This window comes from Manis pentadactyla, chromosome 1, assembly GCF_030020395.1.
Source record: "Manis pentadactyla isolate mManPen7 chromosome 1, mManPen7.hap1, whole genome shotgun sequence".
NCBI lineage: Eukaryota > Metazoa > Chordata > Mammalia > Pholidota > Manidae > Manis > Manis pentadactyla.
Window position 1 is genome coordinate 145,201,315 of NC_080019.1, and position 72,089 is coordinate 145,273,403.

Here is a 72,089-nt window from a genome sequence, read left to right on the forward strand (position 1 = left end):
AGTCTAGTGGGTAACAAACTCCTTAAGCTTTTGTTTATCTAGGAATATCTTAATTTCTCTTTCACTTTGAAAGATAGTTTTGCTGGTTATAGGATTCATGCTTTGGCAGGTTTTTTTTCTTTGCTTTGCTTTTCCTTTTAGTACTGAAAACATTGGCCCACTGCCTTCTGGCCTTTAAAGTTTTTCATGAGGAATCTGTTGTCTATGAAGAACACTTTTACATGAAAAGTTGCTTCTCTTTTGCTTTCAAAATTCTCTGTTTTTGGATTTCTAAAGTTTGATAATAATGTGGCTCACTGTGTGTCTCTTTGAGCTCATCTTACTTGAAGTTTGTTGAACTTCTTGACTCTTTATATTCATGTCTTTTATCAAATTTGAGAGTTTTCAGCCATCATTTCTTCTCTCTTCTCTCAATATGCTCTCTCTCTTTCCTTCTGGGACTTCTACAGTGAATATATTGGTCTTCTTGCTGATGTCCCACAGGTACCTGTTCACTTTTCTTCAATCTCTTTTTCTTTCTGTTCCTCAGACTCAATAATCTCCATTGTCCTATCTTTAGGTTTGTAGATTATTTCTCCTACCTGCTCAACTCTGCCTTTGAATTCTTCGGGTGAATTTTTATCTTGGTTATTATAACTTTTGGATCCAGAATTCCTTTCTGGCTTTTTTCTTAGTTTTTTTCTATGTCTTTATTAATATTACCATTTTGTTCATACATAATTTTCTTGACTTTCTCTTCATCTTCTTTCAGTTCTTTCTGCATCTTTTAGACAGTTGTTTTTAATGTTTTTGTCTAATAGATCTGCCATCAGATCTTTTTCAAGTACATTTTCTGTTGATTTCTTTTCCCCTTTGAATGGGCCATACTTTCTTGCTTCTTTGTGTGCCTTGCAATTTTGTTGTTGTTAAAAACTAGACATTTATGTCTGATAATGTGGTAATTCTGGAAATGAGACTTTACCCCTATCCCAGGTTTTGCTGATTTTTTAAAATATTGTTTTTTTAGTTTATTTTTGTTGTGGTTGTTGTCTGTAGGATTCCTATAGTCCAATAATCACCTGGATGTATAAACTTAAGGTCTTCCCAGGTCTTTTTTGAGCCTATTTCTTTCCCTGGCCATATATGGTCACTTTCTATTTCCCCAGTATAAATGCAATTGCTTTTGAATCTTTGACTCCCAAAAGAGGGAAAAGAGAAAAAAGTGAGGATGATATAAAATGCACTGACCCTTTAAATAACCTGAAGGTTACTTCAGCCAGAGGAGGTGCCTCTTGTAACAGTGCAGTAAGGCACAACAATAGCTTCTGGCCCGTTTAATCTATACTTCTCTGATCAAAAGCAACAATGATTTATTAGGGCACTTATCTTTCATATTTGGATGCCAGTTCATTTTAGCCTACCTTTACTCCTGTAAATTATGCACTAGTTGTTCCAGGAATCAGGACATAGAGGCCTGTCAGAAATCTGGAGGTGGGGCATTTGTTACTGCTAGTATACTAAGAGCTGATACTGATCAAAGTTAACTGCAATTTACTCTCCAAACCTACCCATGAAGTCGCAGACTTTAATAGACTCCAGAGTCCCAAAATAGTTACATAGAGAGATTATTCCAGTATAATTGCTGTCTAGTGGAGTGATAGACAGATTCCTGGAATTTCCTACTTTGTCATCTAAGACTTTTCAGTGACCAAATTTTTGCTTGTGTAATTTTGCTCTTATTCAAATATATTAAAAAATTAGAAATTGGCCCAATTTTATTCAACATAGTACTGAAGGTCCTAGCCACGGCAATCAGAAAACACAAAGAAATAAAAAGGCATCCAGATTGGCAAGAAAGAAGTTAAACTGTCCCTGTTTTCAGATGACATGATATTTCACATAAAAAAAACCCTAAAGAATCTACTCCAAAACTACTAGATCTAATATCTGAATTCAGCAAAGTTGTAGGATACAAAATTAATACACAGAAATCTTTTGCATTCCTATACACTAACAATGAACTAGCAGAGAGAGAATCAGGAAAACAATTCCATTCACAAGTGCATCAAAAGGAAGAAAATACCTAGGAATAAACCTAACCAAGGAAGTGAAAGACCTATACTCTGAAAACTACAAGACACTTATGAAAGAAATTAAAGAAGATAGATACCAATAAATGGAAACATCCTATGCTCATGGCTAGGAAGAATTAATATTGTCAAAATGGCTATCCTGCCTAAAGCAATCTACAGATTCAATGCAATTCCTATCAAAATACCAACAGCATTCTTCAATGAACTAGAGAAAATCATTCTAAAATTCATATGGAACCACAAAAGAACCTGAATAGTCAAAGCAATCCTGAGAATGAAAAATAAAGCTGGGGGAATTATGCTCCCCAACTTCAAGCTCTACTACAAAGCCACAGTAATAAAGACAATTTGGTACTGGCACAAGAACAGACCCATAGACCAATGGAACAGACTAGAGAGCCCTGATATAAACCCAACCATATATGGTCAATTAATATATGATAAAGGAGCCATGGACATACAATGAGGAAATGACAGCCTCTTCAACAGCTGGTGTTGGCAAAACTGGACAGCTAAATACAAGAGAATGAGAATGGATTACTGTTTAATCCCATACACAAAAGAAACTCAAAATGCATCAAACATATGAATGTAAGTAATAAAACCATAAAACTCTTAGAAGACAACATAGGCAAAAATCTCCTGAATATAAGCATGAGCAACTTCTTCCTGAATGCATCTCCTCGAGTAAGGGAAAAGAAAGCAAAAATGAACTCATGGGACTACATCAAACTAAAAAGTATCTGCATGGCAAAGGACACCATCAACAGGATTAAAAAGACATCCTGCAGTATGGACAAATATATTTGTAAATGACATATCCGACAAGGGCTTAACATCCAAAATATATAAAGAATATCACATGCCTCAACACCCAAAAGCAAATAACCCAATTAACAAATGGGCAGAGGATATGAAGAGACAATTCTCCAAAGAAGAAATTCAGATGGCCAACAGACACATGAAAAGATGATCCACATTACTAATCATCAAGGAAATGCAAATTAAAACCACAATGAGATATCACCTCACACCAGTAAGGATGGCCAGCATCGAAAAGACTAAGAACAACAAATGCTGGCAAGGATGCAGAGAAAGGGGAACCCTCCTACACTGCTGGTGGGAATGTAAACTAGTTCAACCATTGTGGAAAGCAATGTGAAGGTTCCTCAAAAACCTAAAAATAGAAGTACCATTTGACCCGGGAATTCCACTCCTTGGATTTTACCCAAAGAATACAACTTCTCAGATTCGAAAACACATATGCACCCCTATGTTTATTGCAGCACTTTTTACAATAGCCAAATATGGAACCCACCTAAGTGTCCATCAGTAGATGAATGGATAAAGAAGAGATGGTACATATACACAATGGAATACTATTCAACCATAAGAAAGAAAGAAATCCTACCATTTGCAACAACATGGATGGAGCTGTAGGATATTATGCTCAGTGAAATAAGCCAGGAGGAGAAAGACAAGTGTCAAATGATTTCCTTCATTTGTGGAGTATAACAATGAACCAAAACTTAAGGAACAAAATGGAAGCAGACTCAGAGACTCCAAGAAGAAACTAGTGGTTACCAAAGGGGAGGTGTGTGGGAGGGTGGGTGGGTAGGGAGGGAGAAGTGCATTGAGGGGTATTATGTTTAGTACACATGGTGTGGGGGATCACAGGGAGAGCAGTGTAGCACAGAGAAGGCAAATAGTAGATATGTGGCATATTGCTGCACCAATGGACAGTGTCTGTATTAGGGTATGGGTGGGCACTTGATAATATGGGTAAATGTAGTAACCACATTGTTTTTTAATGTGAAACCTTCATAAGAGGGTATATCAATAATACCTTAATAAAAATTTTTAAAAATCAGATTGGTTTTCATAATCAATTTGTGCTTTTTAAGTGATATTATCTGTGAATATTTTGAAATAATTATTTCAATGTCTTAAATTTTCCATTATTGCTTATTCCTGAAATGAGATATATATTTTTTTTGTTTCTGGGATAATCTAACTTTATATGCTGTTAAGTTTTGCTTTTTACTTTGAGTTTATTGTGAAGCATTTTTTATTTATGAAAGTCCCCTGAGTTCACATTTGCACTTACCAAGGATTAGTAATTTTATAAGATCACAATATGTTGTCATATAAATTTATCTGGAGTTTCTGCACCCTTTACATGACATTAATTTAGAATCCATTCCCAAGCATGAGTCATATTTAGGGCTCTGATTCTCAGAGTCTCTTTACTTCCTTATGGTTTTGAATAGTCAGCAGGATTATAGGATAAAACAAGGAGTTCTAAATTTCATTTTGGGGATGTGCCAGCTTTTTGTAGCTGTTGTCTTTATATGATAACACAGATCCAGATTCTATGTAAAAAGATAAAAGTCTTATTTTTTGTCCCTATGAAGATGTTAACATCCCAATTTATAGTTCAAGGCTTTGTCTAGTTCTGATTCAGCTGTGATCTCTTTCCTACTCATAAATCTTGACTATATTACTGTGATTTCTGTTTTTTTCTTTCTGATATATTAAAGCTTTCCTTCTTGGTTTGAGATAGTTTTTTCTAAAATGTTTATGTATTAATTGCTATGTCTTTTGAGAGGCAAAATGAGACGTTATAGTTAGTCTCTCTTACAAACTTGAATGTGTCATATTGAATATAAATCAGCATTAACAATGCTTTAATTATAATATCTTTTATATTACTTTAAAATTTTTCTGAAAAGCCAAAAGTAAAGAATTTGATTCTTATCTCATTGATAAGTCAATGTAAAATTTGAACAAGAATTCAAAATAGTAGTCTTCTAATTATATTAATTCAAAATTCAATAAGCTTATCATATTTTCTCTTTCAATCTTTCTTTTTACTCAGAGGGCATAAAAAGGATAATGTGGATTAACAGATGGTAGTCTGTAATTACCAAGTATTCTCTAATGATATTTTTCTTTATTCACTTTCTTTATTTTATTGTTTATGAAGTACTTACTATGTACCAAGCACTATTTCAATTACTGAGAATGTGATTATAAATAATACAGAACTATTTTTCATCTTCAATGAATTTGTATTCCAATTTGGTGTTCAGAAAAAAATACACATATATAGCACTATATAATAATACAATGCAATGATAGTTTCTGGTAGATACTGCCTACATAAATGATAAATAAGGCTCATTGGAGAAAGACTGAAGGGATAGAAAAGAATTTTAAGTAGAATGATGACAAAAAATTTGTTAAGATGTGCATGTGGACAGAATGTGAATAAAAGTAGAAAAAAGTCATTTGATTAAAACAAGTGAGAAAACTATGCCAAGTAGAAAGAACCAGAAATGTATATGTTCTGATGTGGGAAAAAAACTTGACATGTTGGTGGAAGATTAAGACCTCTAATATGAATGAATGGAATAAAGAAAGAAGAGTATTTTAGAATAGAAAGTTGAAGATATAGCCAAGGGCCATGTTCTCATCAGAATAATGCCCCCACCCAAATGTATACATCATAATTTCTAGAACCTGTGAATATGTTATATTACATGGCAAAAGATAAGTAAGTTTACAGGTAGCTAGCATTAAGTTTTCTCATCAACTGATTTTGAGATGAGAAAATTATCCTGGATTATCTTGGTGGACCAGTCTAATCACAAAGGTCCTAATTAGTAAAAGAGTAAGACAAAGTCAGTGTCAGAGTGGTACAAAATAAAAGACTCAACAGGCCGCTGCTGGATTTGAAGGTGGAAAGAGATTACAAGCCAAGCAACATGAGCAGCCAAGAAAAACTGGAAAAGGGAAGGATACAGATTATTTCCTAGAGCCTCCTAAAGGAATACAGCCCTCCAGACACCTTGATTTTAGCCTAGTAAGCCCCATTTGGGACTAAATCTCTAGTACTGTAAGGTAATAAATTAGTATTGTTTTCAGCCACAAAATTAGTAATTAGAAAACTGATACAGGCCATATCATCCAGAGACTCACTGCACTTTGGATTTTATTCTATCTTCATAGGAACCCACTAATGCATATTAAGCAGGCAAATGATGTAACATGCTTAACTTGATTTATAATATTCTAACTGATCTATGGAGAATATGCATGTAAGCAAGGGGACTAGTTAGGAAGATATTGCAATATTTTTAGATGAAAAGAGATGAAGGATTGGGCAAGGATTATACCTATGGACATGGTAAAGTATAGTTCCATTCAAGTTATATCTTTTATCAAAGTACCGTTCATATACAATCTCATATTGGTTCCTTGTTATATCTTAAATGTAGAGTCATCTGAGTAATTGATATGAGTTCTGCTCCACTGGTGATTACATAAACACACTTGACTGGTAACTGAGTATTGAGAAAAGGATTTGAGAAATAGTGAATACCTGCTAGTTAAAGTCAGGGGACTTAAAGTGAATGCCTTGGTAGACTGTAGGTGGAGAAGAAAAATGGAAAGACTATACCATGGAATCTAACATTCAGAGTTTGAGACAAGGAGGAAGATCCAGAAAAATGAAGTAATAAAGAATTACCTATGAAGTAAAAGGAAATCTAGTAGAGTATGTGTCCTGGGAGCAGAGTGAAGAATCATTTAAGGAAAGTAGGTGTAATTAATTGTGTCAAATACTACTGAAAAGCAAATAAAATAGTAAGATGAAAATCTAGAATCGATCATTGTCAGGTATATTTTTTAACTGACATATTTAGATTTAATAGAGTAATGGGGACAAAATCTTCTTGAACTGGATTTAAGAGAATGGGTGGCAAGGAAGTAAAACTGGTAAGCTGTTAATCTTTGAATGTTTATTTATACATCATATAGGTTCCAGAAAAAATAATTTCAGAAAAAGTTTGGAAGAAGTAAATTAGAACACATAACTTAGAGATGGAGTATTTTGGTGGGAAAAGAAATAATAGCTGTAATGCCCCCTTTCTTTTCCCTGCCCTTATCCCTCCCTTCCCACCCATATAGTGTGGTGGGGGCACGGGGAGGGCTGTGCAACACAGAGAAGACAAGTAGTGATTTTATAGCATCTTACTATGCTGATGGACAGTGACTGTGAAGGTGTATGTGGGGAGGACTTGGTGAAGGGGGGAGCCTAGTAAACAATGTCCTTCATATAATTGTAGATTAATGATACCAAAAGAAAAAAACATACTAGAATATGCACATTTTGGAATCCAGTCTAGTACCTAATTAATGACAAATTAAAAAGTTTCGGAGTCATGTAAAATTTTTGGGCCTAGAGAGAATTTGACTATAATCTTAAATGCCATTTCTAACTCTAATTACTGCCCATACTTCCATTCCCTATAATTAACAACTCATTTTCCCTGCCATTTAACAAAAAGAAAAAAAACATTATGACTCAGTTTCACAATTAATTAAATTTAGCAATCTGAATTAAATTTAATTGCATTCATAAAGTCCAGCCAACATAAAAAAAATTGTGTTTTCTGTTTACCTGAACAATTTGAAGCAACCATTTATTTAACAAATCCTTCAGATACAAGTAGGTAAAGGTACTATATATGTTAATTAGAACTGGGTTCATTTGAATCATACTTAGTTTGATTTTAAATGCAAAATGTGTAGTCTTGCATATAAAAGTAGATTTTAAAATATTTGTGTTTGCATCTTTATTTGACTCAAATATTTATATGTCTGGAATATAGAAAACATAAATTTTAGGTCTTCAAAATATGCTAAAATCGATGAAAGTAGTAGCATGCATTATAGTTTGCCTATTTATGCAAAGTCTACTTGCATTTCGAGAGTATATGCATTACACATACTTGATTTTTCTTTGTTTTATCTCTTTTAATTGTTTGAAGCATTTAAAATGCCGCAGTGAGTTAGGAAGATGAAATATGTTAGTGAAAAGTATAATAAAACTATTCAACATATTTTCTCTTCTGTCTGACAGAATTATAGCTTGCTTACAAGAAGGAATATATAACTTATGAAAAATTAAAATGTTGATCATAATGTATCTTCCCATTGCTAGGATGGTCTCAGAAAATGCACCTGTAGGAATCATAATATTCTAAAAAAATTTCTACCCTTGTTCATCTTCTCAGTACTCTCCCCTTAAAAAGGTGCTTTGAAACTTCTTTCATAGTAATTTCTTGATAATGCCCCATGAGTGGGAATAAAAATTGAGGGCTCTATTTTCCAGTGTTTGTTATCAACATGACTGCTAGCTCATACCACATTAATATTGTTTTACTATCAGATAATAATGTTAGTGTTTCAACATAATAATAAGAATTGACTCAAAATATAGTATAGTAAAAGTACCCACTTTGGAGTGAAATTGACTTGAAAATCTGGACCCTTTACTGCATCACCACCTAATGATAAGAATATCAGTTTAAAATTATTGAACAATTGCAGTATCTTATGCATTGAATTTAATTCATTTCAAGAATAAGGGCATTAACAACAATCCTATAAATATACATAAAGTATAACCTCAGTGTTGCAGAGTTAGTAACAAAGTTAATATTATTTTAAAAATACCATTAAATATTTGTACCTCCATCTTTTATCTGAGAGTTGGAAGATTAAGAAATTGTGATAATGTTGGTAAAAGTCCTGACGCATACTAAATAAATGATAGTCACTACTAATTCATTGAAATGATTTTCAACATTTGCTGAGAAACAAATCATGAAGAAGTCCTGGGTTAAACATGGAATATTAAAAATTAAACTCCCAATGTTACAGCAGCAAAATGATGGATTAGGAAGTTCCAAGCTTTCATCCCCTACAGAAACATTTAAAAGACAAACATAAAATTAAAAACAAATAAAAATTACCAAAGTAGAGATTGGCTACAGTAACTTTACAAGGGCTCTGGAAAGCAGTCAAAGATCTACAGTATCCAAGTAAACATCCACTTAAGAAGAAGCCACATTCAAAATAGTAGGAAATTTCATGTCATTTTAACTCACTCATTGCCCCCACCTCTTTCCCACCATGGTTCAGTCTTGTTCTAGAGAAGGCAACAGCCCAGTTCTCTTTTGAATGGGAGGGAACCAGAAAATACTTTATTTGTAATAATCTAATCTGTCTAAGGGCTAGCTGAAGGACTTGGTCTCTGTTTCATTTAAATTGGAGCTTGGACAGGGGGGGTTAGAGAAAATGGTGTAACCTGGATGCCAAGCAGGGAGAAGCAATGGGTGCTGCCTAAGAAAGCTTCAGGGAGACAAAGACCCACAGACTGTGCGGCAAGAGATTACAAGGTGATGAGGAGAAGCTGTGTAGAAACTTTTAGTGGGTGGGGAAGTAAGGCATTCAAAAGTGGCTTTGTATATAAGGGATCAAAAAGGAAACCCAGAAGTCAAGATGGCAAGTGAGCTCAGAGAGGATCCCAAAAGACCTTAAACCTTAACCTTAGGCTGATCCCAAACATCAGAGACTACCCAAACAATAAGTAGAGGACTTTCTCAACAAAAAGCCAGTCTGCAAAGACTAGGAGAGGTGGGTTGTTGTTCAAATGCCCAATTTTCAACTATAACAAAAGCATGACATCCCGACACCAAGGAAAATGTGATCCATTCAAAGGAGTGAAAATAAATCTCCAGAATCCATCCATGAACATCTACAGACATTGGATAAATCAGACAAAACTTTAAAGCAACTGTCTTAAATATACTCAACTATCTAAAAGAAAATACAAAGAACTAAAGGAAATCAGGAAAAGGATAAATGAACAAAATACAAATTATAACAAAGAGAAATTATAGAAAGGGAGAAAACAGCTGAGAAATACAATAGTTGAATTGAAAGTGTCACTATAGGTGCTCTACAACAGATTAAGAAGCAGTGAACTTGACGATATGACAATTGAAATTACTGAGTTTGTAAAGTAGAAAGAAAAAGATTGTAGAAAAGTGAACAGAAACCAAGTGCCATATGGGATGTCATCAATTGGACTAATACACACATTATAGGAGTCCCAGAAAGAGTAGAGAGATTCTTTGAAGAGCTAATGTTGGAAAACTTCCCAAACTTGACGAAAGACATAGACCTACAAACACAAGAAACCTCAGGAGTTCTAACAGCTGCACTGAGGCACATAATAATCAAAGTGTTGAAAGACATAGACAAGCAGAGAATCTTGAAAGCAGCAAGAGAAAAAAGTAACTCATCATATGCAGTGGATCGTCAATAAGAATATCAGCTGATATTGTGTCAGAAACTTTAGAGGCCAGAAGGCAGTAAGATGATACATTTCATGTGTTACAGAAAAGAACAAAACAAACAAAAAATGGTCAACAGAGAATTGTGAATCAATATAAATTGTAAAATAAACTTGGAAATTTGGAGAGAAAAACGACTTTGAGGATTTTTATTTGAGTTGGTGAAATCTGTAGATCAATTTGAGGACAATGAGAACTTAGCAGTATTGAATATCAAAATGATATTTCTCTGACCTTTTTAATTATTCTTTAATTTCAGCAATATTTAATAGTTTTCAATGTACATATTATATCTTTTGTTAAATATATTACTAAGTGTATTAGTGTCTTAGAGATGCTGTAACATGCCCCCACAAACTTGTTTAAAAGAAAGAGAAATAATTATTTCACAACTCTGGAGACCAGAAGTCTAAAATCCAGATGTCTGCAGGACTGCACTCCTCTCGAGGCTGTAGGGGAGGTTCCATTTCTTGTCTCTTCCAGCTTCTGTTGGCTGTCAGCTTTCATTGTCATGTAGCAACATCACTCCAATCTCTGCTTTAATTTTCACATTGCCTTTTTCTCTGTGCTTCTCTCTTATAAGGATACTTCTCTCTGTATTAAGAGACATCTGGATAATATAGGATAATCTCTTTATCTTGAGATCTTAAACTGCAAACACCATTTTTTTTTTTACAAATAAGGTAACATTCAGAGATTTTAGGGATTAGGACATGGACATATCTTTTAGAGACCACAATTTAACCCATATGCTAAGTATATTTTATTTTTTTTATTAATGTGAATCCATTAATTTTATCATAATACCTGATAGTTTTATATAGAAACACAATAGATACAATTTATTTTTTTGTATATTGACCTTTTATCATTAGACTTATAAATTTACTGATTAGGGTTACTTATGTATCCTGAGATTCTTCAGGATAAAATATATAAATGGTTATGGCTGTATGTCTGTTGTGAATAAAGGTAATTTAATTTCTAGCTTTGAATCTTCATCCATTTTTTGCCTTATTATACTGACTACATACTCCTGTAAAATTTTGAATAGAGAGGATAAACATGAATATTTTTTTTTCTCCAATTGTAATGCAAAAGTGTTCAATTTGTTACCACTACGTATGTTGTCATAGCTTATGTGCAGGCCCTTTATTATATTGAGAAAATTCCATCTCTTATAAGAAAGGTCATCAAAATGAGATAGCAATGAGTAACTCTAAATCAAGAAATGTTCTTTAAAATTCTGGTGTTTTGTTTCCTTGTATGCTTATGGTAGATATGCAAATATATAGAATGTTTTGGCAACAAAGTTTTATATACTTTTAGCCAAAAATATCAATAGAGAAAAATGATATAGAAAATATATTTCTGTAGAATGATTAAAAGCCAAGTTAAAATATTTTAAGAACAGGTAAGAAATGAGATAATGAAGGGAAACACATAATGAGCACCCTTTTGAGGTTTCTAAAAGAAAGATGATAATGTCATCTCAGTGTTTCAGACTACTCATTAAGACTTCAATTCATGATACTGCCAATGTCTTGAATACTCTGCCCCCTCAAATTTTATACCTGGTAAAATTCTACCTTCAGTTGAAATGTTACCTCCTAAATCAAAATGAATACTTCCCATTTCACATGTGGGCTGCAAGCATTTTATTCTACATCACAGTTTTGCTAGAGCTAGTTTACCACTTCAGGATTCTGTAGAGCAAAGTGGTTAAGTGTATGCTTTCTGTAGCTGAACTGCTTGAATTGAAATCTTACCCCTACCATAACTAAAATGTAGTGTGATCTTAGCCAAGTTAATAAAACAGTCTGGACTTCATTTTCTCATCCTTAAAAATGAGATTTAAAAAACAAAGTTATGCATGTCCTGGTGAATTTGAGAATTAAATGAGATTTAAAAAACAAAGTTATGAATGTCCTAGTGAATTTGAGAATTAAATGAGTTAATGCTTATAAACCTTTCAACAAAGATCACTCACAGAGTGTTCTTACTATTTTTATTGTTCATTTGTATTCCTGCCTCCCACATTGGATTCTAAAGTCCTTGAGGACAATTGTCTTTTAATTTTTCAGAAGCTTAGAATAATATTTCAAAATTTAAACAGTTCAGCTGTGTATGTGTTATATAGATATCCAAATTAAAATATCAGAATGTAAATTTATTAATATATTCAATACATTTTATTAATTTTTGACAATTTATGGCCATTATTATTGATGGTTTTAAGTGTCTCCTTAGAAATTTGTCATTTGCAAGTAAATGCATTCTATGTGAATGATAGGATGGACTTAATTCAAATTTAAGGGATGATTTGGATCTATTCACAGTTATTACAATAATAAGCTCTGACTTTATATAAACATTTAAATACAGAAAAATTTTAACTAGAAAGCCTTTCAATTTTACAAAGGCTGCTACTATATGCCTTTCCAAAATACGAATTAATATTCACAATGCTAACATGATCTATAGGTATCTCTAGTGGGTCCCCTGTCTCACTCAGAGATCTGGAGTTTCTATTGCATAAAGCTACCTTGGAAAGTGATTCAATGCTTCAGCAGGTTTTGAATGTTTAAATGATTCCCAAAATTTGGCAAGACCTACTTGTTCATCTGCAGACTTATTCCTATGTGCAAATGTGCATTGTTCACCTGTGGGACATAATGTTGACACAACTATTCAACTTAATTAGAACTCTCAAAATCTTTGAAATTTGAAAGAAACACTGGGAAAGTGTCTATTAGAGTCAAATGATACTGCGATTATCTGGTGTTATTCTCAAAATATAGCTCAAAATTTTTCTGATGTTGCTGCTACGTATATTATACTAAGTAAGTTAACCTGCAACTGCTGAGACCACCATCACATTAGGGTCTCTGAGAAGATTTGTACTGATCCCTACTTCCCATCCTCAGAAATTCTAATCTGATTGTTCTGTGGAAGACACGAAGCCTGAGCAGTGATTGATTCTAGTATTTACTTCAGGTTAAGACTATTGGTGTGGATGAATACACTAGCTCAGCCTCTGAGCGAAATTCTTACCTGCATCAAAAACCTTATGGCAGGCAGAATTTGTAAAATGTTCCCCCAAAATACACACCCTGATTCCTAGAAACTAAGAATATAAGATATCACTTTGGTGATTATGTTACATTATGTGGCACAGTTGACCTTAAGAAAAGCAGAATATCATGAAGGCTTGATCAATTCATGTGAGGTCTTAAAAAGCAGATAACTATCTCCACCCTGGATAAAAGATTCAAAGCACAAAATGATTTAAAGTGCCGTTTGCTTTCTTTGCAGATGGGGGAGGATCCATGGAAAGGAACTCAGGATGATAGTTTATTGAACCTGAGAGCACCCTTGACTGAGAGGCAGTAAGAAAATGGGGCCCTCAGTCAGAAAGGCTCAAGGAACTGAATTCTACCAACTACCCAAATGAGCTTGGAAGCAAATTCTTCCCCTGATACTCCTGATAAGAATCTGTTTGGTTGAGAACCTGAATTTGGGCTTACAAGGTCCTAAACAGAGAACAGTCAAGACTACCTGGACTTCTGACTTAAGAAATGTGAGTTAATAAATGGGTGCTTTTTTAAACCACTAAGTTAGTGATAATTTGTTACTCAGCAGTAGAATACTAATGTAGATCTCAAAGAAATTATTTAAACCAGATCCACAGGCTTTGTATTTTATATAAATCAAAGCTCAAAACTTAAATTTCCTAGGCCAAATCTTTCCAACTATACTACATCTCAATTATGACCTCTGTTCATCCACTACCTCTCAAATTCTTCACCTCTTAAAAGAAGTTATATTCCACTTTTAGTGGGTTCATCACCCCTAATAAAGAATGTCCTATTTCTTCTCTCATGACTACAATTTCTCCCCTAAAGACACCATTTCCTCTTTAACCCCCCAGTGAAGCTCCCTTTTATTACTTGTAGCAGTATGAAAACTAAGACAAACATCACCACCACCACAATAAAATATATTATTAAAACTTTCTGCCTACCAATTTTCCTAGAAACTGCCTCTCTTTCACAGAAGACATTTGTCAATTCTTTCAATGGCTTCATATATTATATGGGTACTTTTTTTCTGATGACTTTGTCCCAATGTTTTTTAAATACCCACTTATGGAGAACTTATTTTTTAATGCCTCCTCAGCAACAGGGACTTTTGAGTCCCCTAATGCCATTCTAATCTCTAAAATTACCAAATATATGTCTTTGTAAGGAAAAATTACTTCCTTACTCAAAAGGAAAATCAGAAATATATTTTTTCTTTTTTATTATGACACCCAGTTAATGGATCCTTCTTCTTCCTGTTAATCCTTTCTTTATTTCTTATCTAGCAACAATTTCATAGCACAGTCATTCAAAACAACCAAAATTATCTTGCCTTGTGTAACAAAAACAGTAACTGTGGAAGAATCTATAAAGTTTTTTTTTTTTGCTTTGTTAGTTGTAATCGTATTAAGAGTCATGTTGCAAACATGATAAATTCTGGAACAAGATCTTTAAATATGACTGCAATAGAGTTTGACACTAAAATATTTCCATTATTTATAAGTACCTGATCTTATTCCATTGAGTCCTCTCCATGCAGAAGTTTTAAGATGGGAATGCCTTCTACCAATCTTCCTATGTCTACAATTTATCTTCTGGTACAATTAAACTCTGCCCAACAGGAGGTGGGTGTTCTGTCAAATTTGTAAGTGATTGTTTTAAGCAAACAGTAGATTACAATTCTTACTGCCATTTCAAGAATTTAAAATCAACTATTTTCTCTTGTATATTCAATGCCTCCATTTTCCTCACATTAGAAATCCCCTATATAAAAGAAAATTATTGAACACACAGTATTAACCACACATTATCCTTCTGTTGCCTAATTATGTCTCCTTCCCTTTATAGGTAAATTTCTTCTTTTATTAACTTCTTAGACACCCTATCAACACCCTATCCTCTGATTTCAATCTGGTATATACTCCCAGTCTTACTAAGGTTATCAATGACGAATACCTGTATGCCTTTACATCTAGTGGACATTTTATAAGTTTTATTTTGCTTGACTTCAGGATATTTGCATTGAAAATTTCTATTCTAGTGGACTCCCTGACACAACTTTGTTGGTTTTACTCCTACTGCTCTGGTCACTTTCTGATTTCTTCAGTTAATCAAACATTGACTTGGGGTTTCTATGAGACTTTTTCTTGACCTTTTTTCTCAATCTATACAGTTTCTCCCTGATGGGTTCATCTGCTTGGGTAAACACCTGTATCTAAATGACTCCCAAATTAATCTTTCTAGATTTGATATCTTCTCTGAACCCTAAACCTGTATCAACACCAAACTCAACATTGGGAAACTAAATCTATGCACCTTTACCCCATAAAATGGCTCTCCTCTAGGGTTCCATATCCCAGTGAATGACAACCTTCCCAAACAGCTCCAAAGGGCCAAACACCTAGGAATCAAAATTCAGCCTTTTCTACCCATTTAAACCTCATATGTGATCTACCACTTAGACTATTAATTTTCTTCTTAATAATCTCTCATGTTACCCACCTCCCTAATTGCACACTTTTTCTTCCCTAATTTCAACTTTTTCTTCCCTAATTTCATCTGCCATTGTGTCCCTTCTACATGAATCTTTTCCTGGTCTAATGAAACATTTTTTATTCTAGAAATTAAGTTTGTTCCTATGTCAATTTGTTGCTGAATCTTTTTAAGTATATATATATATTCCCTTTGGATATACATTGTTTTTCACATACTGTCCAATTTTATTGTGAGAATTTTAAAATCTCAGAGTAACTTTGGCACAGATTATAATTAATTAAAGCTATTCATGTTTTAAACTAATATTAATATATTAAAACAACTGTAGGATCTAATATTCTGTAAGCATTTAAATACAGCTAACAATGATATAAATATAATAAAATTACATTTTGTTTTATTCATGTTTTCTTACCTCAAGTTAAATAGATTAAATTCCTTTAGGTAATAATTTTCAATTTACAAAGTACATTTCCTCATAATTTGAATTTTAATATAATCAGTTTTCTTCCCAACAGTTTAATTTTGGATATGGCAGAAAACTTTTGTAGTGATTAAACATCTCTGAAGTCTAACAACATAAGTTAAATTTATAAATATAGTGAATTTAAAATTTTCTTAAACAGTCCAATGCTATTATAGATAAATCAGATGAATCATCTTATATTTTCAAGTTCAAATATTTTAAAAAATACAGATTTCCACATTTTTCCATTAAAATCTGAGACCTAATATATCATATTCCCTAAATTTAGAGTTTATATATGATATGGTATATGATGATATATAATATGATATATACAATATATTTTATATGTTATATGTTATATGATAAATTTAAACACATTCCTCTTAAATTTAATACAAAATTGTTAACATGATGGGCATGACTTATTTATTTATTTTTTTTTTGATATGAGGCACGAATTCTATTTAAGGGTTGTAATTAGGAAGGAAGAAGAAAAGCTATAGAAGTAGCAGGCGGAAGAAAACATGGGAAGATTGATTATTTCTTTGACATATCTTCTTGTAGAGTAACTTCAGCAGATATAGGTTTTAAGCTACTACTTAAATTGCGCACACACATTAACATAATAGGAATATAGTTACATAACCAAAGCATATCTGTAATTAACAGCCATCTCCAGTGAAACCAAGAAAACCATTAAGGCACCTTAGGCCTTTGTGAAAACTTATCTATGATATGGTGGATATTGTCCAACTGAACTTGAACAGTCTGAGAGAAATCAGACAAATTAAAACAACCCATTCCTGGGGACTGTTCACATGCCATACGTTCTTTTAACAGTAAATAGTCTGTAGTTGTAAGACTTTGGAGCGCTACAATTTGCACTTCTCCAAATTCTTGGTTGAGTTCCAACAGTATAGATCCAGTCAAATTTGTTGTTTTACTGTATGCACAGGCCAGCTCAGATATCTCCTTCCTCATTCCCATGGCAAGTCCAGGAACTGGTGGGATGAGTGCATCTACAGCTGTAGCAGTGCGTGGATCTTTGTTGGGGTTTTTTGATGATCATCTTCTGGCATGAGTCTTCCAGAGAGTGTAGATGTTGGAAGTTCTTTTTCATATCGTATCTTAGTTCATTTTCGGGGTAGCCCAATTAGGCTTTGATCCTCTGTATTAACACAAACAGACCCTTTGCCTACACTTTTATATGCCCTTTATACCCTTGTGTAGAACTCGTTGGAGGTTACCACACAGGAACTGCCCTTTTTTTTTTGCTTTGTTTTTGGTATCACTAATCTACACTTACATGACGAATATTATGTTTACTAGGCTCTCCCCTATACCAGGTCTCCCCTATAAACCCCTTTACAGTCACTGTCCATCAGCATAGCAAAATGTTGTAGAATCACTACTTGCCTTCTCTGTGTTGTACAGCCCTCCCTTTTCTCCTACCCCCCCATGTATGTTAATCTTAATACCCGCCTACTTCTTCCCCCCTTATCCCTCCCTACCCACCCATCCTCCCCAGTCCCTTTCCCTTTGGTACCTGTTAGTCCATTCTTGAGTTCTGTGATTCTGTTGCTGTTTTGTTCCTTCAGTTTTTCCTTTGTTCTTATATTCCACAGATGAGTGAAATCATTTGGTATTTATCTTTCTCTGCTTGGCTTATTTCACTGAGCATAATACCCTCCAGCTCCATCCATGTTGCTGCAAATGGTTGGATTTGCCCTTTTCTTATGGCTGAGTAGTATTCCATTGTGTATATGTACCACATCTTCTTTATCCATTCATCTATCGATGGACATTTAGGTTGCTTCCAATTCTTGGCTATTGTAAATAGTGCTGCAATAAACATAGGGGTGCATCTGTCTTTCTCAAGCTTGATTGCTGCGTTCTTAGGGTAAATTCCTAGGAGTGCAATTCCTGGGTCAAATGGTAAGTCTGTTTTGAGCATTTTGATATACCTCCATACTGCTTTCCACAATGGTTGAACTAGTTTACATTCCCACCAGCAGTGTAGGAGGGTTCCCCTTTCTCCACAGCCTCGCCAACATTTGTTGTTGTTTGTCTTTTGGATGGCAGCCATCCTTACTGGTGTGAGGTGATACCTCATTGTAGTTTTAATTTGCATTTCTCTGATAAATAGCAATGTGGAGCATCTTTTCATGTGTCTGTTGGCCATCTGTATTTCTTTTTTGGAGAACTGTCTGTTCAGTTCCTCTGCCCATTTTTTAATTGGGTTATTTGTTTTTTGTTTGTTGAGGCGTGTGAGCTCCTTATATATTCTGGATGTCAAGCCTTTATCGGATGTGTCATTTTCAAATATATTCTCCCATACTGTAGGGATCCTTCTTGTTCTATTGATGGTGTCTTTTGCTGTACAGAAGCTTTTCAGCCTAATATAGTCCCACTTACTCATTTTTGCTGTTGTTTTCCTTGCCTGGGGAGATATGTTCAAGAAGAGGTCACTCATGTTTATGTCTAAGAGGTTTTCGCCTATGTTTTCTTCCAAGAGTTTAATGGTTTCATGGCTTACATTCAGGTCTTTGATCCATTTTGAGTTTACTTTTGTATATGGGGTTAGACAATGGTCCAGTTTCATTCTCCTACATGTAGCTGTCCAGTTTTGCCAGCACCACCTGTTGAAGAGACTGTCATTTCGCCATTGTATGTCCATGGCTCCTTTATCAAATATTAATTGACCATATATGTCTGGGTTAATGTCTGGATTCTCTAGTCTGTTCCATTGGTCTGTGGCTCTGCTCTTGTGCCAGTACTAAATTGTCTTGATTACTATGGCTTTATAGTAGAGTTTGAAGTTGGGGAGTGAGATCCCCCCTACTTTATTCTTCTTTCTCAGGATTGCTTTGGCTATTCGGGGTCTTTTGTGTTTCCATATGAATTTTTGAATTATTTTTTCCAGTTCATTGAAGAATGTTGCTGGTAGTTTCATAGCGATTGCATCAAATCTGTATATTGCTTTGGGCAGGATGGCCATTTTAACGATATTAATTCTTTCTAGCCACGAGCATGGGATGAGTTTCCATCTGTTAGTGTCCCCTTTAATTTCTCTTAAGAGTGACTTGTAGTTTTCAGAGTATAGGTCTTTCACTTCTTTGGTTAGGTTTATTCCTAGGTATTTTATTTTTTTTGAGGCAATTGTGAATGGAGTTGTTTTCCTGATTTCTCTTTCTGTCGGTTCATTGTTAGTGTATAGGAATGCCAAAGATTTCTGTGTATTGATTTTGTATCCTGCAACTTTGCTGTATTCCAATATCAGTTCTAGTAGTTTTGGGCTAGAGTCTTTAGGGTTTTTTATGTACAGTATCATGTCATCTGCATATAGTGACAGTTTCACTTCTTCTTTACCAGTATGGATTCCTTGTATATTTTTGTTTTGTCTGATTGCCATGCTAGGACCTCCAGTACTATGTTAAATAACAGTGGGGAGAGTGGGCATCCCTGTCTAGTTCCCGATCTCAGAGGAAATGCTTTCAGCTTCTCACTGTTCAATATAATGTTGGCTGTGGGTTTATCATAGATGGCCTTTATTATGTTGAGGTACTTGCCCTCTATTCCCATTTTGCTGAGAGTTTTTAACATGAATCGATGTTGAACTTTGTCAAATGCTTTTTCAGCATCTATGGAGATGATCATGTGGTTTTTGTCTTTCTTTTTGTTGATGTGGTGGATGATGTTGATGGACTTTCGAATGTTGTACCATCCTTGCATCCCTGGGATGAATCCCACTTGGTCATGGTGTATGATCCTTTTGATGTATTTTTGAATTCGGTTTGCTAATATTTTGTTGAGTATTTTTGCATCTACGTTCATCAGGGATATTGGTCTGTAGTTTTCTTTTTTGGTGGGGTCTTTGCCTGGTTTTGGTATTAGGGTGATGTTAGCTTCATAGAATGAGTTTGGGAGTATCCCCTCCTCCTCTATTTTTTGGAAAACTTTAAGGAGAATGGGTATTATGTCTTCCCTGTATGTCTGATAAAATTCCGAGGTAAATCCATCTGGCCCGGGCGTTTTGTTCTTTGGTCGTTTTTTGATTACCGCTTCAATTTCGTTGCTGGTAATTGGTCTGTTTAGATTTTCTATTTCTTCCTGGGTCAATCTTGGAAGGTTATATTTTTCTAGGAAGTTGTCCATTTCTCCTAGGTTTCCCAGCTTGTTAGCATATAGGTTTTCATAGTATTCTCCAATAATTCTTTGCATTTCCGTGGGGTCCGTCGTGATTTTTCCTTTCTCGTTTCTGATACTGTTGATTTGTGTTGACTCTCTTTTCTTCTTAATAAGTCTGGCTAGAGGCTTATCTATTTTGTTTATTTTCTCGAAGAACCAGCTCTTGGTTTCATTGATTTTTGCTATTGTTTTATTCTTCTCAATTTTATTTATTTCTTCTCTGATCTTTATTATGTCCCTCCTTCTGCTGACCTTAGGCCTCATCTGTTCTTCTTTTTCCAATTTTGATAATTGTGACATTAGACCATTCATTTGGGATTGCTCTTCCTTTTTTAAATATGCTTGGATTGCTATATACTTTCCTCTTAAGACTGCTTTTGCTGTGTCCCACAGAAGTTTGGGCTTAGTGTTGTTGTTGGCATTTGTTTCTATATATTGCTGGATCTCCATTTTGATTTGGTCATTGATCCATTGATTATTTAGGAGCGTGTTGTTAAGCCTCCATGTGTTTGTGAGCCTCTTTGCTTTCTTTGTACAGTTTATTTCTAGTTTTATGCCTTTGTGGTCTGAAAAGTTGGTTGGTAGGATTTCAATCTTTTGGAATTTTCTGAGGCTCTTTTTGTGGCCTAGTATGTGGTCTATTCTGGAGAATGTTCCATGTGCACTTGAGAAGAATGTATATCCCGCTGCTTTTGGATGTAGAGTTCTATAGATGTCTATTAGGTCCATCTGCTCTACTGTGTTGTTCAGTGCTTCCGTGTCTTTACTTATTTTCTGCCCAGTGGATCTATCCTTTGGGGTGAGTGGTGTGTTGAAGTCTCCTAGAATGAATGCATTACAGTCTATATCCCCCTTTAGTTCTGTTAGTATTTGTTTCACATATGCTGGTGCTCCTGTGTTGGGTGCATATATATTTAGAATGGTTATATACTCTTGTTTGACTGAGCCCTTTATCATTATGTAGTGTCCTTCTTTATCTCTTGTTACTTTCTTTGTTTTGAAGTCTATTTTGTCTGATATTAGTACTGCAACCCCTGCTTTCTTCTCACTGTTGTTTGCTTGAAATATGTTTTTCCATCCCTTGACTTTTAGTCTGTACATGTCTTTGGGTTTGAGGTGAGTTTCTTGTAAGCAGCATATAGATGGGTCTTGCTTTTTTATCCATTCTGTTACTCTGTGTCTTTTGATTGGTGCATTCAACCCATTAACATTTAGGGTGACTATTGAAAGATATGTACTTATTGCCATTGCAGGCTTTAAATTCGTGGTTACCAAAGGTTCAAGGTTAGCCTCTTTAGTATCTTACTGCCTAACTTAGCTCGCTTATTGGGCTGTTATATACACTATCTGGAGATTCTTTTCTTCTCTCCCTTCTTGTTCCTCCTCCTCGATTCTTCATATGTTGGGTGTTTTGTGCTGTTCTCTTTCTAGGAGTGCTCCCATCTAGAGCAGTCCCTGTAAGATGTTCTGTAGAGGTGGTTTGTGGAAAGCAAATTCCCTCAGCTTTTGTTTGTCTGGGAATTGTTTAATCCCACCGTCATATTTGAATGATAGTCGTACTAGATACAGTATCCTTGGTTCAAGGCCCTTCTGTTTCATTGTATTAAATATATCATCCCATTCTCTTCTGGCCTGTAGGGTTTCTGTTGAGAAATCTGACGTTAGCCTGATGGGTTTCCCTTTATAGTTGACCTTTTTCTCTCTAGCTGCCTTTAACACTCTTTCCTTGTCCTTGATCTTTGCCATTTTAATTATTATGTGTCTTGGTGTTGCCCTTCTTGGATCCTTTCTGTTGGGGGTTCTGTGTATTTCCGTGGTCTGTTCGATTACTTCCTCCCACAGTGTGGGGAAGTTTTCAGCAATTATTTCTTCTAAGATACTTTCCATCTCTTTGCCTCTCTCTTCTTCTTCTGGGACCCCTATAATACGGATATTGTTCCTTTTGGATTGGTCACACAGTTCTCTTAATATTGTTTCATTCCTGGAGATCCTTTTGTCTCTCTCTATGTCAGCTTCTATGCGTTCCTGTTCTCTGATTTCAATTCCTTCAATGGCCTCTTGCATTCTATCCATTCTGCTTATAAACCCTTCCAGAGTTTGTTTCATTTCTGCAATCTCCTTTCTGGCATCTGTGATCTCCTTCCGAACTTCATCCCATTTCTCTTGCGTATTTCTCTGCATCTCTGTCAGCATGTTTATGATTCTTATTTTGAATTCTTTTTCAGGGAGACTGGTTAGGTCTGTCTCCTTCTCTGGTGTTGTCTCTGTGATCTTTGTCTGCCTGTAGCTTTGTCTTTTCATGGTGATAGGAATAGTCTGCAGAACTGGGACGAGTGACGGCTGGAAGGACTTCCTTTCTTGTTGGTTTGTGGCCCTCCTCTCCTGGGAGAACAGCGGCCTCTAGTGGCTTGTGCTGCGCAGCTGCGCGCAGACAGGGTTTCTGCTTCCTGCCTGGCTGCTATGGAGTTAATCTCCGCTGTTGCTGTGGGCGTGGCCTGGCTCGGGCAGCTGCTCCAACGTGGTGGAGTCGCGTTGGAGCAGGAGCAGCTGGGAGGCTATTTATCTCCGTAAGGGGCCTCCCTGCTCCCTGCAGCCCAGGGGTTAGGGTGCCCAGAGATCCCGGATTCCCTACCTCTGGTTTAAGTGACCCGCCCTGCCCCTTTAAGACTTCCAAAAAGCACCCGCCAAAACAAAACAACGCCCACCAAAAAAAAAAGAAAAAAAAATTTTTTTAATTAAAAAAAAAAAAAAAAAAAAGTTTTTAATTAAAAAAAAAAAAAAAAAAGGTGGTCGTTCGTTTTTCTTTATTCTGCAGTGCCAGCCTCAGGCCTCTGCTCACTGGTCTTTCTGCCCTGTTTCCCTAGTATTGGGGTCCCTATCCCTTTAAGACTTCCAAAAAGCGCTCGCCAAAACAAAACAGCACAAAAGCAAAAAAAAAAATGGTCGCACGCTTTTCTTATGCCCTCTGTCGCCCAGCCTCCAGTGCCTGCTCACTGTTCTTGCTGCCCTGTTTTCCTAGTATCGAGCGCCCTGCACTCTGGCCCGGATGGCTGGGGCTGGGTGTTCGGCAGTCCTGGGCTCCGTCTCCCTCCCGCTCTGCCTGCTCTTCTCCCTCCGGGAGCTGGGGGGGAGGGGCGCTCGGCTCCCGCGGGCCCGGGGCTTGTATCTTACCCCCTTCGTGAGTCGCTGGGTTCTCTCAGGTGCGGATGTGGTCTGGATATTGTCCTGTGTTCTCTGGTCTTTATTCTAGGAAGGGTTGTCTTTGTTATATTTTCATAGATATATATTGTTTTGGGAGGAGATTTCCGCTGCTCTACTCACGCCGCCATCTTCTGCCCCTCTGCCTGGGCATGACTTATTTTATACTATTACTTAATAATAAAGGTTCTGACATTAAAAGTATAAGGAAAGAACTTAATCATTTCAAGGAAGTAGAGATTGTTACCCTAATCAAAGAAGGGTTTGTTTATCAGGTAAATGCCAGATAGCTGAGATGCATGTGTTGGGCTGAAAAATGTTTTCAGTTATTTTTTCAAGATGACCATGAGTATTTCAAGCAGATATCTTCAAAAAGGATTAGCTTCAAAAGCTATTTTCTGAGATCAATTTGCATCATTAGCTGTTTTCTCTGACTGATTTATCTAAAACCTCACTCCCAAATCATAACTGATTCCTTCACTGAACTCTTAACTACCATTTTAATCATTTAAAAATCATTAATGTGAATATTTTCTTAAGTTATATATTCATCACCCAATTTCAACAACATTCAATGTTCTTCATCTATTTCCCATTACTACTTCTCCAACTTCCTTATTGTATTATGTTGTTTCTTTGTTTTAATCATTTTAAAGCAAAATAGTTCCTGATTAAATTGGATTATTATTCTCTTCTTGGTCAGGACTCTGCAAGACATTTAAATGATATCAAAATGTACTCTGAATTTTCCTTGTATATTGTTTTGCTCCTGGGATTAAATCAGCAAAGTCATAATAACAATACAAAACTCCAGCCCAATAAGTTAATTAGCATTCTATTCTCCAGTTACCATGTCCTCTTAAGAGTTCAACCTTGTTTTGTTTTACTGCTTATTTAAATTACAGCTTGCCAAATTCTGTGGTTAGATAAGGTTTGAAGTTCTTGAAAGCAGTGGCAATTCAAATAGAAGTGGAAGTTATTTCTATTCTTGTGCATTGATGATGGAAAAGAAGGCAGGAAACTAACCCAAGGCTGATTCACAGGAAGGGTCCATTCAGTAGCAGTTCTCTCCTAGCCACTTCTACTCCTTTCTAGATTTTGTGAAACCCGAGGCTATAGCACAGAATCCCTCCAGGCAAGTACTGATAAGATTTTTATCCACCTGTATGAGACATTTATATAAATGAAATAAGAATGTATACTCTTTTATCTGGTCTCTTTCACTAACAAAACTATTTGAAATCCTTCCACACAGCATCATGTAATAGTTCATTACTTTTTATTTACAAATAGCAATATATTCTATGGATTTACCACATTTTGTTCCTTTGTTTACCTGATGAAGGACATTTGATTTTTTCCCCTTAGATTTTATAAATTAAGCTACTGTGAATATTCATATTCAAGAGTTTGTATGGACCTGCCTTCATTTCCATTGGTAATATCTAGGAGTGGGCTCTCTGGATCATGTAAGTGTATAATTTTTAACATACTACCAAACAAACAATTTTTTAAAATGGTTGCTCTCTTTTACATTCCTACCACTGTATGCAAGAATTCCAGTTCCTGCACATCATGCCTGACAATACATTATTTCTCTAATGGCTGATGATGTATATGCTTCTTTTCATTTATTTATTTGCCATCTGTCAATCAGCTCAAGTGAAATTATGGGTCAGATCTTTTGGCCATATTTTTATTGGATTATTTGTTTTCTTATTAACTTTGGAGTATACATTATACATTCTGAATAGAAGTCTTTCTTCAGATGTGCTTTGCAAATATTTTTTCTCAGTGTGTGGTTTATCATTTTATGTAGCCTTAACAGTGTCTTTCAATTAACAGGTAAATTTGAGGTTCAAATAAATAACTTTTTCTTTTATGAATGATGCCTTTGGTGTTATAATTTTAAAAAATATGTGTAAACTAGGGTCACAAAGATGCTTATATTTATTTCTAGTAATTGTATAGTTATAGTTTTATATTAAGGTCTATGATATTTTGAGATAATTCTCATATATGTTGTGAAGTATGGATCCAAGTTTACTTTTTTGCATATGGATATCCAAATGTCTTAGTGTGATTTGTTGAAGACTGACATTTCTTCTCTAAATTGCCTTTGCACCTTTCACAGGAATCAATTTTCCATATGTATGGGACTATTTCTGGACACCCAGTTCTGTTTCACAGTTCTACTTTCTTTCTTTTATACCACATTCTATTGACTATTGTAGCTTTAAGATAAATCTTGAAATCAAGTAGTACTCCATATTTGTCCTTCTGTTTCAAAGTCATTTTAATTATTCTAGGTTATTTGAATTTCTTATGAATTTTAGAATAACTGTAAATTTCTTTAAAACATGCCCAGTTGGATTTTGAGTAGGATTACATGGAATCTAATTGCTAATTTGGGGAGATTAGATATTGTAATAATATTCAGTGTTCAACCCACGAACATGTATTTCTTTCAATTTATTTAGGTCTTCTTCAATCTCTCATCGGTATTTAATAGTGTACATCATAGTGACTTTTACATCTTCTGTATTTTTATTTTCTATTTTTGATGCTGTTATAAATGTTACTTTTAAAATTTTCACCTTCCAATTTTGTTGTCACTAACAAAAACATAACGATTGATTTTGCATCTTATTTTGTATTCAGCAACCTTGTTAAAAAGCTAGTGGAGTAAGTACATTTAGATTTTAATGGATTGTCTACAGAGATGATTATGTCATTGATGAGTAAAGGTGGTTTTACCTCTTTATTTTCAATCTCAGTGAATTGTATTCCTTTTCCTTTCCTCAATGCTTTATCTAGAACTTCCAATATAATGTTAAATAGAACTGAGAAGAGTAAACATGCTAGTCATGCTCCTGATTTAAAGGGGAAAAAAAATTCAGTTTTCATATTAAATATATTAGCTGTAGGTTTTCATAGATTAAGAAACTTCCTTTTATTTTAGTTTGCTGAGAAGTTTTTGAGAACTGGAAGCTGAATTCTGACTGAGATGATAATGTGATTTTTTGTTAATATGGAGTTATAGACTTAGTTGTGTCCCCCTCAAAAGTTAGATATTAGGGTCCTAATGCCCAATACTTTAAAATGTGACTATATTTAGAGATAAGACCTTTTAAAGAGGTGGTTAAATAAAAATGAGGCCATTAGAGTGGGTCCTCACACAATCTTATTGGTGTCCTAAGAAGATGAGAACAGAACACTGAGAAAAAACAGGAATACATACACAAAGAGGAAAGACTGTTTAAAGACCCAGCAAGAAGGTGGCCATCTATAAACTAAGGAGAAAGGCCTCAGCAGAAGCCAAATCTGGAGTAAAAAAGGGTTCTGGAGATTTGAAGCAAGGTTTTTTTTTTTAAATAACTTCTTTTTAGTCTATTGGTGTGATAGATTACATTAATTGATTTTCAATATTGAACCATCCTTGCATAACTGGGATAAATCCCATTTGGTTTGGGATATGATCCTTTTATGTATTCTTGGGATTGATTTGCTAACATTTTGTTGGGAATTTTTACATCTCTGGTCATGAAAGATATTGTTTGTTAGTTTTCTTGTAATGTCTCTTTCTGGGTTTGGTATTAGTGTTATTCTGGCCTCACTGAATGAGTTAGGAAATGTTCCTTCTTCTCCTATCCTTTGCAAGAGATTGTAGTGAATAGGTTTAATTTCTTCCTTAAATGTTTGGTAGAATTCAAAGCTGAACTCATCTGCTCCTTGTGCTTCCTGTTTGAAAGGTTATTAATTATTGATTCAGTTTCTGTGATAGACACCTATTCAGGTTATCTATTTCTTTTTGAAATTTCATAGATTGTAATTTACAAGGAATTAGTCTTTTTCATCTATGTCATTACATTTGAGATTATAGAATTGTTCATAGTATTCTTTTATGATTCTTTTAATATTAATGGGATCTGTAGTGATGTACCTCTTCACTGCAGACACTAGTAATATTTTCTTCTCTCATTTTTGACTTAGTTAACCTAGCTAGATGTATCAATTTTATAGATTTTTTTTAAGAGCTATCTTTTGCTTTAATTTTTCTATATTGATTTCTTGTTTTGCATTTAATTGATTTCTCCACTAATTCTTATTTCTTTTGTTCTGCTTCCTTTGCATCTAATTTGCTCTTCTTTTTCATGTTTCCTAAGGTGGAAATTCAAATTATTGATAACTTTTCTTCTTTTTTACTATATGCATTCAGTGCTATAAATTGCCTTCTAAGCACTACTTTTGATGTATTCCACAATTTATGATAAGTTATGCTTTCATTTTAATTTAGTTCAAAATATTTTCAAATCTCATGAGAGGTCCTCTTTGACCCATGTGTTGTTTAGAAGTGCGTTGTTTAATCTTCACATATTTGGGGATTTTCTAGTTATCTTGATTATCCAGTTACTAATTTCTAGTTTGATTCCATTGCAATTTGAGAACAGATATTATATAGTTTCTTTTCTCAAATTAATTAAAGTTTGTTTTATGGCCCCTGTTGGTGAATGTTCCCTGTCAGCATCAAAAAAATTGTATAATCTATTGTTAGATTAAGTAGTCTACAGTTGTCAGTTATATCCAGCTGACTGATAATATTATTGACTTCAACTATTTATTGATTTTTTTCTACATTCTTGATCTGCCCATTTCTGAAAGAGGAGTGTTGAAGTCTCTAATTATGATGGTGGATTTTTGTGTTTTTATCAGTTTCTACCCCATGTAGTTTGATGTTCTGTTGTTAGGCACATACAAGTTAAGAGTCATTATCTTTTTGGAGAATAGACACTTTGATTGATTTTCTTAATATAAAATTTAAGAAAATTTGTGATAAACCCACTTAGTCATGAAGTATTAACTATTTTTTACATTGTTGGACTTGTTATTTTTGTAATTCATTACATTGATGTTCATGAAAAATACTCTTCTATGATCTTGTAATGTATATGGTTTTGGTATCATAATAATGCTGAATTAGTTGGGAATTATTCATTATTTCCATATTCTGTTCAAGTTTTTGTGAAATTTAACTGTTTTTCTTTAAACATTTAGTAGATTTCTAGAGCTCAATTATCTAAAACAGAATTTTCTGTGTGAGAATGGTGAATGGTTTTATCTACACATTCAAAAGCTTTACAGATATAGGACTATTCAGGTTAAGTGTTCACGAACAAAATTTGGTAGTTTTTTCCTTCAAGAGATTTTCTATTTCATCTAAGTTGTTGAATTTATTGACATAAATTTGTTCATAACATGCTATTAGTATCTATACAATTCACGGTTATATAACCTATTTTATTTCTAATAGTTTCGAGTTATGCCCTGCGTTTTTCTCTAATATTCTGCCTAAATGTGTAAGAATTTTATTTTTATTTTCAACAAACTGGGTCTTGAATAGTTTTTTTTTACATTGTTATTCTGTTCTATCTCATTGATTTTTAACTCTGGTTTTTATTATTTTCTTTACTTTCTTTAAATTGCATTTGTTCTTGTTTTTCTCACTCTTAAATTAAAAACAGAATTCATGGATTAGAGACTTATGTTCTTTTTAACATAGTTATTTGTGTTATATATATTTGCTTTATAATGTTCTGAAGATACTTCCTAAATCTTTTACTTAATGGATTTTTTTTCATTTCTTCTTTGACCCATGTGAAATTTTAAATTATATTAGTTTCCAAATACATGGGTAAATTATAGATATTTGTCTATTATTGATGTCTAATTAAATACCATTGTAGCCATAAAATATTCTTTATATTAGTTGATTATTTTAAATTTAATGCAATTTCTTTTGTGGCATAAAATAGGGATGAATTTTTGTAAATGTCTCATGTACATTTGAAGAGAATGTGTATTGTGCTTTTTAGTGTAGTATTCTATTAATGTCATTTAGCTCAGTTTGATTGATAGTGTTATTCAAAGTTCTTTATCTTCTATGTCCTCATAGATTTAGTCTATTTGTTTTGTTTAGTTAATTGAGAGAGTGCTATAGAAATTTTCAACTATAATTGTGGATTGTTTATTTCTCTTTGCTATTTTATCAGCTATGTTTCATGTTTTCTGAAGCTCTGTTATTAGATGGATATTTAGGACTGTTATTTTCACTAGAGAACTGACCCCTTCATCATTATGAAATAACCTTTATTCCTGGCAATACTCTTTGATCAGAAACTTACTCTTTTCTGTTATTAGTATAGTCATTCTAGCTTTCTTTTGATTAGTGTTAGTATGATATTTATTTTTCCTTCCTTTTACTTTCAACTTATTTGTGTCTTCTTTGAGTAGCATGTAATTGTATATTGCTTTGTAAAAGAATCAAATCTGGCATTCTATGCTATTTAATTGGGTGTGTAGGCTGCTACTTTGGATGTAACTATTCGTATAGTTAGATTTTCTTCTGTCAGTTTTCTGTTTGTTTTCTATTGGTCCTCTTTGTTCTCCTTTTCCCCTTATTCCTATTTTCTGCCTAATTTAGTATTATATAAAATTAATATTGCACTTAAAATATTGGCTTTTTGGCTATTTAATGATTGTTCTGTGGTTCATAGTATACAACATTAACTTAGTCTACATTCAAGCTATATTATCCCACTCCAGGTATTGTGCAAGAACAATAATCTACTTGCAGTAGTATTTTATTTCTAGACTCCTGACCTTTGAGGTATAGTTTTCATCCATTTAATGCTTATATATTTTAAACAACACACAGTACAATACTGCAAATTTTAAACTGTTTTTTTAAAAGAATAATAATGTTTACGTAAGAAGATTCTAAGACCTTATAATGACAATATATCAAGAACACCAGTGGTTAAATAATTCTGTTTGTATGCATACTTTGACTTGTATATTCAATGACTGAGTGATTCTTCTTGGAACTGAGGGTATTTATCGTGTGTGTATGTGTTTGTGTAGGACAAAATTATGAGGTAATGATTAAATGTTTTCTTAAATTAGTTTTAAAGAACTAGCATAAGAGAAGTTTCAGTGATATAAAAGAAGTTTATCTAAACTGGTGAAGCATCAGTGAAACATTAGTATATTTATTTCCTGTAACATTTACTTGCTTAATCACAAACTTCAGAGTTAATATACCTCACATATTTGAAAGAGATATTAATCATCTTTTAATTGATATGCTAATGACATTTTCAACAAAATTACTGACAAGAGTGGAAGCGAAGCTAATTTTGTTCAACTTCTCATTCGATGTATTAATATTCACTATTTTATCCCTTTCATGCAGCCAGCCAGCTTTTTATTAAACACTTGAAATGTCCAGAAGCTTATTATTTCACAAGAAAGGTCGTGGCAATGTTGGGAAACTCCTTAAAATAAGCAGAAATATGTCTGTCTATAACTTCTGCCCATTGATCTTAGATCTACAATGTGGAATTATAGTGCAGTTTAATTCCTTTCTCCAAAACAAATGTTTTAATAGTAAAAAAAAAAAAATCACCACTGAAATCAGTGGCTAAAAAAAAGTGAGGGATAATTAGGGAAAATTTAAAATAAAATGCATGTTAGATATTTTTCAAAAGTTTAAGTATATCTGCTCTATTTTACTTTTTAGAAAAATGTCTATTTTTTAGAGATGCATGGCAAGCTACTTAGTGGTGAATTGTCACAATATGTTCTATTTGCTCTAAAATAATGATAACCATAATTTCAATTAAAAAATTGCTTATCAAAAATCATTTAATTCTAATGTTGAACAGGAGTCTTATTTTCTTTTTTTAAGACATATAATTTTTTGTATAAAAAAACTCACTAAAGTACGGGAGTCATATATCAATAGCTCAGCTTCAGGGAAGATACACTCCCAAATACTCAACATAGCAATTTCTTGTTAGAGAATATCATATTGGTCAAATTTGAATTGTAGGGACAGATGGCATCTTCTATGAAATTCCAGCCCATTTTCCACATGTACCACTTATGTGCATTACAAGTATTCTAATTGTTCAGCCTTTATTTTTGCCTAAAGGAACTTTTTCTGTGCTATACTTTTATTCTTGAGCTCATTTGCAAAATAACTATGAGGAGTCCCCTTTTGGCTAAAAAGTCAATATAGAAAATGCTATATAATAAAATAATGCATTTCTTAAATAATGGCTCTTCATAATCCTTCTCCAATCACTGTCACCCATTATCTAGTCTTCTTTTCCTCATTTGGTGAATAAGATAAACTTTTGCTACATTATGTTTTGTCTACAAAATGTTTTAGTTTACTTTGCAATTGTTGCTTACTACCTACGTAAAGTATATTTCTCAATTGTCATGCTTTTCAATCTGTGATATTGTTTGAATATCTTAGTTGGGATAGTACTCATTATAATTTTCCAGTTAATGTGTTTTGTTTTGTTTCTGTTGTTTGAATTTGGTAGCTTTTAACTTATCAACAGGGATCTTCAGAACAAATTAAAATTACTAAGTGAGGTACAGGTGCAAATAGACAGTGAGAATTAAGGAGAGTCTATTATTCTCTTTTTTATGTTTAAGTTTTCTCAAAGTATTTTGCAAAATAATTGTCACTGCTTTTCTAATTTCCCTAAAATGAGTCTGATAAATCTTGCTTGTTTATTAGCACATATATTAATTTTATTTAATTTTTGTTGTTATTGCTATTGTGAAGGGAATAATTTTCCATAATTGCTTCAAACATTTATTACTAGCATAAAGGAACCTAATCATTTAATTCATACTCATTTTTTAAAAGTCATTTTCTTCTTATCGTTAAATTTTATGGATAATTCTCTTGTAAATTATAAATCTGAGAAATATATTAAAAGCATTCTCTCTGGTTTTTCAGCAATTATAACAAAGTTTAGACATTCTTAAAATCCAATGATAAATCAATAAGCAAAACTAGCACAAGCAGTTACAGAAATGAACACAAGGCACTTCTTAGGAGACCTTAAACAGCTAATAAAATTCTTATTTGTTTAATGCTGAAAGAAATTAAATTTCATACAGTATCGATGGTTAGGTGGCCTATTAAAATAGATACTAACTTCATGTTTGTTTGGACTGGTATAAACTTTCTGAAAAGCAATTTGGTAATAGAGATTAGGCAACTAAGAGTTGTATTTTATGAACCAGTAATCTTACCATTTATAGGAATCACTTCTATGAGAAGATTATGAATAAATACTTTATCTCTACCATTACTTATAATGGTACTGCTTATATTAGTTTTGAAAAGAAGCAACTGTATATGATGGATTATTAGTCGCTCATATTAAAAAATTATATTAGTAATATTTAATGAACTAATTATATGTTCATGATTTACATGCTACCATATAATATAAACCCACACAGACATAACAAGTTTACACAAGGTAATTTTGAAGATGCTATGCCTACTATTTAGTTCTCTTATTAAAGATGTCTCTGTACTGATATCTTACTAGCATTGGCCTTGCAATGGAGTAAACTATGAAAATATTCTGTTATTTTACTGGGCTATGAAAATCTTCAGGTAGACCTGATATGTACAATCAAATTCTATTATATATCCATATTAAAATCACATTTTATTGGGATCTGTTTGCTTCATTTTGCAAATTTTTTCAAATTTTTCTAGGAATATAAAGTTTAAACTTCTATAAAGTAAGGCATTGATACTTCTGTATTGATAAAGTGGATATCTTATGTGATTTTCCACTCATGTGTGTCCTATAAATTCCCTGTTTTGTATAGTCTTATAATTCTAAAAGGTGTTTTGCAGTATTTGGAGATGACAATTTTTCTATTGTAAAATATAGTTAATCTTGGCAGGTTCTATGTCTTTCTTTCCTATATGCCTTCTTATTCTTAAGAAAGTTACAAATTTGTATTCAAGACCATGTTTCCAATGGAATTAAAATATTTACCATGGGAAATGAAGCTAAATCTTTACCTTCACAAATTCATTGTTTAGAGTATCCCTGTATTGAGAAGGAGCTATGATTTATTTTCTATTTCTTAGGGCTCTATGTGCATCAACTTCATAGGAAAACAACCATGTGTTCTTTTAGGGTGAATGAAATATCTATTTCAATTAGTCAAATCTATACTTACCATTATATTGATGTGGCAAAATCAAACCATTGTCCTTTCCATGAAACTCTTTACCTGAATTTGCTTCCCTTAAACATATTTAGTGTAAAATTATGTTTTAATTATGTGGTAAAAACAATTAATAATTAGTAAATATTAAGTGCTAGATACTCAACTTGGAACTTTTTTTTTAACTGAATGTTTAGGTTAGCACTATCTTAGGTATAGTTTCACTGGTGATCCCAAGACAGAAAGGGTAACAAATGAGCATATTAGCAGAGCAACATTAGCATATTAAAGTGAGGTGAGAGATTTGTCAAACAAAAAGTATATGAAGGTAAGGAGTCTCACTGCATTCAACTTATTTTTTCTCTCATATCACACTACTTAGTCTTTTAGCCTTTTAGTTTTGATAAGAGGCTCAGGGTCACCAAACCCATGTGTACACACACACACATATATATATATATATATACTTTTTAGACTCTTGAAATGTGGTGAGACTTTTACCCAGTCTCAAGTCTAGAGAAAAGCTTCAATAAAGTCACTAGGTGAGTTTGACATGTGCTTCTTGGATCTTGGAGTACTCATAGGCTGATTGAACATACCTAACAAATCTAAAGCCTGTATACCTGTCAGTGCATACATTTTTTGAAATTAAGTATTGGAGGGTGGTATGGTCTTCAAGAGCTTGTCTAGATAAGAATGTATTTGTGTTTTCCATGTACTATATGTAGGCCATGTGTATGAAAGAGAACTGGCCTGGGATTGTCATATATTTCCTCTAAGATGACTACCTTTGGGGAAGATGTGACCCAACAGGGGTGTGGTCTTTTTGACTTCCAGGTGTGAAAGATCTATGTGGCTAGCTAGAGGATATCAGTCTGGCCAACTAGAGGCCAGCCTAAACTAGTGAAACAACTTGTGGGAAAACACTAGGGATGATAGAGAAAATCTCATGATGTATCTCACACACACACACAAAAGAATCATCTTTAACCATCTGCCAAGTAGAAAGAATGTCAATACTAGCTCACAATAATGCTAATCAAGTATAGATTTCCTTGCTCCTAAGTTATAATTCTTTCTCCACTTGAATTCTAAAGGTACCTGAAGTAGCCCAGAATTAGGAAAATTGCAATGTAGGAAAATATAGATAAAACATTCATGTGTCCTTTCCCTAAAGTAGGCTAAATAACTTGGAGCAATCTAAGTAGCAGAAGGGGAGAAACTTTATTGGGAATGAGGATTGAAGTTTAATTATTTACTGGATAGACATATTAGCTATGAACTAATGTATTTTTTTAAGACTGGAGGAACTAAATAACTTTTAATTGTGTAAGAGCTATTACAAGTTAGGTTGCCTGTTTAGTTTTCATCCAAAGGAGTATGTGGACTGACAGTTGAATGAACAGTAGGGGGATATGTTATTTTGTGTATATATGCAGTAAGTTTCACTTTTATATGACACTTATTTTATTCATCTCTTCTAACTAGGCATCTGCACTAAATAGGTAAGTTATAAGTATCCCCCTTTAATACATGAGAAAATTGAGGTTCACAATAATAATTAAACCAACAATATACAATGGACAAAGAGTGGAGCAAAGATTCTGATTTACTATCCAATACAAAATGACACAGCTTTGGAAATTTGGAGAGATTTATATTAGTGTTTTGTATTGGAAATTTCTTCTTTGTAGTATGAGGAAGACTTTTAGAGTACAAGTGAAGGAGGCAGCTATCATAGACACTGATATATTGCTGAAAAAGGCCATACTACGTATTGTGAAACAGAGAGGTAGACAAAAATGTGAATATGTCCTTCTGTCTCTCATCTATTGTCTTCCTTATTCTTCAAGTGATTTAGATAAACAGATAGTACTGCATTCAAAATATAATTCTCCAATTTAAAAAATTTATACTAGAGTCATTCATTTTTAATGGGAAGAAATTTGTTTGAAACATGAGCCTTCTTATAAAACTCAGGGTTAAAGTAAAATAAATTCTTAAAAGCAGTTGTATTTTAGATGGAAATGTTTAATCCACTTTTTCAGAATGAATCTTTATTTTTTTCTTTTGGACGCTGGGTGCACTAATCTTTATATATAATCAAAAGTTTTCTTTTCTTTTTTTCAGTTTCCTAGTCCTTTTTTTTTAGTTTACTAATGTGGCATGGATTATCCTAACTTTGTCAAAATTATGTGCATCCTTGTGAGGTTTTTAATTAAAAATGGAGGAGATACTCTTTCCATAGTGAAATTTTACATATTTTGAGTCCAATTGGACTTTAAGACTCATCACCTGAGAGGATTAATGCTAAAAAATACTCAGAGGAACTAGTGGATTTGGTTTTCAGAATTGTTTATTGGATTAAGATTTGTTTCATTCTTGCTGTTTCAAATTTGAAGATACCTGCACTAAGTCAAAATTCCAACTGCCTGCATAAATAAGAAGCAGTTTCGGGATGCAGTTGCTATACCAGCGTTGCCATTTCAGTGTCAATTTCAGAAGTACCAAGTTCATGTGTATTATAAAATCTCATTGAAGGGGACACCTGGTGTGCCAAAAATGTTTAGTTTCTTCATCTGGATGGTAGTTAAATGGGTAATTGATTTGTAAATATGTTTTAAAATCTACATATTTGCTTCATGAATTTTTAAATAAATAGGTTGTGTTTCACAATTGACAAAAACGTATGTTTTTAATTGAAGGCGAACTATAAGGATCTGAGGGGAAAAAATGTACCTATGAAAGTAGTTTGAGGGGATATGGCACAAAGTAATAAACAAAGATAAAATGGTAAGTTAAAGAAAAAGTAGTTAAAGAATGTTGCTCCAGCGAAACAATACCATCCTCTTTCAGGCTCTTAACCAGAATAAGGTGAACATATACAAGGTTTATTATGCAAGTTATATATATATATAACCATTAGAAATGTCATGTATAAAGGCCCAAATATGTACTTTTTAAGGTAATATCTGCACAATATCATTTTAAATGTAAAATATCACTTTTTGCTAGTATAATGAACTACTCATATTTGTAAGATGCTCTAACATTTCTATCATGAAAATGTTAAGCATTTAAAAAAATATGGGTCATAATTTTTAAATATAAGAACACAAGACAATATTCATGATCAAATTATTTGCCTATTTCACATAAATCTCTTTTTATCAATGTAACTTACCTAGTGATTTTTAGGTATATGAGATGCTATCATATAATGAGTTTTACAACATTGGCAGATCTTTATCTTGAAAAACTTTTATTCGACTCTCCTATTTAGATTTTCAGAGGTTAACTTTCAATAAAAAATATTTTAAGTCATTTTAGAATTTACACTTTCTGCTACTGAGGATCACCATATTCCATGTGATTCTTTAACATTTATACTAATAATACTAATACTGTATTTTAAAGGTTATTACTTGCAGTGATATTTTTTTTGTGGTGGTATTTGTAAATAAATCTCTATGTACTCTATTCCTACGGAGGAAATATGTTGCAAATTATACTGGAAAAATAATCAGTCTCAAGCATTGGGGGTTAATGACAGTATAAAACAGAATGACCAACATGATTATACATAAATTACTTGGTAAAAAAATCACATATACCAATCACAATGTAGAGAAAGATTAAAGCTAATATGATGATTAATATCTTAATTTGACATAGAAATAACAACAATAATAGTGGTGCTAACCATAATATTGAATGCTTATTTTGGGTAGCAATAATACCAATTTTATCTCACTTATTTCTGAAACAGTTTGAATAAAAGAAGCTCATACACCAAAGCCAGAGAAATGCAGCTGGCTGCTAGGGAGGTCCCCCAAGGTGGCAGTAATGGTTAATTTACCACTGTCCAAATTACCCTCAGCCAAAATGAACTCATCTGTCAGGATAAAGCAGTCTCCTGTGGGAGGACTTACATATAGATTAATTCCCACAAATTAATGTAAAAAATTAAAAGGTAAGAAATTCATAAATGATAAGGTAAAAAAGACCACTAGAAGAATATAAACCTCATTAGTTCTCTGTCAACAAACTGAGAGGTCAAATTAAAAACAAAATTGAACAAAAAATTTGGATTGTGGAAGTTGCTTTCATGTTCTTTGTCTCCTTTAATGTGGAGCAGTAAAGATACATCATTATTTTAAAATACAGTGTATTAAGAGAAAATTCAATGTACGGTAAGATCAACAAATAATGAGATGATTGCCATTGAGAAGACAGTTTACTACTCACAGTTCCCACAAAAAGAGCATGCCACATTAAGTAGGGCCGCACAGGAAAACACCAAGGTTGGTGGCAGGCAGAGGGGAGGAGGAACTGTGTGCGAGTGTTTATTGTGGTTTCCACAGGTATGAACATGTGAGCAAGGGTAAATGTTTAAGACTGGCTTGTTTGAGTAATTTCAGTGGTCTCTGGGACATAGGAACTGTCCCTAGTTGTCTGGTAGCAGGTCATGGGATGTTCAGAGCAGTCATAGTACGAAAGCCTAACCAGGGAAGTGAGTGAGAGTACAGACTCTGGATTCTGTATTTGGATCAATTGTATTTGAATGGCACACCCTCAGAAGAAGGGCACTTCCTGGGAGGGGGAGAGGCAAGGGAGGCATGATGCCAAGACAAGGTGACTCAAGCATATTATTGGGTTGGCCACAATGCATTTCCATCTTGTGCATGTACAGTAGATATTAAGACATCAATTTTAAAGAAGCTAGAAATACAGTTAATAAAACTTGCACAGTGGGTCTGGATATGTTACTCTTGGCAAGCCATACCATAACCTGGCTGGACACTGCCAAAGTTGTCCCCATGGCTCAATTTTTTTAGGTGTCTATTTATGCTCCATGTCTGTGAGAGAGAAATCTTTCTTTAAAATGTTTCCATGTTTAAAGGTAAGCTTAGAATCTTTTGTTTTAAGGTCATCTCTGATTCATTATTTTAATGTTATAGTTTGCTTATCAAAAAGCAACTCTTTAAATTAAATAATTTGCCCAAAGTAAGTGGTAGTGATTTGAGTCCAGATATGATGAATCCCAAAGAATATGCTTTACATTGCCTGTATTACTTTTTCTTGGTTATTCTTGTTATGTGAATGTTATAGCATCCTATCTTAATCAATTTAAAAAATTCATAAATTCCAGGTACAAGCAAGATTGAATATCTTTTATTTTTGATTCTTAAGAATTTCGACAAGCCCCTGTTGAGATTCTTACTCACGTAGACTCATCTTGAATTATCTAAAAACCCTAGGGGTGTGCTGAATCTAAAAAAGGACATATCTACCAGAGGTGCCAGAGCTCTTAGGGATATTAGAGTTTAGCTACCTCATCACAGAGTTTGTTTTTGTTATTCTTTTTTTGTGTTGTGTTGTTCTACATTGTTTTGTTTTTACTGTTTCACAGTATCGGCATTGACATTTAGGCTTCTGTTCTCATGAATGATTCTCTTCTTTAAAGCAATATTAAATCAGGCTATCCCACACCTGCAGTCGCCCCATAAATTAATTCAATTGAATATTTAACATTTATTCAAACAACATGAATCCAAATATCTGATTCCTGATGTGATTCAATTATAGCCACACACCACTGGAACCAGCCTTTTCCCATAAAAGCCATATATTAGACTTTTTTATTAGAATAGATTTCTTCTTTCTGCAAAGAAATTTTATTTTGGGTCCTTAATTGGTCTCTAGTATTTCTTCTAAGCTCCCCTGATATTTGGCAGTTGGGATATTTGGCAGTTTCTTCTGAAGTTAGAAATATACTTACCATACAACCCCAAAATTTCATTATTAGTTATTTTACAAAGAAATGAAAACATACAACTACAGAAAAGCTTGTCAACAGCTTTATTCATAATAGTAAAAAAACCAGAACTAACAAATATATCAATTTACAAGTAAAATGGATTAAAAATGTATTAGGGTGCAGATGGTAATTACTTAACAATGAAAAGAAACAAACTACCAATACTTGCAAAACCATGAGTCCATCTTTAGTATATTTTGCTGAGCAAAAGAGAACATACTGTGAAATTCAGTTTATATGAAATTCCAGAATAGGCAAGACTAGCAATAGTGAACAAAAACAGATCAGTTTTTGCTTGGATCAGAGGAGAGGGCATGAGAATTGCCTAAAAAGGGGCACAGCACATTTTGGGGTAATAAAATGTTCTATCTTGATATTGGTGATGGATATACATGTATAAATTTGTTAAAATACATGGAAGAATGTCCTTAAGATGGATGTAATCAATTTTATATAATTTATGCTTAAATAAAACAGCTTAAAACAATTCAACAAATTGAAAAAAATAAGTTCTTGATAATAATATTTAATTTGGATGTTAATTGAATCAAAATGAAGAAAAGTATTTAACTTAATAATTTTCATAAGTTCTATTTCTGGAAAATAATATTTAAAGGAGCTCTTCTTTGATTATTGATATATAAAATATGTCTTAATTCATATGGTCATGTTGACTAACAAATCAAGTATACATAAAATGAATTGAGTTGTGCAGCTAAAACATACTTATATTTCCAGTACATTTGTATTTATTTTTCACCTGTATCAATAAAGTAAATTTCAAAAATAAACAACTCACTTTCACATTTAAAGTCTAAACCTAAACAGTTTATTTTATACACTAATTGATCTTCATTCATTATGACCATTGCTAGCATTAGTTTTTTAGTTGAAAATGATACTCTATAAATTTTAATTTATTTACTCAGAATTCACTTTGTTCTTAAATATATGACAGTTAGGAGCTAAACTTTCACAATTTAATTTTAAAAATATTTACAAAACTGTTCTCTTTCCTGCTTTATCTTCTAATGAGATATATTCATAGAAGCTCTTAGAAAATACCATACTTACAGATTAGATCTTAATATATTTGGCAGAAGCAATTTAAAGATATCTATAGATTTTCAAGGAACATATTTCCTAAAGAAACTTTTTATACATATTTTTAAGTTTTCTTCTCCAAATTTTCCCACAAAAATTCTTATGCCACTCTTATATTTTCTTGATAGTAAAATTAAAGAAATAATGAAAATAAATGTGAAACACCAAACTTAAAAAATAAAACACATTTAACATTAAGTGTATTCAGATTGTACTTGTAAAATTTAGCATTTCTATTATACTTTTGGAATCTGGTTCTAAGAAGGTTTAAATAGTATCAATGTTTTACAAGTGAAAGAATTATACATTTAAGATTTTACTGGTGCTGTGTAACTGGGAGTTATTTCTTGAAGACAAAGCATTAAGTGGTACTCAGTTGGAATATTATCAGGTGAATAAGTAAATCTCACAGCAAATTTTTGTTAATGGGTAAACATAAGTTTGAAGCATACAATATGTTAAAAGTAGTATTGCTTCTTAATTTCAAGTAACAAGAGCAAACAAACTACTAAGGGCTTCTTGACATGAAATTCTGCCAGATACCCAACTTCAGTGAACACCAAATATTTGTTAAATACCACATTACTTATACACAAATGAACATTACCAAGAACTAGAAAACTGTCCCTATCCTGAGTAATTCTCCTGCTATATCATATACATTAAAATTTCAAGCATATCTCATTTTTAATTATGTATATTCAAAGTGTGTTTATATTATTGCATATCTTTAATTTATGGAATCTTAATCAGTTGGGGATTTATCCTAGTCTTATGATTTTAGTTCAATATAACTTTGAATGAAATCACTCTTCTAATCAAATTATACATAATTTAACTATAGATTGATAACTGAATGAAAACAATCTAAATAAATATTCAATAAGATTAAATAATTTATAATTAGACTTAGGATGACTTATAGGAAATAGTTTTGACTACCAGGTTCAGTTTCCACTTAAACCAGAAAATAATCTTTATTTTCTTCATTTTTAATGATTTATAAATGTATCTATATCCACATACTATTCTATATCACTCATATATGCATTCCCAGTGTAATCATTATCTATTAGCCAAATTAACTTTTAAATTTCAATATTTAGAAGATAAATATGCTTCTGAAACTGAGATAAATTATTAAAATAAGCTTTCTTGGGTCACACTAATATACTTTTTTTAATTAGAGAAGTAATCTACATGAAGTATAATTCTTATTCTTGTGATAGCTGGAGTTTTAAGGTTAATGGAAATGTTGATAGTTGTCTCTGTTGACAAATGAAAATAGATGACATTAGATCTGAAATTTCCCTACCCTGCTCCCATACTCTATTTCTTTCCTTTGGATCTCTTTTATTTTTCCATATGTATGAATATTACACTTATTTTGAATGTCTTATTATGTAGAAATGTGTAAGAGACATTTAGCTTGCCTCCTGGAAGCAGGTGTGTTTCTAACTCCTGTCAAGTCTTCCAGAGGTTGGAGTATCTATAATGTGCCTTTTGACTGAATCTGCAATCTGACACCCTCTCTCAGTTAGTAATCAGATTACATCCTAGGAAATGGATGTGGCCAGATTCTTAGCAGATGTTTCTTCTAGGTATACCTGCAGAATTTATCCTCAGTGATGTGGGAGACTAGACATCAGCTGTTTAGCTTTTGAGTGGTCGAATTGAAAGACTAGTCTATCAGTTTGAATTCAATCATGAATTTAAACAGAAGTTTAAATATAAAGAATTATTAAACAATAATGGGAGAATAACTATGAAAATGGAAAAAGACTCTCAAGGATAGCCTAGGTCTGAGAGAAGAGTTCTTAAGAAGGACAAATTTGGGAGGAGGCTCAGCCCTCTGGATGGGGCAGCCCTTCACTGGGGAACTGGTTCATAATTACTAGGAAAACAGGTAAAAAACCCCAGAACTCATGTGAGTCAAGGCTAGTGGCCATGATGGTGCAGAGGGAGTGAAGGTGCCACAGTGGGTTTCAGGCCAAGAATGCAGGGTGTCCATCCTCACTGGGCAGGACACACGAAACAAAGCCCAGGAGGTAGGCAAGCTGAGACTGGTGGACAGGCTTGCAGAGTGTGTCCAAGCACTGCTGCAGGTGCTGCTGAAACTGGAAGTTTGAAAGGAGCCTAGCATACTTCTCTGTAAAGCTTGGGCTAGGACAGGTCTAGGCCACTACAGGACGAAGGTCAAGAGGGAGAGGTGCTAAATGACCAGTCCTTGCAGGGCTCTTGAAATGGATACGGCAGAGCTGATGAGAAGCTGCAAGGAACAAGGATCTGGTCTCTCTCTCCCTCCCTCCTTCTCTCTTTGTCTTTGTGTGTGGCTGTGTGTGTGTGTGTGTGTGTGTGTGTGTGTGTGTGTGTACCCTATATATTATTTTCTCCTTAACTTTCTCCATTGTAACATATATTACTACCACTGAGCAACCTTTCCAGGATTATGGCAGAGCTTTCTGGATTTGTTTATGAAAGTTTAGGCCCTGAGATAAAATTGTATTAGACATCCAGGACTTCATTGCACTGAAAGTAGATAGAAAGTAGGCAGGAAACTTCAGGGGAAATGGCTGGGGAGGACGTAGGCCTGTGGGTTTCAGAGCCCTACAAAGTTATGAAGTCTAAGTGTTACATGGAACCAAAAAGTTACCAGGCTCCCTAGAGAGCTGAGACAATGAACCTGTCAGTAGAAACTTTAGATGAGATAGTCGACTTACTTACCAATTTTCAAGGTGATAAAGAAACCTCTTGTATTTTGATATGGCTATGGGAGAATGAAGGTGGTCTCACCAATAACGAACATAAAATATTTTAAAAACCTGGCAGAAAAATGGGTTTTGAGTTAGAACTGTTCTGACTGAGAGCAAATGAGATTATATTCTTTGCACCTGAATTTGTGGACTGAGTTCTATACATGCTGTCTTTAGAGATGTCTGTTCTCTGTGATACATGAGGTGGGAATTCCTAAGACTTGTGGAGGCACATTTATTCATTATTCCATGCATTCCTTTTCTTGGGCTAGTGTATGAAAGTAAGGGATAAAAATCCAAATAATATAAGGCTTTCAAGGTTATTAAAACAGAAGGGAAATTATAAAGTCAAAAACCTTAATGAATTTTTTTTGTATATATATATATATATATGCAAATATATATAACATTATGTATATTATGTAGACACACACAACACGAAGTTTACAATGGTGCACATCACAGGAAATCCCAAATTTTAGGAGGCCATGCGATTTTATAGAGATTTTGGCACATCTGCCCATCCTCCTTTCCATTAATACAGAGAGCAAGTCACCTTTGGGGAAGAGATGGAAGCTATCCCTAGGTTTATTTGGAAGCAAATGTCTCTGGAAAAAAGAGGAGATGACTTCATCTTCAGTATCTTGAGACATCTCTGGGATGTCTCTGAACAGATAACTATTATCACTAGCTTCCAAGGAAGTTTGCTACTGAAATGTGCCCTTTCCTTAGAAGGACAGAACCATCCAGAAGCATGAAAAACCCATGGAAATTGTCTGCCGACAGAAAATCAGCAGGTAAAGCCAAGAACAATCATGAAGATATTCATAATGTTGGAGCTCTTCTCACTTATATGTGGATGGTTGTTGGGGAGGTGTAAAATGTGAGGGTTTAATCAGAGGGTTTGGAGGCATAGTTATTCAAGGTACTGAAAACAACTAGAGGTAATGTGATCAGAGGTGAAGTATTGATGTGCATCAAATACTATTGCCCATTGTAGGTCCTCAAAAGATTTTGGAATTACTATTAAAAGGTAGGGCAATAATTAAATGATTTTGAATAAAAGGATATCTTTAACAGAGAAGAGTTATTAAAAGATTACTTCAGCTATAATGAAGAATTGATTTTGCATTGAACTGATCAAAAATAACTATGAGAAAACCAGTTAAATCTAATTAGGAGACCATTATTATATTCTAGAGCAAGGTAGGGATCATTTGGAGTGGCTGGTGAAACTGGAAATATATTACTTTTCTCAAACCCAGGCACAGAAATTATACAAAACCTAGTATTATGGTTATTTCCCTATCTATATGTTAACATTTCTGGAAAATATTAGGATTTCTTTTTCTATTGTGATGGTCATAATTATACATAATACCAAAACCTCAACCACAGGACTCCTGAAAGTGTTGGTGGAAGGGGAGTCAAAGTACAGGGCCTGTAGGGCTGGTGACAGGAGCCATGTAGGGCACAGTAATGATTCACTGCCATTGGGCAGGCCACTCAGGACCCAGGAAACCACTTATATCTAGCTTGGCTGGCTTGCCTGGATAGGATGTGCTATAAGAATGTAGAAATTGAGGAGTTAGTGAAGAGGTAGGAAAGTTCTGGTTCCATTAGATTTGTTCAGTTTGAAGCAGAAATCAGTGAACTTCTGGAGAGTAGAGGAGCCATCAGGTCCTTCAGGAAAAATTTTTAAAAGGGTATCATGGGGGTCAATGTCCCTGCCAACTGCTGAGCTTCAGCATAGGGTTTTGTGCATTGATGGAATAGGGGTGCACACTAGGAACCAGTTGGAAAAACTAGCCATAGAAAGCTATCACATCATGGATTACCCAGAAACACTGCAAAATAAAGTATCACTCTAAAATTCATTATATTCTTAAGGAGGTTTTATGTTCAGAAGATTATTTAGAGTTTACTTTGGTTTCAAAACTAATATTCAATTTATTAAAGTTATAAATCCCCAAACTAGTTCTTCCTTAAGCTTTTAAACTCTACATATGAAAATTATATTTCTAAATCTAGTAAAATTTTACTACCTATTTTATTGTCCTCTGAATAGTGTGTGGCCCCATTTACAAACTTAATTAAACACCTCCAACATTTTAAACTGCATTCATAAATTTAATATATTCAATTTCTTTTTAAGTATTTCAATAGTCTAATTAACAAATAAAATCTTCCTGAACACTTAAGTAACTCAAATAAATTTAATATAAGCTAAACTGTAAGTTCTCTTAAATGCTACAATGCTATGAAATTAGTGAATCTATATTAATTTCTCAATTATACTTACTATAATTGGAATTACAAGATTAATCAGTTTGAATAAAATGTCAAAAAAAATTAAATAAATCCCAAGCACTTAAGTAGCAAATATACATGACTTCTTAACACAAAAACACTAACACTGTAGGCTTGTTTACATTAATTTCTATACTAAATTCTAAATCTCCTAGGAACTAATAATACCGACTCATTAAAAAAATTATGATCCTAAAAATGTTGACCATTTCAAGCAGAATCTGGGGCTCCCTGGGGTTGTTTCTTGCTCAGAGATTCAATCTGAACTATAATTTATAATTATGAACATCAACATAATTTTCCTCATGACCCCCAACTGCCATGCTGAGCAATGAATAGTCATATCATAGACTAAAAAAAATGGAGAAGTGGGTGGTCACATCCCCATATTTGAGTCACCATTACCTAATTTCTAAACAAAATTAGGATCTGTAAATCCAACCCTATTGTCTCTAATATCTGATTGGATTTAAATAATATATTTAGGCTATATTCATTGTTTTGCCATTTTGCCTACCTTTTAAGGTCTTTTGAATGGTAAGATGGTATCCAGTTGAATTCTGTATGTTTCCCAAAGCTTTCTCTAGCTTTGAAGCTACAACCCTACAGTCATTCTCCTGTAAGAAAACCTACTCAGGGTTTTTGCTACACACTGATCATCTATAGTTCGGACAACTGCACATGCAAAGCCTCCCAGATACTGGGACAGCTGCTGCTTTAGCAGGCTTCCACGATACTGCCACAGTGACCAGATAACTGAAGTTGTGGGCTGAAAGTTTTCAAATTTCCAGTGCCTAGTCTTGTCCTGGCCAGGAAGGAAAATGACAATATCTACTAGAGATACTATATGTTAAAATTGTGTAGACCTTCACTTTTAGAAAATAGTGCAGTCAAAAAAGCTAGTGATTTGGAGATAAACATTTCTAGTCAGGAGAGTGTAGAGGTCAAGGTTCTGAAACCAGGCTGCCTGGGTTCAAATCCTGACTCTGACACTTGCTAGTTCTGTGGTGGGGATAATTCTATGATAAACTAGTTTCCTTAGAGGTGTGTGGTTTAGTTCATTCTGTTTCAATTTTCACGTCTTCAAAATGGAGTATCATAGTGTCTCCTGAATAGCATGTACTGATGATTACTTTAGATGACTACACACTAGAAACACCTTGGTTTATTTTCAAAGGAATCACAGGCTCTCAGACCCCATTCCACAGCAACTAGATCAGAATCTCTAAAGAAAGTGGCCTAGATAGTGAAGAGAAGAGAATAGTGGCTGGTAAGTGCTTATAATATTTTATTATTATTTGTGTAGTCCTAGACCAAATTTATCTCTGAACTTCAGCTTTATCGTTAGTATCATGTGGGCAGAAAATAACTACAAGTTATTTCTTTCAGACCCAACCAAATAGCTTTGATGATTAATACTCCACTCTAAATTCACCAGCAAACCCTTTGTTTCCTTCTGTCCTGCCCATCCTCTGAATTATTTCTTCCATTTTATATGTGGTCTTTATAACTAAATCTGAGGGGAGAGTCATTCCTTTGTATGCTACTTCCTATGAGAGCATATTTTCAGTCTTTCAGGATCTCTAGTGTAGAGATACAAATTTACTTGAGTATTTGGATTACTACTCCTGGAATCAGAATAGGTAATGACCACGCCATACACAATATACAACCTGAGTACAGACAAGTGTCCTAGAACACTCAGCATGGTTTTACCATTTGTGATAATGGTGGATTCCATTTATCCCTTGTTCTTGCTATTTTATTTCCAATGTCATTATCTGTATTTGCTTAGGAATATCCATTCCTATTTTTATGACACTGTGTTCTTATGAACTTTCTGAACCAGATAAAATCTGAGGACTTTGAATTATGGAATTTAAGAGGGAACACTGCCTCCCAGTGCTAAGATAATGTCGCAAACCCCTGTGTGCACAGGTTCTCAGTGCTCCCCTCTAGCTCTTTTTCCTTTTTCAGTGTGAAGTAGAGGCTTCTCTCTCATCTGTTGAAGTACTCTCCAGTAATCAGATTTTGATGTTTATGCTATTGCACTTTTGTGGATAACCTTACGTCCTACAAATTCATCAATGGATAACTCCCACTATATTTTATACATCTTAAGACCAAGTTCATATCATCAGTCTAAAACTTTTGGTACCTTATTAAATAGACACTATGTGGTAAATTGTTGTAATAATCCATGTCTTTCAGTGGTCCCCACCCAGACTTACTCTTGACCTGACTGTTTGTCTGGTTTTAGATATATAGAATAACAAATTTGTTGGAAGCAAAGACTTGTAAGTGCCTTAGCTTTGAGTTTTGCTCTGTCTTGGAATCCTGAAATCGTAACTATGTGAAAAGCCCAGGTTGATCTGCAGAAGGATAAGAACATGTTCCATTTAAACTGAGGTGTTCTAACCAGCCATCAGACATAGAGTGAAGTCATGACCCTCAGTTGTCCAGAGACACATGAATGAGACTGTCAGATTTGTTTAGTTGAATCCAGTGAAAACTGCAAATTAACAGAATTTGTGATTGAGATTACTGGTTGGAATTTTTAAGTCATTAAATTTCTAGTTTATCATATATTCATAGTAAATTCAAAGTACAGTGTTATATTGATCTTATTACCTACTAATACAGATATTATTCCCTAATTTAGTTGTTCAGAAGGTGAGATGATCCCCATTTGTTTCCTTGTATTCCATCCCCAAATAGGTCAAGGCAGCTGAGATTCCCTCCTGGTTATTAAAAATTGGGAAGTACAAACATAGTATCTGTAGCAATATCTTAGACCTAGACCAAAAAGCCTACATTAAAGCTCTGCTGCCTTTTGGATTAAGAGCCCAACTATGGCTCATGAGTATTAAATCTGTCAGGTTTGAGCTCTGTCCTTGGGCCCTTAACCTGTTGCCTGACTCCACCACCTTATACATGGATTAACAAATGTTTTTGGTAAAGGGATAGAGAGTGAATATTTTAGGATATTTGGATCCGTGCAGTCTCTGTCACAACTATTCAACTCTGCCATTGTAACACAAATACATCCACAGACAATATGTAATAAAAGATCATGGCTGTGTTCTGGTATAATTCTATTTATAAAAACAGATAATGAACTAGATTTATTCCACAAATGATAATCTGTCAAACCCTGACCTAAACCATGAATATTTCTTTATTTTCCTAATTGTCTTTCTTAATTTTAACAAGACTGTTATTCCCAGGATGAGCTGCACATGCCTCAGCATGTGTGTGGGGGAGGGCTAGGGTAGTGTGTGGATCTCAGGTTGCTAACAGTAAGATATTTGCTAGTCAGGCCTAGCATAGTTGGGTCCCAGTAGTACTTGTCTGATATTCTCCTAAACCTGTACTTCTCCAATATCCACAGTAAAGATTTCCAGCCTCATTCCCAAAGTAGAAGTATCATTGTTACTCAGGCTACTCAGGAACGTATTGTTGTTTCCTCAGTGTTTCTACCCTGCTCAAGGGAAGGAATCCAACAAGCCCAGATAAATTTCTCCCCTCATGTTTGTTCTGGAGAGATCCCATAAATGATGTAAAAGCCCACCTACATTTCTCAGATAATTTAATCCCTGTAACATCTCCCTAACATGTTCAATCCTGTTTCTCTTCCCCTGGACTTTGCTCTACCCTCCCTGTGGACGCCTATCTCTCCCACACACAAGTGATTCCAGCACAGGCTACATTGCTTAATCTGTTATTTACCTCAGACCATAACTGAATGTTGCCGAGTAAGTGAGGCTAGAACTCCCATTGTCCGAGTCCTCCCATCTATTCATTCCATCTATTTCTTATTGGACTTATTTTCTTTTTGAAAAAGTCTAATTTTCTGTAGCAATTTCCACAGAAGTGCATTCCCCAGCTCACAAAGGTAAGGGCATAATATCTCCACCACAAAAGCATGGTTCCAGCTGTCTAATGAAGAACCTTCTTGGACTTCATACCCTCCCAGTATCTTCAGTACTATCTGTCTCTCAACAGGTGCAGTCTATATTATAATTGCTGGTGTTGGATCTAATTTCTACTTTTCTGCTAAGCTTATATGACATGGCAGAGCAATGCTGGCTCATATTCATTCAAGCCTATTTATTCACCTTGTGGGAAAGGGGTTGTACTCTACACATGCAACTCTGTTGTTGTGTCCTGCATAGTCTTGAGACATACAAGTAAAGTCATTTACCATAAATTTCATTTCTAACTAGTAGCTGAAAATCAACAAACCTGAAAATGATCGCATGATACAGAACATGTGCTTTTCCATTAAGTGGAGTTTAGTTTATAGTGGCTTTGGGAGCTTGTCCTGGATATCCTATTCTAGTGTTCCTACTTTTTCCTTTACTTCTGCCATCCTTTGAGTTTGCAGCTCTGTTTTGCTAGGGTCCTGCATGTCTCTGTCATGGCATTCTATATGACTAGGCCTTGAAACTCTGTTATCCCGCCTCCTTTTGGAGATGGTTTATAGGAAGACAATTTTCTAGTTCTCATAGTCCCCCAAGGCATAGTATATAAATTTTTTAGATACTTCAGAGCAGGATGTTGCTAAGATAACATTAGTAAAGATCATAATTTTGCCTGTAGAAACATATCTTCCCAAATCCAATTTTATCCCATACCCTTTAATTAGTTCTTCATTGAAAATAAAGTAAGGGTAAAGTGAGTGGAAAACTATATCCTAAAATGTGTTCTCATAATGATGAATTTATTTTCTATTTTCTCATTTTTCTTCTTCTTTGATTATTTATCAAAATCAGCAGGAATTTCCAGAGCTTAATAGAATAGATTTCTATTAATTGCAATCCTTCTCTTATGTGTGTAAAAAGTTCAAATAGACTATACTTTAATGAAATGCTGAACTCTTGACCTAATTGCTTTTGATATTTCTAAAATAAATGTTGAACTGTCTGAGAGTCTTTGAGTTATCAATCTGAATCAGACCTTGTAATATAACAACCACTACAGGCTATGTTTGCACCAGATGAACTGAACTGTCATATCACAAGATGAATAAGACTTCAAGAAAATTCATTCAATTATTTGTATTAATTTCTTAGCTATTTCTTTCCTTGCCCAGTGGCCCACATCTCTAAAATGTAAGGTGTCCAGAAGTACTTAAATAAAGAATATCTGTCCAAATATTAAAATATATTTGTTCTCTCAAAGTATCCTCAAAATAATAAGAGAAAAACAAGACAAAAATCAACTAAACCAAAATATATTTTTCTTTTATTGCAATAAGGTCAAGCAAAACATAGTAGAATATCAGCAGTAAGTATCTGAAATTTTATTGGTCTTTTTGAATTCTATTATTTGTGTACTGCCAAGATAAATTATAAAATGATGTATTGTCACAAGATAGTTTCCAGCATCTGATGGTAGGATACATTTTGTAAAGGTTTATTTATCCTTTTTACTTGGACAAGTTTTGCCTTTTTATTCTGTTTGAACAATGGATAATGCTATTTAGGTTTGAAAAATATGTTGTTCTTCTGTTAGACATTTTTTGAGTGTATTTTTTATTGAAGTATAGTTGATACACAATATTAGTTTCAAGTATAGAACACAGCGATTCAACAGTTACACACATTATTAAATCCTCACCCCAACTAGTACAATTATTATCTGTCAATATAGACAGATGTTACAGAACCATTGACTATATTCTCCATGCTGCACTTCCGTCCCCATGACCAACTTACATTATGATTGAGTTTGTGTGCCTCCCCTACCCCATGGTAACCACCAGTCACTTCTCAGTGTCTATGAGTCTACTGCTATTTTGTTCATTTTGTTTTGCTTTGTTTTTAGGTTTCACATATAAGTGAAATTATATGGTATTTGTCTTTCCCTGCCTGACTTATTTCACTTAACATAATACCCTCTAGGGCCATCCATGTTGTTGCAAATGGCAGGACTTCTTTCTTTTTTTATGGCTGGCTAATATTCCATTGTGTATATGTACCACCTGTTTTTTATCCATTCATCTATCGATGGACACTTAGGTTGTTTCCATATCTTGGCTATTGTAAATAATACGGCAGTAAACACAGAGATGCCCATATATTTTTGAATCAGACATTTTGTTTTCTTTGGGTAAATTCCTAAAAGTAGAGTCATTGGGTCATATGGTATTTCTATTTTTAATATTTTGAGTAACCTCCATACTACTTTCCATAGTGGCTGCACTGATTTACGTTTCTACCAACAGTGTAAGAGGGTTTCCTTTTCTCTACATCCTTGCCAACAATTGTTATTTCTTGTCTTTTGGACATTCTGACTGGTGGGAGGTGATACCTCACTGTCATTTTGATTTGCATTTCCCTAATGATTAGTGATATGGAGCATCTTTTCATGTGCCTGTTGGTCATCTGGATTACTAACTCCATACACAACAGTAAACTTGAAATGAATTAAATACCTAAATATAAACATGAAACCATAAAACCCTTAGAAGAAAACATGCAAAACTCTCTTGCATATAAGCATGAGCAATTTTTTTCTGGACATGTCCCACCAGGCAAAGGAAACAAAAGCAAAAATGAACAAATGGAACTATGTCAAAACAAAAAGTCTTCTGTATAGCAAAGAACAATATCAACAGAATAAAAGGGCAACTTAATGGTATAGGAAAATATACTCAGAAATGATTTATCCAATAAAGGGATAATATCCAAAATATATAAAGAACCATACATCTCAATGCAATAAAACAAATAACCTGGTTAAAAAATGGGCAAAGGATATGTTAGACATTTAAATTTCCCTGTCTTTATATTGTTCATGAGAGAAAGAAATTTGTCTGGTGACATGTGAAAATGCATTCACAATTAACTTGTCTTACAAAATCCCAACCATCTCATATTTAAAATAGAAAATCTTGAAAAGTAGCACATATTCAAAACTACAATAAAAGTTTTATTTGCCTTTTAGCAATGCCCACACCTGCATAGTAATTGCTTTGAATTTACTAAGATGCCTTCCAAAATAATAAACTTACTAATGTAGGATTAGTTATTTAACATATATATTGAGCAGCTATTATGTGCTTGAGCATCAGTATACCATATTATTTACTTGAAAACATCATAGTATGAACATTTTACGAATATGTTTTTGTGTAAAAACGAGTTTGCTAATTTTCTGGGCAACAAAGATAATAGATGCTCTCAGTTTCTTTCATGAAACATATTTAATTTTAAAAACACACAAAGATTTTATACTTTAAAATATAATTCTTAAAATATAAAGCTACATTTTTTAAATCCCTGGCATTACTTCAGGTTATTATTGTATATAGAATTCCACACATTGTACCTTAACAGTCTTAATCTGCTCTGCCAAATTAAAAAAATACATATGTAATTTTTAAATGAAAATAGCAATTATTATTATAGATTACATATCAGTACATCCTTTATTCAGGTATATATGATATATTTTCACTTATTTTACATGTAATGGGAAATTTTATTATTATTATTTTTTATTTATATATTTTTATTTTGGCATCATTAATCTACAATTACATGAAGGACATTATGTTTACTAGCCTCTCCCCTTCACCAAGTCCCCCCCACATCCCCGTTCACAGTCACTGTCCATCAACATAGTAAGATGCTGTAAAATCACTACTTGTCTTCTCTGTGTTGCACAGCCCTCCCCGTGCCTCCCCCCACACTATACATGCTAATTGTAATGCCCCCTTTCTTTTCTTCCTGCCCTTATCTCTCCCGTCCCACCCGTCCTCCCCAGTCCCTTTCCCTTTGGTAACTATTAGTTCATTCTTGGGTTCTGTGCTTCTGCTGCTGTTTTGTTCCTTCAGTTTTCTTTTGTTCTTATACTCCGCATATGAATGAAATCATTTGGTACTTGTCTTTCTTCACCTGGCTTATTTCACTGAGCATAATACCCTCTAGCTCCATCCATGTTGTTGCGAATGGTAATGGTAGGATTTGTTTTTTTCTTACGGCTGAGTAATATTCCATTGTGTATATGTACCACATCTTCTTTATCCATTCATCTACAGATGGACATTTAGGTTGCTTCCATATCTTGGCTATTGTAAATAGTGCAGCGATAAACATAGGGGAGCATCTGTCTTTTTCAAACTGGAGTGCTGCATTTTTAGGGTAAATTCCTAGAAGTGGAATTCCAGGGTCAAATGGTATTTCTATTTTGAGCATTTTGAGGAACCTCCATACTGCTTTCCACAATGGTTGAACTAATTTACATTACCAATAGCAGTGGAGGAGGGTTCCCCTTTCTCCACAGCCTCACCAACATTTGTTGTTGTCTTTTGGATGGTAGCCATCCTTACTGGTGTGAGATGATATCTCATTGTGGTTTTAATTTGCATTTCTCTGATGACAAGCGATGTGGAGCATCTTCTCATGTGTCTGTCGGCCATCTGAATTTCTTCTTTAGAGAACTGTCTATTCAGCTCCTTGGCCCGTTTTTTAATTGGATTATTTGCTTTTTGTTTGTTGAGGTGTGTGAGCTCTTTGTATATTTTGGATGTCTACCCTTTATCGGATCTGTCATTTACAAATATATTCTCCCATACTGTAGGATACCTTTTTGTTCTATTGATGGTGTCCTTTGCTGTACAGAAGCTTTTCAGCTTGATATAGTCCCATTTGTTCATTTTTGCATTTGTTTCCCTTGCCCAGGGAGATATGTTCAAGAAGAGTCACTCATGTTTATGTCTAAGAGATTTTTGCCTATCTTTTTTTCTAAGAGTTTTATGGTTTCATGACTTACATTCAAGTCTTTGATCCATTTCAAATTTACTTTTGTGTATGGGGTTAGACAGTGATCCAGTTTCATTCTCTTACATGTATCTGTCCAGTTTTGCCAGCACCATCTGTTGAAGAGACTGTCATTTCCCCATTGTATGTCCATGGCTCCTTTATCGAATACTAGTTGACCATATATGTCTGGGTTAATGTCTGGATTGTCTAGTCTGTTCCATTGGTCTGTGGCTCTGTTCTTGTGCCAGTACCAAATTGTCTTGATTACTGTGGCTTTGTAGTAGAGCTTGCAGTTGGGGAGTGAGATCCCCCCTACTTTATTCTTCCTTCTCAGGATTGCTTTAGCTATTTGGGGTCTTTGGTGTTTCCATATGAATTTTTGAACTATTTGTTCCAGTTCATTGAAGAATGCTGTTGGTAGTTTGATAGGGATTGCATCGAATCTGTATATTGCTTTGGGTAGGATGGCCATATTGACAATATTAATTCTTCCTAGCCAGGAGCATGGGATGAGTTTCCCTTTGTTAGTGACCTCTTTAATTTCTCTTAAGAGTTTCTTATAGTTTCCAGGGTATAGTTCTTTCACTTCCTTGGTTAGGTTTATTCCTAGGTATTTTATTCTTTTTGATGCTATTGTGAATGGAATTGTCTTCCTGATTTCTCTTTTATTAGTTTATTGTTAGTGTATAGGAAAGCCACAGATTTCTGTGTGTTCATTTTGTATCCTGCAACTTTGCTGAATTCCAATATTAGCTCTAGTAGTTTCTGAGTGGAGTCTTTAGGGTTTTTTATGTACAATATCATGTCATCTGCAAATAGTGCCAGTTTAACTTCTTCCTTACCAATCTGGATTCCTTGTGTTTCTTTGTTTTGTTTAATTGCCGTGGCTAGGACCTCCAGTACTATGTTGAATAACAGTGGAGATAGTGGGCATCCCTGTCTTGTTTCCAATCGCAGAGGAGAAGCTTTCAGTTTCTAACTGTTCAGTATGATGTTGGCTGTGGGTTTATCATATATGGCCTTTATTATGTTGAGGTACTTGCCCTCCAAACCCATTTTGTTGAGAGTTTTTATCATGAATGGATGTTGAATTTTGTCGAATGCTTTTTCAGCATCTATGGAGATGATCATGTGGTTTTTGTCCTTCTTTTTGTTGATGTGGTGGATGATGTTGATGGATTTTAGAATGTTGTTCCATTCTTGCATCCCTGTGATGAATCCCACTTGGTCATGGTGTATGATCCTTTTGATGTATTTTTTAATTCGGTTTGCTAATATTTTGTTGAGTATTTTTGCATCTACGTTCATCAGGGATATTGGTCTGTAGTTTTCTTTTTTGGTGGGGTCTTTGCCTGGTTTTGGTATTAGGGTGATGTTGGCTTCATAGAATGAGTTTGGGAGTATTCCCTCCTCTTCTATTTTTTGAAAAACTTTAAGTAGAATGGGTATTATGTCTTCTCTGTATGTCTGATAAAATTCCGAGGTAAATCCATCTGGCCCGGGTGTTTTGTTCTTGGGTAGTTTTTTGATTACCGCTTCAATTTCATTGCTGGTAATTGGTCTGTTTAGATTTTCTGTTTCTTTCTGGGTCAGTCTTGGAAGGTTGTATTTTTCTAGAAAGTTGTCCATTTCTCCTAAGTTTCCCAGCTTGTTAGCATATATGTTTTCATAGTACTCTCTAATAATTCTTTGTATTTCTTTGGGGTCCGTCGTGATTTTTCCTTTCTCGTTTCTGATTCTGTTGATGTGTGTTGACTCTCTTTTCCTCTTAATAAGTCTGGCTAGAGGCTTATCTATTTTGTTTATTTTCTCGAAGAACCAGCTCTTGGTTTCATTGATTTTTGTTATTGTTTAATTCTTCTCAATTTTATTTATTTCTTCTCTGATCTTTATTATATCCCTCCTTCTGCTGACCTTAGGCCACGTTTGTTCTTCTTTTTCTAATTTTGAAAATTGTGACATTGGACCATTCATTTGGGATTGTTCTTCCTTCTTTAAATATGCCTGGATTGCTATATACTTTCCTCTTAAGACTGTTTTTGCTGTGTCCCACAGTAGTTGGGGCTTTGTGTTGTTGTTGTAGTATGTTTCTGTATATTGCTGGATTTCCATTTTGATTTGGTCATTGATTCATTGATTATTTAGGAGTGTGTTGTTAAGCCTCCATGTGTTTGTGAGCCTTTTTGCTTTCTTTGTACAATTTATTTCTAGTTTTATGCCTTTTTGGTCTGAATGTTGGTTGGTAGGATTTCAATCTTTTGGAATTTACTGAGGCTCTTTTTGTGGCCTAGTATGTGGTCTATTCTGGAGAATGTTCCATGTGCACTTGAGAAGAATTTGTATCCTGTTGCTTTTGGATATAGAGTTCCGTAGATGTCTATTAGGTCCATCTGTTCTAGTGTGTTGTTCATTGCCTCTGTGTCCTTACTTATATTCTGTCTGGTGGATCTGTCCTTTGGAGTGAGTGGTGTGTTGAAGTCTCCCAGAATGAATGCATTGCATTCTATTTCCTCCTGTAATTCTGTTAGTATTTGTTTCACATATGTTGGTGCTCCTGTATTGGGTGCATATATATTTATAATGGTTATATCCTCTTGTTGTACTGAGCCCTTTATCATTATGTAATATCCTTCTTCATCTTTTGTTACTTTCTTTATTTTGAAGTCTGTTTTGTCTGATACTAGTATTGCAACACCTGCTTTTTTCTCTCTGTTGTTTGCATGAAATATCTTTTTCCTTCCCTTGACTTTAAGTCTGTGCATGTCCTTGGGTTTGAGGTGAGTCTCTTGTAAGCAGAAAATGGATGGGTCTTGCTTTTTTTATCCATTTTATTACTCTGTGTCTTTTGATTGGTGCATTCAGTCCATTTACATTTAGGGTGATTATTGAAAGGTATGAATTTATTGCCATTGCAGGCTTTAAGTTTGTGGTTACCAAAGGTTTAGGGTTAGCTTCTTTACTGTCTTACTGTCTAACTTAACTCGCTTGTTGAGCTATTATAAACACAGTCTGATGATTCTTTATTTCTCTCCCTTCTTATTCCTCCTCCTCCCTTCTTCATATGTTGGGTGTTTTGTTGTGTGCTCTTTTTAGGAGTGTTCCCATCTAGAACAGTCCCTGTAGGATGCCCTGTAGAGGTGGTTTGTGGGAGGCAAATTCCCTCAACTTTTGCTTGTCTGGGAATTGTTTAATCCCTCCTTCATATTTAAATGATATTCGTGCTGGATACAGCAGTCTTGGTTCGAGGCCCTTCTGTTTCATTGCATTAAGTATATCATGCCATTCTCTTCTGGCCTGTAGGGTTTCTGTTGAGAAGTCTGATGATAGCCTGATGGGTTTTCCTTTGTAGGTAACCTTTTTTTTCTCTCTGGCTGCTTGTAATACTTTGTCCTTGTCTTTGATCTTTGCCATTTTAATTATTATGTGTCTTGGTGTTGCCCTCCTTGGATCTCTTGTCATGGGAGTTCTGTGTACCTCTGTGGTCTGAGAGGCCATTTCCTCCCTTAGTTTGGGGAAGTTTTCATCAATTATTTCTTCAAAGACACTTTCTATCCCTTTTTCTCTCTTCTTCTTCTTCTGGTACCCCTATAATATGGATATTGTTCCATTTCGATTGGTCACTCAGCTCTCTTAAAATTTTTCATTCCTGGAGATCCTTTTATCTCTCTCTGCATCAGCTTCTCTGCGTTCCTGTTCTCTGTTTTCTAGTCCATTAATGGTCTCTTGCATCTCGTCCATTCTGTTTTGAAGTCCTTCCAGAGCTTGTTTTATTTCTGTATTCTCCCTCCTTAGTTCTTGCATATTTCTCTGCAAGTCCATCAGCATGGTTATGACTTTTGTTTTGAATTCTTTTTCAGGAAGATTGGTTAAATCTATCTCCCCAGGTTCCTTCTCAGGGGAAGATGTAGAAGAAGTCGAAGCTGTCTGGGTTAGTCTTGTCTGGATCAAATTTTTTTGCCTTTTCATGTTGATAGGTACAGTGGAGTGCTATTGGCGCGTCTGGAGAGAGTCAAGCTGGGAGAGTCAAGACTTTCCACTTGGCTCCTGGCCTTTCTTTACTGGGACAGCTGCGTCCCCTAGTGGCTTGTGTTGATCAATTGCGTGTAGTCTGGGTCTCTGTACCTTGCCCGGTTCGTATGGAGGAAGCTCCCTTGCTGAGGGTGTGGCCAGTCTCAGGCTGCTGCTCTGCTTTTGTGGGGCCCCGGAGGGGGAATGGACAGGGGGCTGTTTGGCTGTTTACCTCCTCGAGTGTTTTCAGAGCTGTTGCCCAGGAGCTTAGTGCGCCCGGAGTTCCCTGGAATTTTCAGCTGCTAGACTGTGACCTGGGATGCTTCCATCCAGCAGTGGGTTCCCTGTCCCTTTAAGACTTTCAAAAAGCACTTGTTTTTCTTTATCACAGGGGCGCCAGCTTCGGGACCCGCTCACAGGTCCTACTGTCCTACTTCCCTAGTTTCCACCACCCTACGCATACACTGTGTCTGCGCTGTTTTGTGGATGGCTAGGGCTCGGTGTTTAGCAGTCCTGGGCTCCCTCTCCCTCCCTGCTCCGACTCCTCTCCTCCCGCCTGGAGCTGGGGTGAGGGGCACTCAGCTCCTGCTGGGCCGGGGCTTGTATCTTACCCCTTTCACCAGGCGCTGGGTTCTCTCAGGTGTGGATGTAGTCTGGATGTTGTCCTGTGTCTTCTGGTCTCTCCTTTAGGATTAGTTGCATTTGTTGTATTTTCAAAAATATACATGTTTTTGGGAGGAGATTCCCACTGTCCTAGTCATGCCACCATCTTGGCTCCCCTTTGAAATTTTATTATTTTATCATATTACCAACATAGTGGTAATTGGGAGTGCAGAAACTGGGGCCAGAATTTACATTTCTTTATAATGAAATTATTCATATTTTATTTCAAATGAGTATGTACTCACTACTATGTTACAATTTTCTTCAATATTTGCCAGATTCAGACAGGATGTGAGGTTAGACAGGGAAGAGACTGTTTGAATTTAAAAATGGTCTCAATTCTAAGTCATTGGTTATCAAGTTATCAAGATGGAAATATTTCCATCTTTTTCAGTTCAATTTACTATTTCTGGTATCTTTTTTCTGATTTTTTGGCTTATACATTCTTCTTCTCTCTCCTTATTTGTTAAAACATGTGATTGAGATATAATTGATATTTAAAAATCTGCATACATTTAATATATGCATATTTGTTTTTCTTCTTCCTCTAAGTATTTGTGTAAATGGGTGTTCATCTATTAAGACTTCTTTGACTCCTCTGAAGAAATAATTAGCCACTCTGTTCTTTGTGTTTTAATATAATTTAGTATATCTCTTTATGCATGCCCCTCTATCCATTATGTGTCTATCTTATTCAATGAGGTAAAAGGGGTGCTACTCTCTGGATGTGCAAAGTATTACTAATTTTTTTTCCTTATGAATAAATGACATGAATTATTTACATGCATTTTCTGGGACTCTGTTCTTCAACATTCTTCAGGGGAAAAACATTTTATTAATTAAATAAAATATTTAATATTTTATCAGCACAAATTTGTAGAAAATTTGGAAAACAACTTAAACTATGGGAAAATGGGGGAAAACCTCTTGATCCCATCAACAGCGATAATCACTATTTGCATATTTCTACAAAGTTTATAAGGTTAAACAAGATTTGGTCTGTTTTTTTTCAGCAGAATTTACATTTCTTTGTAATGAAATTATTCATGTTAAATTTCAAATGACTATGTACTCGCTACTGTGCTGATTTTCTTCGACATTTGCTAGAGATTCAGACAGGATGTGAGGTTAGACAGGGAAGGGACTGTTTGAATTGAAAAATGGCCTCAATTCCAAGTCATTGGTTATCAACTTATGATCCCTTATGCCCATAAGTATACAAATATATTCTTGTTTGGGTTTTTCTATGAAATTATTTTACCTTTTAAATACATTAACATTGTCTGGATGATCTAGAAGAGACCACTTTTTAACCAAACACAAACAGAATTCAGATGCCATGTTTATATCAGTGTTGATAGTCAAATTGATTCTTGATGGTACTTGAATTTTGACAAGTCACTAAGGAAATAGCCAAGAATGCTTTGACAAAATAATTACCTGAAATAAATTGCCATTATACCTTTTAAGATTAAAGGAATAAGACATATTTTAGTTCATTCAAGTGTCCTAAGCATTACCCTTTTCTATTATTAGACTTCAGGAATGGGTCAGTCTATTTCCCACATACTTCATCCACTGAAAGATTGTTTTCCACAACAGTTTTTCTAAAATTAAACATATATACAGCATTCTGAGAATTTTACTCTCAGTATTTAGAAATATAAACAAAAATGTTGTCCCTCCTAGTTAGTCACTCTAGTAATTCTCTCCTCTATTTTCTACTATTTTAACCGTATGTGGGAGATGAGGTAGAAGAAAAAGTTAACATAAGAAATAAAATATACTATTTAGAGGAAAATTTCCAGAGCAGCTGGCATAGATCAAGATCAACATTATTTTGGATCCATTAGTAAGACACCAAGACATTATTATTTTAGTAAAATATGTATTAGAGACACCAGGGAGGGAACCAGGGAAGGCTATGAGATCCTTTTGACCATGATGCTGATCTGACCCTGTATGGAGAAGGAGAGAGAGGAAGGAAGAGTGACAGTGTATTAAAATGCCTTTAGGCACAAAGAATTAAACCAAACCATTAAGGAGTTCTAGAGTCAGGCTGCCCATCAGAGAAGTCCTGTGTTTCCTAGGGATGGCCCTGCCTTAGCATCTCTGTATGCTCCATCATGGGCTAACCATAACCCACCAGAGCATGGCTTCAGTGAGAGACCAATGATGGTTATTGGAGTGCAGTAACTGGGGCCATCACTCAGCTGCACATCTTGAAGTTAGAAATCTGAAAAATCAATTTTTATGGCTTCCACAAAGTCTTTTGAGAAAGAGAAGTCTGGGTTCTATACTTGAAAAATATTGCCAGTGGTGAGGGGGAAACAGCATTAGAGAAGAAGAATATCTAAAATGTTTTATTTCCTTTCCTTACCTATTTATGTGCTTAATTCAAAATAATAGGCTTTTCTCTGTAGATCTTGATATGTCAGCAGTAACAGACATAAATCAACATTTCCACACTGCAGCTTGCAGAAACACTGGGACAACACCAACATATTGGTAATTGGGAAGCTCACAAGGCCTCCCAGTTGAAGTGTGTGTCTTTCAAACAGGGAATCTAAAGATGCACTGTACTAGACTTCATGTCATGTTTAAATTCTTTTTATTCTATTCAGTAAATTTTAATAATGAATTCTTACAGAATGCAACCATTCTTCCCTCTCTTCATTCCCAGAAGACAGCTATTAAATGAAAATTCTCTTCATATTTGCTAAATCAACATATATTTGTATTTAAAAAAAATCTTGGCATAAAAACTTTACATCTGGGCATTTCCAGTAACACTAATAGGTTGACCAATCCCATACAAAGTTTCAAACAAACTAGAAAGTAGTCAAAAGAATAGAGTTAGAGGAGAGTTTATTTAAAACACTGCAAGTAGAAGTGGTGAGAATCACAAGTCCAGCTTTCTGGGCTGAGTGCTCCCTCCAACCCCCAAGGCTATTACAAAATATGCAGAGGGAGCTTCATCTTTATCAATGGAAGATGCCACAGCACAGGATTTAGTACTCAAAGAGTAACTGAAAAGTTAAAGGAAAAAGTGTGGCAGAGAAAGAGTAAGATCCAAAATTGGTGTATAACATTGCCCATATTCCTTGCTGTAATTTAAACTAAAGAATCATGAAAAATATAGTAGGACGAAGAGCAAAAATTCACACAAAGGAAAATGAAAAATCCACATTATAAAGGTAGAGTTATGCTATGTAAAATCTGTGGCTTTGCTACTTTGTTTGTTTAGCTGAATTCACCTCCCACCTGTGCGCTATGCAGGCAAAACAGTAAAAGCCTTGCTGTCTCCAGATGTCAGAGGACAGGTCCTAAGACTGATAGAAAAATTGAGAAACAGTGATAAATCCTCCAAAACTACAGAAAGCACAAAGCAGAATATAGAGCCACAACAATGCATGATCTATAACATCCAGTTTTCAACCAAAAATAGCTACCTCAAACAAAAGGCAGTGTCATGCAATAAGGAAAAAAGACAACCCAAGGACCCATGTTGCATTTATCAAACAAAAATTTTAGAGCAATTATTATATAAATATGTTCAAAGGATTACAGAGATACATGTGTAAAATTAATGGAAACTAATCTAAATGTGTGAAAAAATGGAAAATCTCAACAGAGAAATGGAAACTATGCAAAAATAAGCCAAATATTAAAAATTAGCAGAAATTATAAAGAAAATATTAATAATATTGACTTAATATCAGATTTGAGTTAGAATAATAATTAATAAACCTAAAATTAATAAAGAAATATCACACAATCTAAAGAATAGAGAAAAAAAGTGAAAGAAAAAGTGACATAGTCTTAGAGACTTGTGAGGAAATGTTAAGTATCTAATATAAGAAACTGAAATCCCAGAAAAAGGATAGAGAGAAAGGAGTAAATTAACTGAATAAACAAGGGCCCAAAATTCAGAGATTTGGTAAGAACAATTGAATTTTCAAATCTAAGAAGCTCAACAAATCATAAGCAATATTAAAACACAAAAATGTAACATGTGAGGAGGATTAAAGATGTCAGCGTAAGAGGTGAGACAGAGCCTTCCTCCTAAAACTGCATATAATACAAAAATATAATGAATACAACTAATCCTGAAAGAGCAACAGGAAAGAGGGTTGCACCAGATTGCATACACCTGGAGAAAAGAATAAACCTCATGGAACAGGGTAACATACCAAAGCCATGCCCCTGCAGGGCCTAAGCCCTTCCCCACCCACAGCTCACTGGCAGGAGGAAGAGAAACAGAGCAGGGAGGAAGTGGAGGCCTGGGACTGCTGAACACCTAGCTCTGGAGATTTGCTCTGGGAAAACAAACTTACATTACATGGTGCTTTCACAATTAGAGGGGTTGGAAAGCTAAGACTGGCAGAACACCTGGAGACAATGAGATTCTAGCTATTTGTGGAAAACAGAGATACATATCTGGCTTCTCTGGCACAAAAGAAAGGCAGGCAGTCTGAGAGACTTCCTAACAATGAGAGGGCTGCTAAAGGGGCAAGGATTGTAAAGAGCCTACTGCTAAGGAGAAAAGACAGGTAGACAAAATTTTCCAGGTGCACTGTGCACAGCAGGTTGGAAAGTTTCATGATCTTCAGGTGCTCCAGCCCCCTGGCTGGCTATGCATCTCCAAGGCACCCCTCCATGATACACAGCCTACTGAACCTTCCTCCTGGCCAGCCCCACCTGGCTTGCAAACCAGCAAACCCTACACTTTCAATAGGCCAGCCAGCGGGAAACCCCTCCTACAGCATCCACAAACACAAAGCATAGAGACTTTTACCTGTGTGGTTGGCCCACTGGTTCTTTCAGTGGAGACAGGCATAGCAGCCAGGAAGCAGGAAACAGCTCTTTCCTCCACCCAGTCACCAACACCACTCCCCTGAAACCCTAGACAATGCTCCAGGGGCTGAGCAGCTACAGAGAGTAGAGCTTCTGGGCACTAGAGGGCACCACATACAAATATGAAACGTCAAAGGATCCTGATTCAAAGAAAAATTATGAATACACCAGAGAACGAGTCAAATTAAATTGACTTCATGAATCTTCCTGAAAGAGATCTCAAAATAAAAATCATAAACATGCTCATGGAGGTACAGAAAACTATTCAAGAACTCAGGAATGAATTCCAGTCAGAGATCCAATCATTATGGAACACAGTATCAGAAATGAAACATACAATGGAAGGTTTTTAAAAGAAGATTAGATATGTTGTAGGAGATGATAAATGAAATAGAAATTAGAGGAGAAGAATACAAAGAAGCTGAGGGAAGAGAGAATACAGGATCTCTAAGAATGAAAGAATATTGGGAGAACTATTTGACCAATCCAAATGGATCAATATTCACATTATAGGGGTTCCAGAAGAAGAAGAGAGAGAAGAGGGGATACAAAGTGTCTTTGAGGAGGTAATTGCTGAAAACCTCCCCAATCGGGGAAGGAGACAATCTCTCAGGCCATGGAGGGGCACAGATCTCCTAACACAAGGGACCCAAGGAAGAAAACACAAACACATATAATAATTAAAATGGCAAAGATGAAGGATAAGGACAGTCTATTAAAAGAAGCCAAAGAGAGAAATAAGGTCACATACAAAGGAAAGCCCATCAGGCTATCATCAGACTTCTAAGCAGAAACTTTACAGGCCAGAAGGGAGTGGCAAAATATATTTAATGCAATGAAGCAGAAGGGCCTTGAACAAAGAATACTTTATCCAGCAACATTATCATTTAAATTTGAAGGAGGTATTAAACAATTTCCAGTTAAGCAAAAGCTCAGAGAGTTTACCTCCCACAAACCATCCCTACAGTGTATTTTGGAGGGACTGCTATAGATGTTCCTAAGGTTGAATAGCTGTCACCATAGGTAATAAAAGCACAGTAAAGAAAATAGAACAGTTAATTACTAAGCAAATGCAAAAGTAAATCAACAACCTCCAAAGTCAATCAAGGGATAGACAAAGAGTACAGAATATGATACTTAATATATAAAGAATGGAGGAGGAAGATAAAGGAGGAATAAAAAAGGAACCTTCAGATTGTTTGTAATAGCATATTAAGTGATTTAAATTAGATGCTTAGATAGTAAGGAAGTTAACCTTGAACCTTTGGTAACCACGAATCTAAAGCCTGCAATGGCAATAAGTACATACCTATCAATAATCAACCTAAGTGTAAATGGTCTGAATGTACCAATCAAAAGACAGAGAGTCACTGAATGGATTAAAAAAGACCCAGCTATATGCTACCTACAAGAGACTCACTCTAAACCCAAACACATACACAGACTAAAAATGAAGGGATGGAAAAAGATATTTTATGCAATTAATAGGGAGAAAAAAGCAGGAGTTGCAGTACTCCTCTCAGACAAAATAGACTTCAAAACAAAGAAAGTCATAAGAGCAGAGAAGGACATTACATAATGATAAAGGGGTCAATCCAACACGAAGATGTAACCATTATAAATATCTATGCACCCAACACAGGAGCAGCTACATATGTGAAACAAATATTAACAGAATTAAAAGGGGGAAATAGAATGCAATGCATTCATTCTAGGACACTTCAACACTCCATTCACTCCAAAAGACAGATCAACCAGACAGAAAATAAGTAAGGAGACAGAGGCACTGAACAACACATTAGAACAGATGGACCTAACAGACATCTACAGAACTGTACATCCAAAAGCAGCAGAATACACATTCTTCTCCAGTGCTCATGGAACATTTTCAAGAATAGATCATATGCTAGACCACAAAAAGAGCCTCAGTAAATACACAAATATTGAAATTGTACCAACCATTTTCTCAGACCACAAAGGTATGAAACTAGAAATAAATTATGCAAAGTAAAAAATCCCACAAGCACATGGACGCTTCACAATATGCTCATAAATAACCAATGGATCAATGACCAAATAAAAACAGAGATCAAGCAATGTATGGAGACAAATGACAACTATAATTCAACACCGCAAAATCTGTGGGATGCAGCGAAGGCCGTGATAAGAGGAAAATGTATTGTAATACACGTCTAACTCAGGAAAGGAAAACAGTCCATATGAACAGTCTAAACTCACAATTATCAAAACTAGAGAAAGAAGAAAAAATGAGGCCTAAAGTCAGTATAAGGAGGGACATAAAAAAGATTAGAGCAGAAATAAATAAAGTCCAGAAAAATAAAACAAGAGAAAGAATCAATGAAAGCAAGAGTTCATTCTTCGATAAAATAAACAAAATAGATTAACCATTGGGCAGACTTATCAGCAAATAAAGAGATTCTACACACATAAACAGAAGCACAAATGAGAAAAGAAAAATCACTACAGACACCACAGAAATACAAAGAATTATGAGAGAATACTATGAAAAATTATATGCTAACAAGCTGGGTAACCTAGAAGAAATGGACAACTTTCTAGAAAAATACAATCTTCCAAGGCAGACCCAGAAAGAAACAGAAAATCTGAACAGACCAATTACCAGCAACAAAATTGAATCGGTAATCAAAAGGTACCTAAAAACAAAACTCCTGGACCAGATAGCTTCATCTCTGCATTTTATCAAACATTTAGATAAGACCTAATACTCATCATCCTTAAAGTTTTCCAAAAAGTAGAGGAAGAGGTAATACTTCCAAACTCATTCTAAGAGGCCAGCTTCACTCTAATACCAAAACCAGGCTAATGCACAACAAAAAAAGAAAATTACAGACCAATATCTCTGATGAACATAGATGCAAAAATATGCACAAAATATTAGCAAACTGAAATCAGAAATATGTCAAAAAAATAATCCACAATGATCAAGTAGGATTTTTTCAAGGGATGTAAGATGACACAATATTAGAAAATCCATCAACATCATCCACCAAAGCAATAAAAAAAAGAAAAAAAAACACATGATCATCTCCATAGATACTGAAAAAGCATTCGACAAAATTCCACATCCATTCATGATAAAAAGTCTCAACAAAATGGGTAAAGAGGGCAAGTACCTCAACATTATAAAGGCCATATATGACTAACCCACAGTCAACATCATAGTGAACAGTGAGAGGCTGAAATCTTTTCCCTTAAGATTGGGAACAAGACAAGGATGCCCACTCTCTCCACTTTTATTCAACATAGTTCTGGAGGTCCTCACCACAGCAGTTGACAACAGAAAGAAATAAAGTGCATCCAGACTGGTAAGGAAGAAGTTAAACTGTCCCTGCTTGCTGATGACATGATATTGTACATAAAAAACCTGAATGAATCCATTCTAAAATTACTGGATCTAATATCTGAATTCAGCGAAGTTGCAGGATACAAAGTTAATGCACAGAAATCTGTTGCATTCCTATACATTAACGATGAACTAGCAGAGGGAGAAATCAGAAAAACAATTCCATTCACAATTGCATCAAAAAGAATAAAATACTTAGGAATAAACCTAACCAAGGACGTGAAAGAACTATACCCTGTAAACTACAACACACTCATGAATAATAATGTGGAATAATTGGAAACAGATAAATGGAAACAGATCCTGTGATCATGGATAGGAAGAATTAATATTGTCAAAATGGCCATCCTGCCTAAAGCAATCTACAGATTCAGTACAATCCCTATCAAAATACCAACAGCATTCTTCAACAAACTAAAGAAAATCATTCTAAAATTCATATGGAACCACAAAAGACCCCAAATAACCAAAGCAATCCTGAGAAGGAAGAATAAAGCTGGGGGATTGCTCTCCCCAACTTCAAGCTCTACTACAAAGCCATAGTAATCAAGACAATTTGGTACTGGCACAAGAACAGATCTATAGACCAATGGAACAGACTAGAGAGCACTGACATAAACCCAACCATATATGATCAATTGATATGTAATAAAGGAGACATGGATATACAATGTGGGAATGACAGCCTCTTCAACAACTGATGTTGGCCAAACTGGACAGCTACATGCAAAAGAATGAAACTGGATTATTTTTCAACCCAATACACAAAAGTAAACTCAAAATGGATTGAAGTCCTGAAAGTAAGTCATGAAACCATAAAACTCTTAAAAGACAATATAGGCAAAAATATCCAGAATATAAACATGAGCAACTTCTTCCTGAATGCATCTCCTCGAGCAAGGGAAACAAAACCAAAAATGAACTCATGGGACTACATCAAATTCAAAAGCTTCTGTACGGCAAAGGATACCATCAACCAAACAAAAAAGGCATCCTACGGTATGGGAGAATATATTCATAAATGGCATATCTGACAAGGGGTTAGCATCAAAATATATAAAGAACATATACACCTCAACACCCAAAAAGCAAATTGCCCAATTAACAAATGGGCCGAGAATATGAAGAGAAAATTTTCAAAGAAGAAATTCAGATGGCCAACAGACACATGAGAAGATGCTCCACATCACTAATCATCAGGGAAATGCAAATTAAAACCACAATAAGACATCACCTCCCACCAGTAAGAACGGCCAACATCAAAAAGACTAAGAACAACAAATGCTGGTGAGGATGTGAAGAAAGGGGAACCCTCCTACACTGTTGGTGGGAATGTAAACTAGTTCAACCATTGTGGAAAGCAATGTGGAAGTTCCACAAAACACTAAAAATAGAATACCATTTGACCCAGGAATCCCACTGCTTGGAATTTACTAAAAGAATACAAGTTCTCAGATTCAAAAAGATATGCACCCCTATATTTATCCCAGCACTATTTACAAAAGCCAAGATATGGAAGCAACCTAAGTGTCCATCAGTAAATGAATGGATAAAGAAGAGGTGATACATATACACAATGGAATATATTCAGCCATGAGAAAGAAACAAATCCTACCTTTTGCAACAACATGGGTGGAGCTGGAGGATATTATGAAATAAGTGAAATAAGCTAGGTGGAGAAAGACAAGTGCCAAATAATTTCCCTAATTTGTGGAGTATAACAACGAACAAAACTGAAGAAACAAAACAGCAGCAGACTCACAGACTCCAAGAAGGAACTAGCGGTTACCAAAGGGGAGGGGTGGGGAGGGTGGGTGGGGAAGGATGGAGATAGGGATTGAGGGGTATTATGTTTAGTACACATGGTGTGAGGGGTCACCGGGAAGACAGTGTAGCACCGAGTAGGCAATAGTGAGTCTGTGGCATCTTACTACACTGACAGACAGTGACTGCATTTGGGTATGTGTGGAGACTTGATAATATGGATAAATGTAGTAACCACATTGTATTTTCATGTGAAACCTTCATAAGAGTGTATATCAATGATACCTTAATAAAAAATAAAGCAAACAAACATAAATGCTACATGTAACCCATGATAATAAATCTACCAAAGGCTATGATAAAGAGAAAATCTTGAAAGCAGTTATGGATAAATGAATAAAATATTTTTCTATGCATGTTGGGGAACAACATTACAATTAATGACTGGGTTTTCATCAGAAACAGCTGAAGCCAAAAGATATAAAAATGATATTCAATGTGCTGAAAATAACATAAATAATTATATAATAACTATTACTTAGTAGCTTATATTTTAATCAACTAAAATTTTTGTATTTGATGAAATTATTCATTACAATAAAAGCAAAAGGATACTGTTATGTAAACAAAAATTTAAAGAGTTTGTTCTCAGTACACCTGCCTGCTGTGCAAGAAAAACCAGTTTTCTCTAGCTGAAGGGATATGACATATGGTGTAAATTGCAATATACAAGATGTGAAAATGTTTAGGAGTAGATTTATTGGTAAATAAGTAAACTGATGCAATTGGAAATAGAAATTAAAAACAAGTTGATTTATCATAATCTAAAATACAGAGCACAATTAACATTAAGTTTGAAAAAAAGTGTATTTCCTCCATATTGATGAAATGGAAGACTCAAAGGTATGAGAATGTTGATTCTCCTCAAACAGATCTGGAGAATCCAATCCAATCAAAATTCTAGCATTTATATGAAAATACAATTAACCCAGAAAAATAACAGTTTTTTAAAAGAAGAACAAAGCTGGAGAAAAGAATACAATTCAATTTCAAATTTCACTTTAAATTTTAGGATAGGGTATGATGAGCAAAGTATACCCATACAGATCAAAGGAACAGAACAGGGGGTAGAGGAACAGACCCAGGCACATATACATACAGCTGCTTTTCAACAATGGTTCCAGGCAACTTAATAAAGAAAGGTTAACCTTTACAAAAAATGATACTGGGAGAACTGTAGTTGCCAAATTTTTACAGAGTAGCATGGCATTTTAGATTGCCATCAGCCATGTCTGAGTAATCCTGTGTCTCCACATTCTCCTCAGTATATGGTATTGTCACTAGTTTTCATTTTAGAAATTTGATAAGTCTACAAGTGATACTTCATTGTGGTTTATGTTTGCATTTGCCTAATGGTGAATGTTGTTGAACATATTTCCTCATGCTTTTTTTGCTATCTATAAATCTTCTTTTGTAAAAATCCCTTCATATGATTTTACCCATATTCTAATTATATTTGTTTTTTACTGAGTTTGATAGTTCTTATTCTATTCAAGATACTCATTGTCAGATCCTGGTTTGCAAATACTCTCTTTCAATATGTAGCTTTTATTTTAATCCTATTTAGAGAGACTTTCAAAGGACAAAATACTTCTAATTTTGAGAAAGTCCAAATTATCAAATTTTCATTTTATGAATCATGTTTTGGTCCAAGTCTTGGAACTATTTGTCTAGTCCTAGATATTGAAGATTTTCTACTATGTCTTTTCTTAAAGTTTGAGTTTTTCAGTTTGTTTAGTTGCCTTTGTTCAGGCTGCTATAACACTAATACTATAGACTGGGCAGCTTATAAGAAACAGAGATTATTTCTCACAGTTGTGGGGACTGAACCTCCAAGATCAGGGACAGTTCTGCAAATTTGTGAAAAGCATTTGTAAGTAGGAAGCGGTATCAGCAAGATGGTAGAACAGGAAGACCCAGATCTTATTCTCCCACAGAGATAAGGACTTAAAAATATATGGTCTGAAAGCTATTATAAGAACTCCAGAAAACATTTAAAAAGTAGTAATGCCCCCAGCAAGCTCAAAGTCAAGAACAGCCATAATGAAATAGATAAGGAAAGCTGTTTAATTTTAACCATGCCAACCTTTCTCCCACACAGCTCAGAGCAATTGACAAAAAGAATCCAGTTTATGGCTTCTCCAGGCAAAGAGGACTTAAATATACATCCAACATTCTGGCTTTTCAAGGATCTGCAGTAGGACTGGTTTCTGCCTTGCCTGAGTCAGAGCACTGACCGGGAATCAGCATACTTTGGATGTTGGGGACTACAGAGAACCAAAAAGAGCTCTGTGGCTTAATCCAGACCAGAGGACCTGCAGTATGGTAGACAGACACTAGAAAGAGCAAGAGATTACAAGTGCATGTAAAAGAAACTGGCAAATTTCTCTCATTAGGAAATTACATAAGCCTGGAGCAAATACATCGAAATAAAAGGCTTGAGAGGCTGCCAGAATATCTAGCTGAACTGGTTGGTGAAGATCATTCTCTGTTTGAAGCCAGTTCATAAAGACTAGGAGAAGTAGCTGGTTTTTCAAATGCACAAATCACCACAAATACAACAAAGTATAGAAAAGAACAGAAAACCATGGCCCAATGAAAGACAAAAGTAAATCTCCAGAAACCAGCCTTAAAGAGATGGACATCTATGAATTACCTGATAAAAAAATTCAAAATAATCATGTCAAAGAAGCTTAATGTTCCACAACAGAACACAGGTACAAATGAAATGAAATAAAAAAAATTAGGCATGAACAAAATGAGAATATCAGCAAAGAGATAGAAACTATAAAAAGAGAACCAAAGGGAAATCTGGAGCTTAAAA